The 72,089-nt window shown below is 43.1% G+C and overlaps 1 protein-coding gene across 4 annotated transcripts; it reads right to left on the bottom strand.

Moving 5' to 3' along the window:
* Positions 1-13,956: 13,956 nt before the first annotated feature.
* Positions 13,957-56,998, bottom strand: C8H8orf48 (chromosome 8 C8orf48 homolog). 4 transcript variants are annotated; one of them, XM_075834334.1, is made up of 5 exons: positions 56,800-56,910; positions 49,922-50,325; positions 17,174-17,394; positions 15,965-16,117; positions 13,957-14,481 (listed from the first exon to the last, which is right to left on the bottom strand). In XM_075834334.1, the coding sequence occupies exons 1-5, from the start codon at positions 56,835-56,837 to the stop codon at positions 14,377-14,379; spliced, it is 921 nt and encodes a 306-aa protein (XP_075690449.1). In that variant the 5' UTR covers positions 56,838-56,910; the 3' UTR covers positions 13,957-14,376. The 4 variants fall into 4 exon arrangements, with proteins under 4 accessions (XP_075690449.1, XP_075690447.1, XP_075690446.1 ...); XM_075834332.1 differs by lacking the exons at positions 13,957-14,481; positions 15,965-16,117; positions 17,174-17,394; positions 56,800-56,910 and adding exons at positions 40,616-41,278; positions 41,590-41,734; positions 42,531-42,671; positions 56,949-56,998; XM_075834331.1 differs by lacking the exons at positions 13,957-14,481; positions 15,965-16,117; positions 17,174-17,394 and adding exons at positions 40,616-41,278; positions 41,590-41,734; positions 42,531-42,671.
* Between the last annotated feature and the right edge of the window lie 15,091 nt (positions 56,999-72,089).

The raw sequence follows: 72,089 nt of genomic DNA, 5'->3' as shown, positions 1-72,089 counted from the left end.
CATTCCGTGGAATGTCTATTCACTGTCTAAATACTTCAGTATCGTTAATGTGTTAGTATAAGACAGCACATAAGGATCTAGCAGGATCCCTATGCGCTGCCTAAATGAATGGAGAGGAGTACATGACGCTGATTGGTCAGCGTCATGCACTCCTCTGTACAACGCCAACTTGGTCTAAAGTAAAAATACGCCCACTTGGGCATTAAGCAACTCATTAGCATAAATCTAAAATCGCTAATAAAGTGGTGAAAATAGATCGTTTTATTAAATAAAAAGCAATACTGTCACCTATATTATAGCGCCCATCTCCTTATGTAGTTGATATGGCACTTATAATGTGGTGACAGAGCCTCTTTAAGTCACATTTAGGACACTGCACACTTAAAATCAATGCACACTCCCAAGCTCCCACAGTTGCTCAGCTGCTTGTTTGAAATAATTTTTTTGCCACTTAGCTGCTCCTGCCCGTTAGGCCTCTGGCTGCAAACCAAAACAGTGGACATATAGAATCAGCTGCGTGGAAACCAAATACCATTTTTAATAAAGGTATATTCCAACATTTTATAAAACCACTGAACACATACATTGAAAAACAATGACAAAAGTTTTACATAACCTTTAAATAATTTGTTGCTAATTTCTTGCTGCCAGATACTGCAGGACATCTTTAGAGGTCTTGTGTAGTCCATGCCCAAAGGGGTCAGAGCTATTTTATCAGCACAAGGGGTACTTAGACAATATTAGGCAGGTGATTTTGATATTATGGCTGATCATTGTCTATATATACATACACTATACAGACAAAAGTATTGGGTATCTACACATTACACCTAAAGGGGCTTTCATGACATCCTTTCTAAATCCCTAGGCAATGATATAAAGTTAGTCCCCCCTTTGCAGCTAAACAGCTTCGAGTGGGGATAATTGTCCATTCACCCAGAAGAGCATTTGTGAGGTCAGACACTGATGTTGTCCGAAATGGGCTGGCTCGCAATCTCTGTTCTAGTTCATCCCAAAGTTGTTCGATGATGTTGAGGTTAGGGCTCTGTGCAGGCCAGTCATGTTCTTCCACACCAAACTCACCCAACAATGCCTTTATGGACCTTGCTTTGTGCACTGGGGCACAGTCAAGCTGGAACAGAAAAGGGCATTCCCCTAAGGGCTGATTCAGACGAACATTGCGTTTTTGCGCGCGCAAAAAACGTGGCGTTTTGTGCGCGCAAAAAACACTTGACAGCTCATCCGTGTATCATCCGTGTATGATGCGCGGCTGCGTGATTTTCGCGCAGCCGCCATCATAGAGATGAGTCTAGTCTACGTCAGTCACTGTCCAGGGTGCTGAAAGAGTTAACTTATCGGCAGTTAACTTTTTCAGCACCCTCGACAGTGAATGCCGATCACAATATCGAGAAACCTGTTAAAAAAAAAGAAAAAGTTCGTACTTACCGAGAACTTCCCTCCCGGCCGTTGCCTTGGTGACGCGTCCTTGGTGACGCGCCTCTCTTGACATCGGGCCCCACCTCCCTGGATGACGCCGCAGTCCATGTGACCGCTGCAGCCTGTGCTTGGCCTGTGATTGGCTGGAGCTGTCACTTGGACTGAATTGTCATCCCGGGAGGTCAGACTGGAGGAAGAAGCCAGGAGTTATCGGTAAGTCAGAACTTCTTTTTTTTTTTACACGTTCAGGTATATTGGGATCGGAAGTCACTGTCCAGGGTGCTGAAACAGTTTAACTCTTTCAGCACCCTGGACAGTGACTATCTCCTGACGTCGCGTACCGGAAATTTTTTTGCCGGGTTCGGCCAAAACGAGTTCGGCCGAACCCGGTGAAGTTCGGTTCGGTTGTCCGGGTCCGCTCATCTCAAAGACACTCCGTTTGGATGTTTGTAAACAGAAAAGCACGTGGTGCTTTTCTGTTTACATTCATCCTTTTGACAGCTGGTGCGCGAAACAGGCAGTTCGCACGGAAGTGCTTCCGTGCGACCTGGGTGGTTTTCACGCACCCATTGACTTCAATGGGTGTGTGATGCGCGAAATACGCGGAGATATTGAACATGTCGCGCTTTTTGCGCAGCGGACAAACGCTGCGCAAAAAGCACGGACTGTCTGTACTGCCCCATAGACTTGTATTGGTCTGTATGTGGCGCGTGAAAACTACGCGGCCCGCACGGACCCAATATACGTTCGTGTGAATCCCCCCTAAGACTGGATTCACACGAGCACATTTGCTCAGCCCGAGATCCCGCTCCATACTCCCCGACCTCTAGCATATATGTGCATATACACACGTTTATGCTGTTTGCACTGCTGTGTAGAAACGTGTAGTTATTTCAAACCAGTTAACAACTTATTACCAGTTATTACTAACCAGTTCCCAGTGAAGGTGTGACTACACAATCTCTTGCATTATAGATTATCTTGGAAATACTATTTGCCATGTAGTATTATTTGTATTATATATTTAATTATATCTTTAGCACTATTTTCAAATGACTCTAAGGCTTTATTCAGACGAACGGGAAAAACATCCGTGAAACGCGCGTGATTTGCACGCGCGTTGCACGGACCTATATGTGTCTATGGGGCCGTGCAGACATGTCCGTGATTTTTCATCAGCGTGAGTCCGCTGAAAAAAAGTCACGACATGTCCGTTCTTTCGGCGTTTTGCACGCATCACACACCCATTGAAGTCAATAGGTGCGTGAAAACCACGCATGCCGCACGGAAGCACTTCCGTGCGAACTGCGTGATTCGCGCAAGTGCTGTCAAAAGGATGAATGTAAACAGAAAAGCACCACGTGCTTTTCTGTTTACAAACATCCAAACGGAGTGTCTTTGAGATGAGCGAACCCGGACAACCGAACCAAACTTCACCGGGTTCGGCCGAACTCGCTTTGGCCGAACCCGGCAAAAAAATTTCCGGTACGCGACGTCAGGAGATAGTCACTGTCCAGGGTGCTGAAAGAGTTAAACTGTTTCAGCAACCTGGACAGTGACTTCCGATCCCAATATACATGAACGTGTAAAAAAAAAGAAGTTCTGACTTACCGATAATTCCCGGCTTCTTCCTCCAGTCTGACCTCCCGGGATGACAATTCAGTCCAAGTGACAGCTCCAGCCAATCACAGGCCAAGCACAGGCTGCAGCGGTCACATGGACTGCGGCGTCATCCAGGGAGGTGGGGCCCGATGTCAAGAGAGGCGCGTCACCAAGGACCCGTCACCAAGGCAACGGCCGGGAGGGAAGTTCTCGGTAAGTACGAACTTTTTCTTTTTTTTTTGCAACAGGTTTCTCGATATTGTGATCGGCATTCAGTTAACTCTTTCAGCACCCTGGACAGTGACTGACGTCGACTAGACTCATCTCTATGATGGCGGCTGCGCGAAAATCACGCAGCCGCGCATCATACATGGATGACACACGGAGCTGTCAAGTGGTTTTTGCGCGCGCAAAACGCCGCGTTTTTGCATCCGCAAAAACGCCACGTTCGTGTGAATCCAGCCTAAGTGGAATATAATGTAAGATCACAGTGTTTGAATGTATCAATGATATACAATTATATACATGAGACAGTTGGGTTGTAGCAGAATAAACGAAAAAATGTAGCCAGCTTGCAGCCACTTTTCTAGACTAAGCCCTTATTCACACGACAGAGTTTCCCGGCCGGGTGACGGCCGTTCATAAAACGGCCGTCACCCGGCTGCTGTAGGAACAATAGACCCCTAATGGGACTATTCACACGACCGATTTTTTGACGGCCCGGGAAACCTGGCCGTCAAAAAATGGGACATGTCCTATTTTCGCCCGTTTACCCGGCCGCCCGGCTCCCATATGGGGCCGGGTAATACACGGCCATCACCGGAATGTGTCCCGCGTGATGGCCATGTATTCCGTCGCTCACTCCCTCCTCACAGCGCAGAGTGCACGTGAGGAGGAGGAGTTGATGCCATTCGGACGAATGGCTGTACACTGGAGATACACTGTGTGGCAGGGCCGGGATGTACAGCAGGTGGAAGGGAGCACTGCGCTGGCTCCCTTCCCCTGCTTGTTTTAAAAGCGCCCTGGCCCGGCGACACCATCGATGGCGCCGCTAGCAGCTGCTGCTGCGGCTGCTACTATTGTAGCGATGCCACTATAGCAGAGCAGGGAGGTATCTCCCTGCTCTGCTATGTGCTAGCCCCACTTTAGCTCCCTGAAGGAGCGGAATCCCCGTGTGTTCGGGGATTTCGCTCCTGGACAGAGCGCTTGATGGCTCTGTCCATATCTGGGCAGTGACATCAGGGGAAACTCCTGAAGCGGAATCCCCGAACACATGGGGACTCCCCTTCAGGAGTTGCCCCTGATGTCACTGTCCAGATATGCCCGGCCCGGAACGGATGCAGAACCTATGCAAACCGGCCGGGAAAAACGGCCGATTTTATCGGCCGACACTCGGGCTCGGGCGGGACCCTGTCGTGTGAATAAGGCATAACAGAATTCTTCATCATAATCACAGACTGCTATGTCATAAATTATCATTACATATTACGGTTTTACTATAAATATGGCTGAAGAAAAAAAAAAAAAGAGTACACGGAGTGCTCCAGCTTGTATGGAAACTCAGCGACCAGAAGATTTAAAAAGTGAAGTACTATATTTTAGTTAAACACAACTATGGGACCCCTTAAAGAGGACATATCAGCTCTCCTGACATGTCTGATTTAGTAAACAATTGTATTTCCTATGTAATTGTGCCGATCCCGTTATTCCTCCTGCAAATATATGAGTAAATTTACAACTGGATGTTATTTTCTTTTTTAATAATATGTGTCTCTACAAAATCTGACACGGTCGGCATTGCTTGAACGGTGTTAGATTGTGTATTCTGGCAGCTCCGTTATCATAGGTTTACTGGGCCTCAAACCAGATCTCCTTTATTTATTTATTTTAACCTAGAAAAAAAAAACTTAAGATGGCTGGTTGCTATGAGGCTCTATGATAACTTTGAACTGCCAAAGTAAAGGAATACAATTTTTTATGATGACGACTGTCATTTTAACCTCGGAGACAGAACTTGGATATTTGCTTTATTTTTGGTCGATGCAAGGACTATATATTTTTTGACATTGGCAAAGTTATTCAAGATTTACAAATTTTTTGCAAGATATACTGTATACATTTTACGAAGGTGTTCATGAAGTAAAAACTATTTAATAGAACTTTTGCATTCTTTTTGTTGTAGATCTACTTTTTGTTGCTTTAATAAAGATAACCGGCATACAGGTATGATAAATATGATATAATATTGTGACGTTCTTGTCACCTACCCCCCAAAACAATTATTGCAATATAGCGCAATTACATTATTAATTATTGCTCATATTTCATGTGCCATACTCTCAAATTGATTTGTGCCACTTTTTTGCGTAGGAAGGCTGATACATAAGCCTTGTCATGTATATCGGCCTCTTTAAATGTAGCGTATATTAACAAAGCATTCTACAAGCATACCTATATTGTTATTCCATCATTCCTGTTTGAAACAATCAGTTCTTATGCACAAAGGATTACTCTGAGGGTAATATTTTAAAAGATTGTAGAATGGATTCTAAGTGTAGGTGTTTACATAGAAGAAAATAATTTTCCTGTCTATAGAATAGTGCATTTTCAGGTCTCTGAATAGCCATGTTTTACCGTGCGCTTTGCTTCTGTAAACAACACACACAAAGAGGGCTATTAACATGAATGTTTTAACAAGTCATCTAGAAAATAATAAGCCACTCATATAGTAGTGTCAGAATATTACACAGAGTTTGAATAAATACGGCTCTTAGTAATTATGTTAATGCTTTTCTTCTTCACAGTGAGGATATCTGAAAGCCATGTTGTGAGCCTAACCTTCCATTTATCTTATTATTTATTGGAAAATAAAGAGAATACAATGACTCAAAGATTACAGTTGTTTATGTTCATTTGGTTTATGGAGAAAAGCAAAATACAGGTTTTATCATGCGCTGCTAACTATAAAGTTTACTTAAACATTAAAAATCTGTTACTGCGGTTAGCATTAACCCCTTCCCTCTTTGGCCACTTTTGACCTTCCTGACAGAGCCTCATTTTTCAAATCTGACATGTTTCACTTTATGTGGTAATAACTTCGGAATGCTTTTACCTATCCAAGCGATTTTGAGATTGTTTTCTTGTGACACATTGGACTTTATGTTACTGGCAAAATTTGCCCGATACATTCAGTATTTAATTGTGAAAAACACCAAAATTATCGAAAAATTGTAAGACAGGCAGTTATACCACACAAAAATGTTGCTAATTAACATCCCCCATATGTCTACTTTAGTTTAGCATCGTTTCTTGAACATCATTTTATTTTTCTAGGACGTTACAAGGCGTAGAACTTTAGCAGCAATTTCTCACATTTTCAAGAAAATTTCAAAATGCTATGTTTACAGGGGCCAGTTCAGTTGTGAAGTGGCTTTGAGGTCCTTAGATATTAGAAACCCCCAATAAGTCACCCCATTTTAAAAACTGCACCCCTCAAAGTATTCAAAACAGCATTTAGAAAGTTTCTTAACCCTTTAGACATTGCGCAGGAATTAAGGCAAAGTAGAGGTGAAATTTACAAAGTTCATTACTTTTTTCCAGAAGTTCATTTTGAATCCATTTTTTTTGTACCACAGAAGGTTTTACCAGAGAAATGCAACTCAATATTTATTGCCCAGGTTCTGCAGTTTTAGGAAATATCCCACATGTGGCCCTTGTGTGCTACTGGACTGAAGCACCGGCCTCCGAAGCAAAAGTAGCACCTAGTGGATTTTGGGCCTTCTTTTTATTAGAATATACTTTAGGCACCATGTCAGCTTTGAAGAGGTCTTGTGGAACTAAAACAGTGGAAACCCCCCAAAAGTGACCCCATTTGGGAAACTGCACCCCTCGAGGAATTTATTTAGGGATGTAGCAAGCATTTTGACCGGCCAGTTTTCTTGCAAAAATTTTTGGAACTAGGCCATGAAAATGAAAATCTAAATTTTTTCAAATAAAATGTAGGTTTAGCTAATTATTTTTCATTTCCAAAAGAACTAAAGTAGAAAAAGCACCACAACATTTGTAGAGCAATTTCTCCTGACTAAAACAATACCCCACATGTGGTAATAAACGGTTGTTTGGACACACGGCAGGGCTGAGAAGGGAAAGAGCGCCATTTGGCTTTTGGAACTCAAGTTTAGCAGGAATGGTTTGCGGTGGCCATGTCGCATTTGCAAAGCTCCTGAGGGGACAAAACAGTGGAAACCCCCAACAAGTGACCCCATTTTGGAAACTACACCCCATGAGGAAATTATCTAGGGGTACAGTGAGTAGTTTGACCCCACAGGTGTTTTACAGAACTTATTGGAAGTAGGCCGTAAAAATGAAAATCTAAATTTTTTTCAAAGAAAATGTAGGTTTAGGTCATTTCCACAAGTACTGAAGGAGAAAAAGCACCGCAACATTTGTAAAGCAATTTCTCCCGAGTAAAACAATACCCCACATGTGGTCTTAAACATCTGTTTGGACACACGGTAGGGCTCAGAATGGAAGGAGCACCATTTGGATTTTGGAATGGTTTCTGGGCGCCATGTCACATTGCTGAGCCCCTGTAGTACTAGTAAAGTGGAAACACCCCAAAAGTGACTCCATTTTGGAAACTGCACCCCCTGAGGAATCATCTAGGGGTATAGTGAAAATTTTGATCCCAAAGGTTTTTTGCTGAATTAATTAGAATTAAGCCATGAAAATGAAAAATAATTTTTTTTTTCCAACAAGATGTAGTTTTAGATCAACATTTTTCATTTTTACAACGAATAAAAAAGAAAAAGCACCCCAACATTTGTAAAGAAATTTCTCTGGAGTACAGTAACACCTCATATGTGGTTATAATCAGCTGTTTACATATATGGGAGCATTCAGAAGAAAAGGAGCGGTATTTATCTTTTGGAGCGTAGATTTTGCTGTAATGGTTTGCGGATGCCATGTTGCATTTGCAAAACCACTGATGTACCAAACAAAAGTGACCCCGTTTTAGAAACTACACCACTAAAGACATTTATCAAGGGGTGTAGTGAGAATTTAGACTCCACAGGTGTTTTTCAGAAATGAATACGCAGTGGATGGTGCAAAGTGAAAATTGCAATTTTTCCACTGATCTGCCTATTCACCGCACAATATGTTGTGCCCCTAGAGAATCTTACCCCATAAATTGTTAAGCGGGTTCTCCCGGGTATGGTAATGCCTTACTTGTGGACATAAATTGCTGTTTGGGCACACTGTAGGGCTAAGAAGGGAAAGACCGCCATTTTGAGCATGGATTTTGCTTGGTAGTTTTTCTGTTTGGGGTTTTGCTGGTATTTCAGTTTATAATGTGGGGGCATATGTAATCTGTGCGGAGAACATCAGGGCATAATAAGAGGGTATAATAATGGGGTAAATAATACAATTATCCATAGATGTGTGGTATGATGTGAAGCGATCCATTATGCGCAGGCCGGTGTCACACTGATAAACGGTTTTCTTTCTTATCCCCTTTTATAACGCTCTGCACCTTTTGGGGACTTTTTGGGCGGGTTCACACATGGCGGAATTCCACTTAAATTCCGCTGCGGACACTCCGCAGCGTTAATCCGCAGCGGAGCCGTTTCTCCATTGACTTTCACTTTAAATTAGCAGTGTTCGTTTACACGATGCGTACAATTCCGCTGCGGAGCATAGGCTGCGGAGCGGAATTTGGTGTCCGCAGCATGCTCTGTCTGTTGCGGAGCAGTGGCGGACTCATGGCGGAATTTCTCCATTGACTTCAATGGAGATTCAAAGTTCCGCAATGAAGTCCGCAGCTGTCATGCACATGTCATGTGTGCTGCGGATGCGTCTTGCTTTTTTAACTTGACATTTCTTCATTCTGGCTGGACCTATGTATTTCTAGGTCTACAGCCAGACTGAGGAAGTCAATGGGGCTCCCGTAATGACGGGAGCGTTGCTAGGAGACGTCAGTAAATAGTCACTGTCCAGGGTGCTGAAAGAGTTACGCGATCGGCAGTAACTGTTTCTGCACCCGGGACAGTGACTACCGATCACAATATACAGCAACCTGTAAAAAAATATAAGTTCAAACTTACCGAGAACTCCCTGCTTCTGTCTCCAGTCCGGCCTCCCAGGATGACGTTTCAGTGTAAGTGACGGCTGCAGCCAATCACAGGCAAAGCACAGGCTGCAGCGGTCACATGGACTGGCGCGTCATCCAGGGAGGTCGGGCTGGATGCCGAAAGAGGGACGCGTCATAAAGACAACGGCCGGTAAGTATGAAAATCGTTTCCTTTCACTAGGGAAAGTGCTGTCCCTTCTCTCTATCCTGCACTGATAGGGAGAAGGGAAGCACTTTTCCCGCAGTCTGCAGCAGCCAGTCCGCATCAATGTACTGCACATTTTGTGCAGATCCGCAGCAGAATCTGCAACGCAGATTCTGTGCGGCATCGATGCGGACAGTTGCGGAGGAATTCCGCCATGTGTGGTCATGCCCTTTCTCCTTCGTAGTTTGGGAAATATTGCTGGGAAAGTTTTGCGCTGGTATAATACGGGCACCATCGCTTCCAGTGGATGTGCTATGTCCCTTCCCTTCCTAGTTCCTCAATACTAGGGCCCTGAAACTGAAGGAATGTGCCCCTCCGGCCTGCGCATTGAGATGTTTTTCATCACCGCATTACTAGTGCCATAACTTTTTTATTTTTCCGTTGATTGAGCGGTGTGCGGGCTTGTTTTTTGCGAGACGGGCTGTAGATTTTATTGGTACCATTTTAGAACACATACGACTTTTTGATCACTTTTTATTTCATTTTTTGATAAAGGAAATTACCAAAAACAAGCAATTCTGGAATAGTTTTTAATTGGTTTTTTTTTCGGCATCCACAGTGCGCCCTAAATTACATGTTAGCTTTATTCTGAGGGTCGATATGATTACGGCGATACCAAATTTATATAGTTTTTTTTATGTATTGCAACTTTTGCACAATAAAATCACTTTTTTTATAAAATCATTTGTTTTCTGTGTCGCCATTTTCCTTGACCCGTAACTTTTTTATTTTTGCGTGCACAAAGCGGTGTCAGGAATTATTTTTTCCGGGACGGATTGTCGTTTTTATTAGTACTATTTTGGAGTAAATGTGACTTTTTTATCACTTTTTATAGCATTTTTTGGAAGGAGATGTGACCTAAAAACAAAGATTCTGGCGTTGTTTTTCATGTTTTTTTTTTACCGCGTTCACCGTGCAGGATAAATTACATAATAGTTTTGTAGTTTGGGTCGTTACGGAGGCGGCGATACCAATTATGTATAGTTTTTTTAATTTTTACGGTTTTTCCCATAATAAAAGGCTTACCATGGGAAAAAAGTCAGTTTAGCTTTATTTTTATTTGAAATGTGTGTTTTTATTGTTTTACCACATTTTTATTAACTTTTTTGACTTGTCCCACTAGGGGACTTGAGGGCCTGATGCCCCGATCGCTACTCTAATACACTGCACTACATAGGTAGTGCAGTGTTTTAGCGCTGTCAGTTATTCACTGACAGCAAGCCTATGAGGACTCGCCGCAGGCAGGTCCTCATCTGCTCCCGTATAAGCCAGACTCGGACGCCATTTTCTGGCGTCCGATTGCCACAGCAACCCAGCGATTACGTTACTGGGTTGCCGGTCGGGTTAAAACCCATCAGATGCTGCGCAATATTGAGCGCAGCATCTTAGGGGTTAATCAGCCGGATCGGAGAATAGCTCCGGCCCTGGCAGTTACAGGATGGTGACAGCTGTATAATACAGCTGTCACCCCGCGGTGATGGTGCCGGCTCTGCTTCTGAGCCCGCACCATCACTGCGACGTAACTGTACTGCGTTTTGCGGGAACACCTTCCCGTCAGCGCCGTATATATACGGCGGATGTCGGGAAGGGGTTAATATGCGCCAGCTATGTCACACTCACTGGGGTCCAGGAAACAGAGAATAATTCGACAAGGTCATCGCCACTTCCAATATCTCAGCTTCCTGGACGCCTGTGATATGAGGGAGTAAGATACTTGGTTTAACTGTAGTCAGACCTGAAATTCCTGTTTTCAGTGGGGTTAGCAGTGTGCCCAAACAGCAGTTTAGGATTATATATGGGGGTATTAGCTTACTTGAAAGTATTTATGGGTTGTGTGTCTCTTGTGGCACAAGCTGGGCAGAAAATATTTGCCACTGAACTTGCATTTCTCTGGAAAACTTGCAACTTTTACTCTGCAACATCCATTGAGCACTAATTTGACCACAGATAAAATCAGTGCAAAGGTATATGTAGCCTTTTAGTGTCAAACTATTCTGTAATGAACATAATACATGAAAAAACAAATATATAACGAATTACAAAAAAGCACACAACAAGGAGAATCCATGTCGTCTCTACCGGTCCCGAAATATTTCCCTGGGCACAATAAATTTATAATTGCTGCGGAGGACTAGAAGGAATATGTTTATTTGTAGTTACAGCCATGTTCAACGTGCCTGTTGGTATATCACATTTATTCATGGCTATATGATTGATTACCATATTTATGACATCTTCTGCTGAGGTAAGCAAGCTATGGGCTTCCACACAACCCTTATTCATATAAAACAGAATATATGAACGTTTCTGGTCATGCAACAAAGTCCAATAAACAAAATATGTGTCATTGTAAATCTATCAAATCAGATTGGTTTTCCGAAGCATAAAACACATACATTTCCCTATAGAAATGTTTACAAAACATTCACATTTTAGTTACTAACTAGCGACTGTAGCATGTGGAAGACATGCGAATGCTTGTAATAATGGACAGCTGTATTTTAACTCAGATTATTAAAATATTCCTCCACGTTCTGCTAACCTGATTTTCACACATTATTTATCACTGTCCTGAATTCATAATGGAGAAGACATTTTTTATTCCTTCACAGCTGGGAGAGCAGATTGCTTCCCACACACGTAAGAGGTGAATTCGAACAGGGACGTGAATATTTTTATATATAACAAGCAGTTGTCTATAATTCTAGTGTGAGGTCCTCTCTTTGTCACTTAATATATCAATATATCTGGTTACATACAGCAAACGATCGAGCACATATAATTTTATATATATATATATATATATATATATATATGTATATATATATATATATATATATATATATATGTATATATATATATATGTATATATATATATATATATATATATAGATATGTATATGAAGCAGCTTAAGTAGCAATAAATGGATGGATAATAACGCCATTTGTCAGGGAATCATACAGTAGTGCTTACATAGGATAAAGCCACCAAACTATTATTTTTCAACAAAAAGGAACAGTGTTCTTGCACCTAAGTGGGCCCCCTTTACATCTGGGCCCCATGGAAGCTTCTATGGCTAGAGTTACAGCGATGATTATACTCCGTTCTCGTAAGTCATTGCTTTAATCTTGGTTGGCAGAATGTCTAAATCTTCGTGTTTTAGTATTAGACAATGGTGAGAGGAATTTTGGTGGTTTTCCCCACAAAAACAGTTATAACCTATCCACAGGATAGGTGCTTAAAGGGAATGTGTCGCAAATTAAACCTTTTTTTTTTAAAGTAAGTTACTTATTTCTATAATATTTTTTTAAGTTGTTTGCTGTATTTATTTTTTTTCTTACACATGGTGGAAAATATTAAAAATTAAATAATAATTTGACATGTTTTCCTATGTTGGCCACCAGAGGGAGCAATTCCCGGAATTACAGCAAGGTGAGTAAGGCACAGCAACCTGACTCACAGCTGCCATAAATGTGGGAGGGAATCTCACCCCCTCCCTATTTTTGGCTACAAGCCAGGAAAAAGTGTCTTCAAATTGCTAAGCATTGTCTGGCTGCCATTTTGGGAGTGATTGTACAATGCAACTGACAGAAGCTATATGACACACCAAAAGGCTGAGGGTATGTTCACACGCTTACTAAAAAATCGTCTGAAAATACGGAGCTGTTTTCAAGGGAAAACAGCTCCTGATTTTCAGCCGTTTTTAAATCAAACTTGCGTTTTTATACATTAATAGACTACATTCAGTAGTTCTCAAATAAAGAATCCCCGCTAACTGCTGGTGTACAGAAGTTTAAATAGGCTCTGTCACCACATTATAAGTGCCCTATCTCCTACATAATGTGATCGGCGCTGTAATGTAGGTAACAGCAGTGGTTTTTATTTAGAAAAACGATAAATTTTCACCAGGTTATGACCTATTTTAGCTTTATGCTAATGACTTTCTTAATGCCCATCTGGGCGTGTTTTTACTTTTGACCAAATGGGCATTGTGGAGAGGAGTGTATGACACTGACCAATCAGTGACCAATCAGCATCATACACTTCTCTCCATTCATTCCATTTGTACTCAGCACAGCGTGTGCTGTCACTTACACCCACATTAACGTTACTGAAGTGTCTTGAGAGTAAATAGACATCGCTTCCAGCCAGGACGCAATGTCTATTAAACACTCCCGACACTTCAGTAACGTTAATGTGTGTCAGTTACTTGAGATCACACTTGCTGTCTTTTACAGCGAGATCACGCGAGGGGTCGTGAGAGAGAGGGACAGACAGAGAGACACACACACCTTGCCTGCAGTGTGGCCGGTCTTAATAACGGCACCTGCTATCTCCCTACAAATCAGCTTCTCTGCTGGGTCGCTCTGAACTGCGCTTGCGCACTACAGAGGCCTATGGCAGATGCAATGAACGGGGGACGTTCATTGTGTCCTATGCACTATGCTGCCGTATTCCATCTGTGTATGTATCGTTAAGAGACACATACACAGATTAAATAAAACATGGCAGCCCCCAGTACAGTAAGAAAGAGTTAATAAAAATAAAAACATTGTGTGAAAAAATAAAGTCAATATAATATTTTATTAAATAAAATAGTTTTTAATGTTTGCTCACTGGAGGCCTCATCGCTGGAACACTCAATAAGCATTAGTACCCCTCCACCATAGAGTTTGTATGGAGTGTTGACCGAACATGCGTGCTGCTCGATGCGTTGCACTCACTTTTTTTCAGTGAATTCCGAATAAAAGTTTAAACAAACCTCAAAAATAAAAATCAGCCATTCATTGATCAAGTAAACACTATGTACTGGTCCAAACAGTGAAGGATTTGGAAATAGAGGGCACATTGTGACAGACATCACTTGTGTTTCAGTGTCAGCCTTGTATAAAATGTTTAATTACTCTTTGTACAGTCATTTCTTCAAAGTTTCTTACCACATCTCAAGTAGGTAAAAAAAAATATAACAACATTAAGCATATACTTCACAGAAAAACGAGGTTACATCTTCATGACATTGGTGTATAGTCTCTGCCAGATAGCTGTGCGCTCATCCGAAGATTTGGGCAGAGATTGGTGGATTTCTCCAATTCGAGTAACCAGATCCTTAAAGAAAATGTAAAGACAATATAAGTATAAGGTGAAAGAAAACAAAGTATAGCAAGAATAATAAAATCCACAGCAGTATTCACTCACAAATCTTACATGGGAGTTACGGAAACGAGCTACGCTGGTTTCTTCTTACATGGTCGGAAATCACAAGCGTCAGCAGGAACATAAAGTTAGAACGGGGTTTAAGGGGCCCCCGTTTAAGGGAAAGGTGCGGGTTCCAGAGGTGGGACCCGCATCTGACATTTATGGCATATCCTGTGGATATGTCATAAATGTCCCTGATGGGAAAACCACTTTAACGTACACGTAATAGGTTCTCAATAGCTTTTCATAACCTTAACGTTAAACGGATACCATTTTGGTTTTTTCCTTCCCGCATTCGAAGAGCCATAACTTTTTATTTCTTAGTCGAAATATCCGTATGAGGGCTTGTTCTTTGCAGGATGAGTTGTAGTTTTTAATGACACCATTCATTGCATAATTTAACATACTGTCAAAATGGAAAAAAATCTTTGTGGGGGTGGAATGGAAAAAAAAACAGCAATTACTCAATTTTTTTTTTCAGGCTTAGCTCTTCAGGTGTTCTCTGTGCGGTAAAAATGAAATATTAAACTTTACCTTGCGGGTCAATACGATTACTACGATACCAAATTTATATAGTTTTTTTTATGTTTTACCACTTTTACAAAATAATAACCATTTGTTAAAATCAAATCACTTTTTCAGATTTTTTTATTTAATTTTTTTTTATTTAAAGGGTAATTAAACGTTCAACAAACTTTTTACATGTCATAGTGACATGTCAGAAGTTTTGATAGGTGGGGGTCCGAGCAATGAGACCCCCACCGATCGCTAAAGCGAAGCGGCAGAAGCGTTCAAAACAGCTGATCATCGGGGGTGCAGGAAGTCGGACCCCCAGCGTTTAGATATTGATTGCCTATTCTGAGAATAGGCCATCAATGTTTTGGGACGGGACAACCCCTTTAATCATTGTTAAATACCGACTTTAGAAATGAAAAGCACTCTATAGGCTACTGAATACTAAAATGTTTGTGGTTCTTAAGTTATTTTAAATGAATGGAGCTTTGGACAAGCAAAGTATGCAGCTGTATTTTGGCGAGCACCCAACAAGTTTGTGAAGTTCATTTTCTGTGATTCAACATCCGTCATGTACAAATCCAAAAATAATCTTACAGGGTGAAAGTGCCGTCTGAGATCAGCTGGACACTGAACATGGTCCTTAAAAATAACTTCTGTAAAACACTATACTCCTCAAGATTCGTTTTCCACCTTCAAATACCACCTGTATCTGGCACAATATATAGATTACATAAATAAGTCAATAAGGATCGCTGTAGATTGTACATGCTGGGTCAATGGCCTCAGTCTTTCATCTGTTATGCTATACAATTTGTGAGGATGTCAAAGTGAAAAATTGATTTCACGCGGCCATTAATTCATAGAGATCTAACTCTACCTTGCTATACTTGTAATCCTCCATTTTCGTTTGCAGCAAATCTGCTTCCAGTTTGGTCTTCTTCATCCTAATAAACTGACATTGAGCTAGTTCAGCCTGTTTATTGCAGCATTCTGGACAGGAGGCAGGGTCATGCATCTCAGTCTTAATTACCTGAAAATAAAGATATGGCGTCAAATTTTATTGTGTTCATTATTAGAAACAACAACTCTGCAATCATGCGACTACACGGCTGAGGAGCTCTTGCTAAAAACAATATAGGGGTATTACAATCTCATAAAGTGAAGCCACATCGCTAGGATATGCCATCACTTTCTGATCGTAGGGGTTCAACCCCTGGGCCCCCTATCGATCTTGAGAATGAAGCGGCAACAGCGCTGGTTTAGCACTGCAAAGCCTTAACCGTTTTTCCCTGCACATCAGCGCTCCCGGCCATTGGCTGTGCAGGGAACAGCCCCTTTCTAATCAAGGCGTCCCAGAGATCGGATCCCCAGTGATCAGAAATGTATGCCATATCCTAATCTGTGTACCATCACTTTATGAAATGAGAAAACCTCTTTAACCCCTTCCCGCTGCAGCCATTATAAGGCCTTATGTACACGACCGTGCATTTGCATCCGCATACTATTTGGATCGTAGAGCCCAAAATGCCCACGTAAACATACTGTGATGCAGAGGCTACATGGTGACACGCTGAAACCTGCAGCCCATGCAGTAGGACAAGCATCCTTTTTTTTTGCACCGTCACAACTGCCCCATGCCTGCCGTGACGCTGAACTGAACAGCATGCATTGCGATGAGTGGAACAAAGCTATCTGAGTCAGTCCGAGTGAAATAATGAATAATAATAAAAATCCCACTTAATAATCCATAACACTTCTCCTTTTGTCTACTATGCTACTGATATTACTTATATAATCTGATAATTTTTCTATGTATTCCATCAGTACTCTAAAAAATGTAATCTCTCCCTTGGCCACAGTAAAAAAAAAAAATGGTAACGTTGCTGTTACATCGGGAAAATAACTGCTTTTTAAATCTAGTAGGAGCTACCATAAAACGTGAGAAATTTATGATTCTGAGGATACATTGTTCAGTTTAGTCTTTAAAGAAGGGGTTTCAATAAAAAGCAATAGTATTTCTAGTGATCTCGACTTCCAAATCGATGACATTACTTAAAAACTGCATACCAAATGCTCCCGTATTTACCTGGTTTATGGTTTCCTTGGTACGCTGTAGTTCAAGTCTGTTCATCAGTTCATGGGGAACAGGACATGATTGATGTTTGCTTATTACACTGCTAGGATGTGTTAGCAGATGGCTCTTTTTTTGCCTGTGATTTTTTAGCGGATGGCGCAGATGTTGGATCTTTAAATAGCAATAAGACTGCAGCGCTTTACTCGCACTCCCCGAAGACTCTCTGTGAGCAACTATGAAAAAAAAAGCAACAACAGATAAATACTTAATAGAAGGAGGACAGGTAACCATTGTCTTAACATCTTCATTTACAGCTTATTCATGGTACTTGGAATTGGACTTCTACCTCTCCGCTTGAGTTAGATGTAAGAACCAGGCTGAGGTTACCCTTACAAACTGCGGCTCTGCTGTGGCAAAACTGCATATTCTTTTACTACGGATTGCCTTGGTTTTGGGATGGTTTGTCAGGCACCGTAATCCATAATAACAAATATATAAAATATCTTTAAGAGTATCAGAGATCTCTCTTATATCGAGTCATGCACCTATATAGGCAGCACATGATCAGGACAAGTTTTCATCTACAAGGAAAGATCTTGGAAATGGCCAGCAATGTAAAGGATTATTCAGAAATACATAACTTTTCATTATACAATGACTCATTTTTGTTTTACATTAAACCATACAAGTTGCTAGGGAACAGCCCAAACATATTTTACGGTTACCCATCAAGAAGAGCAAATAAAAATAGAAAGTTTGGAGAATCCAATAATGTATATATACAACGAAAACATTGTCCCAGACTTTCCCTTTAAATGTATTAAGTTTTGAAACGACATGCCACACTTAGGTTTTCTTAGTTGAACATTTGACAGCAAAACCCTGGATAGGGTTCACAGGTAAGCAGCACTAATGTGAACAATATCACGATCCTAACAAGTCGAAAAGTAAAGCTCTCAAATAATGTTCATGGTTTGTGAATTCAACTTCAAGCCAAACATAGCAACTCATGCAGTATACAGGGAACTGTCTCATTACTTAGAAATAAAGCTTATGGAAATTTGAAACATTGTGCCTACATATGGTAAAAAAAACATTTTTTTTACTGTCCCAATGCATTTAAAATGGAGCAATTTTGCAAGAAGTCTCTATTAAAATATTCTGTTGTTGTTTGTATGGCTTCTATGCAGATCTATGTGTCACCATGGTAACAAGACTACAAACAAATCCTGTGTAGTCGGATCTTGCAGTCATACTCCCATCTATCTTTCTCCTACTTCTTGCTCACCTTCTGAATGTGCGTTAGTATAAAATAGGGGACAGATTGAAGTGATGCAGTAGGACTTGTTTGTTTGTGTTCTATTACCATTCAGATGCATTCGTCTCGAAATTGTCCAAATTCTAAACAAGTTTATAGCCTTATATACATTCTCATACATGTATATGTCATACCAGACATTATTTTAAGAAAATAATATATGCCCATGCAGGAGAACAGAACTATACAAGTCCTTCTCAATGAATTATATCATCAAAAAGTTTATTTATTTCAGTAATTCAATTCAAAAAGTCAAACTCATATATTATATAGATTCATTACACACAGAGTGATCTATTTCCAGCATTTTTTTCTTTTAATGCTAAAGATAATCTAAAGATTATGGCTAACAGTTAATAAAAACCAAAACGTAGTCTCTCCGAAAATTAGAATATTTACGCCGCATAGATGCAGTAATTCATGTAAAAGGAGCCCCGACCAAGTATTGAGGGCATATAATGTACATACATTTCAGTAGGCCAACATTTCGGTATTAAAAATAATTTTTGAAATTGGGCTTATATAATATTCTAATTTTCTGAGAGACAAAATTCGGGGTTTTCATTAACTGTTACAATAATCATCAACATTAAAATAAAAAATTGCTGGAAATAGATCACTCTGTGTGTAATAAATCTATATGAGTTTCACTTTTTAAATTAAATAACTGAAATAAATAAACTTTTTGATGATATGCTAATTCCCTGAGAAGGACCCGTATTTTAAATGATAGTCATCACATAATGGGAAACACAACTATATATCCTAAACTGAATGCTGCCCATAACTGCCCACAATCATTTTTATAGGGAATATCTCACTGGGCTATAGAATAAAGATGTCTAACATCTCAACACAGGGGGTCTATGACATGTCTCTAGGGGGTACTCGCACTGCCCTCATGCCGTGCCTTTAATAGGTATCACCCAATGTGTGGTAAAAGCCTTGCGGGTACTTTGCAGTAATTTATTTGAGATGGGGTACTTGATTTAAGGCCCTATTAGATGGAGCGATTATCATATTAATTTCCGTATAATCGTTTGAACATAAGAGATAATTGCCACGTGTAATAGTGTGCAACGATTAAACAAGGAATGATAAAATCCTTGGATCGGTCACATCTACCTGAGTAAAAGATTATTGTTCGTCACCACCACATCCCCTCATCTAATGAGAAATCTTCCAGTTTTTAGCAGATCTGAGATGTGGTTTTTGTTGTAGTTTGGTTTTGTTGCAAGCAACGCGTAACGTCCATGGCTGCGGACCGTCGTTCAGACTTAACATCCGACAGCTCCGGCCATGGACGTCTGTGATCCCGGCGACATCTCCCTCCATGGAGATGCCGGCACTCACTTCCGGGTTCTGTGACTGGTTCCCGCAGGGCACGCTCGCCCGCACGGCCTTAAAGGGCCAGTACGCGTCCCACTGTCTATTATCAGTAATTAGCCCAGAATGCTGCTGGACTATAAAAAGGGCTCTGCCCACTTGTTCCTTGCTTGAGCGTTGTTGTATACCTAAAGTTTGTCTTGCAAATGGTCTCCCAGTGTTTCCTAGTTCCCAGTGTTACCCGTTCCTGCTGCCTGTACCCTGTATCCTGTGCTATCGTATCTACTGAGAAAGTCAAGTCATGTCTTCCGCTGCATCCACGATGTCACATGCTGTGACAGTCAAGTCGTGTCTTACGCTGCATCTACTGTGCCACCTACAGTGAAAGTCAAGTTGTGTCTCCGCTATGGTCTACATTGCCTTGTCTTCTGGCTAGTGCCAGGAGAAGGAAGGTTTTGAATGTCTCCAAACCTCCTACACTGTTTGCCGCCATTTTCTGAGCGACCGCACAGTGCTAGGAGGATTAGATACAGGGCTCAGCAGGCAGTATCATACACGAACATAATACAGACGAACATAATACACACGAACATAAATTACCTGCTCCTGCTGCCGCCTCCGCTGGTCTACGCTCCTCTTCCTTGCGCCTTTGCTTCATTGAACATATGGCCGGAAGTCGTCATCTTACTGTCTGGCAGCAGCTTCCGGTCCACATGAAAATGGCGCCGGATTTCGCTCTACGAACGAGCTTCGTTTTGGTCTATGTGGGAGCGGCGCATGCGCCGTTCCCACACAGACGGCGCACGCAACTGAGAATTGAACGGCTCCCGTTCCCATTCTCTATGGGGTTGTATGTGCCGTATTCCATCTCTGTATGTGTCGTTAATCGACACATACAGAGATGAAAAAAAAAACTGTCAGCCCCCATAGAGAAGTGAAACTCAGAAACCATTAAAAAGTAAAACATGAGAACACAATTAAATAACATTTTTGAAAATATTATATTAAAAGCAATAGGATAAAAAAAATAAATTCATGACACCTTCCTTTCAAAGCGACCCTCCGGTCCCGGGACAACATTTTAAATATGATGGGGTATATGGAGTAATATTACCTGGTGACCTCCAGTTATGCCCCTCTACCGTGGATCCACCATTTTAGGGTCTCTCTGTGTTGTCTTAAAATGGCCATAGTGCTTCTTAGATTTTGAGTCTGAAAATCTCCCACTATTCTCAGATTGGCCAGAGCTGCTTACGTGAGCAGTTCTGTCCAATCAGTGAATAGAGGGAGTGTCTTAGACTCAATCTGAGTAGCGCTGTGGCCATTTTGAGACAACACGGAGGGGACCATAAAACGACAGCTCTACGGCAGTAGGGCACAACTGAAGGGCACCAGGTAATACTATACCATATACCCCATCATATTTATATTTTGTCCTGAGACTGGAGGGTCGCTTTAACAACTTTATTGTGACCAAAAATTGTTGTGAGAAACAGTGATTGAGGGTTTTCTTATGGATGTGACTGCAGCTCAACTTCAAAATTGTCATCATGCTACTTTCTTCTCTCATTCCTCTTTGCTTCTCCTTTATTACGTTACTATTTTTACTTCCCACTGTCACCCCTGTCCTTTGCAGCCACCAAATGACAGCATTAGTCCAAGCACAGCTTCTCTAGTGCAGAAAGAAGAAAGCCAATTAACCTCGTTATTACAACATCCGGTTTGTGTGAATCGCTGCAAATTGACTAAATCCAGTCCCATGAGATACATTAAATACTACACTACACATAGACCATAACATTCCCCAGACAAGTAGAGGATATCAGAGGCTTCTGAACCAGTTCTGTATTTGTAAAAGTGGCTCTGAAGCTTTCACGCACTATAGGCTAATTAAAAGGAGAATGTACAGTATTAAAGGCTATGAACACCTTTTGAAATAGTTTGGTTTTTTTTACGAAAATGTTTATCAGTGTTTTTTGTGGAACTTTCTAAACACTTTTTAATCAAAAAAAATAAAATTATTTTGTAGTTACAGCTGCTTAGTATCCTATATACCGAGCACTGTATCTTGCGCTGAAACCTGCGGCACTGACGGGTTCAGGGTCAGCGGGTCCTGCGTGTCTCTGAACCGCAGGATCGAGCGGTTACTGATCACTTCTAAGTTCATAACTTAGATGTGATAGATTACAGGTGGATACTGCATGTCAAAGACACGCAGTACCCGCCGACGCTGAACCAGTCAGTGCCGCAGACCTGATGGATACAGGCTTCAGCACAAAATACAGTGCTCTGTATACAGGATATAAACTGTGGTGCAGTTTTTAGCCCGGAATGTCCACTGCGAAAAACCAGAAGACCGCTGCAGCCTGTGATTGGCTGCAGCGGCAGAGACATGGATTGAAGAGTCAACCAATGAGGCCGGCCCTCTGACGTCATCCAGGCCGGCCTCTTGGGATGATTTTCAGCACATGTGACCGCCGCTACAGCCTGTGATTGGCTGCAGCAGTCACATGGTATTAAGCATCATTCCAGGAGGGAACACAGATATATTATAGTATGAGATATATTGTTTTTTCTTGTATGAGATATATATATTTTTTTGTGGCGGAATCACTGCGAACCCGCCGCAAAAAATGCAACAACTGCTATTTGTTGTGGGTGTTACCTCCCCATTGAATTCAATGGGGAAAACCCGCAATAAATAAGCAGCGTATACGCAAATACAAATAGACATGCAGCGGAATAAAATTCAGCTCCGCAGGTAAATTTCTGAGCGTTTTTTCCGCTCAGTATTTACGCAGCGTGTGGATGAGATTGATTTTATCTCATCCACTTTGCTGCTACTGTATTTGCTAAAGACGTACCGCAACAAACCCCCTTGCGGAAAATCCGCAGTATTTACGCAGCGTGTACTGACCCTATTACAGTATACATTTAAATGGGAGAAAGCTGTAATACTGTCAACCGCCACTACAAGTGTGTCCGTGATTCACAGTGTGAGCGGTAATGGAAATGAAGGGGAAGCAGCGCTCGTACGAGTACTGTGGATAGGCCATCAATTTTTGTGGACTGGAAACATCACATCTGTAATGGTCAAATGATGTCAGCAAACCAGCTTTGGAAAATGGTCTCTAAAAGCCAGTTTGCTCACTATTCATTGTAAGCTCTGCCTTGCGCCCAGCGTGTAAGAAGTGCACACATATTTGGTATCATTGAAGTCGGCAGCAGTTGCCAAAAATGTATTCAGGTGTGTTTACCCAGTGGTATGCACCTCATGTAAAAAAAACATCATCTAAAATCACATATTCACATTTTGTTTTCCATTTTTCCTTCCATATTTATTTTTCTGAGAAAAACAATACCAAATACATGTAGGTTGGAGAAATAATAGAACAACAATGTGCTTTTAAATTGGCACATGGCTAAAATGTAAAAATGGACCTCGTCAGGAAGGAAGGTAAAGCTTCTGGTCAGGAAGTGGTTAAAGGAGTTGTCCGAGATTAAATGACTTTGTGTTAATGCTTGTAATTACATTTGTAATATACTTACATTTTCCAAAGTGGCCCCGTTTCCAGATCCTGCCGTGGGGAATTTGATGGGTGACGTCACACTCTGCACTGACTCTGGCCGCTGTGTTGATCTTCAATTCTTTGCCGGGTATACGACACGTCACTTGTGACATGCCGTGTATGGACTGTTCTGCTGCACAGCCCGTAACGTGCATGCGCTGTCACTGCTATTCTCGCGGTCCCTGCTGTTCTCGAGATAGCATGCACGTTACAACAGAACAGCCCAAACACGGCATGTCACAAGTGACGTGTCGTATGCCCGGAAAAGAATTGAAGATCAACACAGCGGCCAGAGTCAGTGCAGAGAGTGACGTCACCAGTGAAGTACCCCACGGCAGGATCTGAAAACGGGGCCACTTTGGAAAATGTAAGTATATTACAAATGTATTTACACTTTATAAATTACAAGAATTAACACAAAGTCATTTAATCTCGGACAACCATTTTAAGTAATAAACTTTGCTTCAAAGTGGGTCTTCAGGGAAGATCTTGGGGAATGTGATCTACAGCAAGTGTTAAGGATACTTGCCCATAAAGAAAAACTTTCAGTAGATGTCGTAAGGCCTTATTAAGATTGAGGATAGGCCATCAATTTTTAGCGACTGGAAAACCCTTTTAACTTGTGGCTGGATAAACATTCTCGCAACACTTGTAAACAATCATACAATGTAAAACAGATTATATTACAAAAAAAAAAGAAGAGCGCTACACGTGTTCTGCTTAGTGAATTAAAGTTATAGGACCCCATTAAAACCGTTTAAAGGATCATGTGAAATTGATATCCCATTATAGAGAAAACGAACGCCTTAATGCACCTTGCTTCATTCTACTTTTAGAAAACCACTTTAATTATACAGCTGAATTTATTAGGCAAGTTCATCTCCTGTTTTATGCAAAAACAATTAAGAGGTAATCAAGGCTGCTTCTAAGTGTATAAAACAATAAGACAAAGCCCCAAGGGACAATGGTGAAAGCATCAGGAGTGCCTGAAATAAACAGATGCTTATTGCACTTGGAAATTGAAGATTACTATAGTAATTGATTTAGCTCCAATTTAACTTCGCTTACAAAAAAGTGAAATAAAGCAAAGCCAAGATGTATCCTAAAAGAAATGAGTAAGTGGAGGAGCGCTATGTAATGATGGACCCTGAGGCAATGGGAAGAAAGTAGAAAGTAATGTGCGGGACAGTCTGCAAAATTTACATTAATATTCTGTTATAAGGCTGAAAATAGAGACTACTATCAACCAAAGATAGTTACTACATTTTCTACATAACATACATATGCCCATTTATTACTGGAATATCTCAGTATGTAGATCTTGAGCATAAATATGTACTTTTATTTAAAAGGTTTTCAAATATTAGCTCTGTACAGCTGTGCAGAATCCGTCAGCAGATTTGAGCCCATTAAACTGCTGACAGAGCTTCATAGGTTCTGTGGAGTCTAGTTTAAATATACCTATATCGGTGATCATATTGCACTGAAAAAAGAGAAAATAATGTTTTAATACCTCACAAGCTGCATGCAAATTAGCAGGTAAGTGTCCGCTGGGAGTTCCTGAATCCTGAAGTGTCTTGACTCTTCTGTGATAAAACCGCCCCTAACGCCTCCCCTGTGCTGATGATTTATGTGAAAGGGGCGTGCAGAATCAATACCCCCTGCATTGTGGAGCCGATGCTTGTCAAGTTACTCAACAGCAGAAAGGAGGGGTTAGGGCTGCTTTACAGCAGAAAAGTGAATAATTATGATTTTTTTTAACATGGAAGCCTATGGGCGACATATGCCACTGTATGGCATACGTCACTGGCAACCATAAGTTATGAGCTTTTTAATAGCTTTTCATGATGTATACATTAAAACGGATGCCATAATAGCCTATGGGTGACAGATGCCTGTGACAGATGCCTAACAATAGCATCTGTCACCAGGGGCGTAACTAGGAAACACTGGGCCCCATAGCAAACTTTTGACTGGGCCCCACTCCCCTGGGTTCTACACACAGCCCGGCCTTATAGATAGTGCCCCCTGTAAATAGTGGCATACAGCCCCCTCCTTTAGATAGTGCTATACAGCCCCCCTGTAGACAGTGCTATACAGCCTCCCCATACAGTGCTGTGCCATACAGCCCCCCTGTAGATATTGCTATACAGCTTCCCCATACAGTGCTATACAGCCCTCCCTGTAGACCGTGCTATACAGCCCCCCCTGTAGACAGTGCTATACAGCCTCCCCATACAGTGCTATGCCATACAGCCCCCCTGTAGACATTGCTATACAGCTTCCGCCTTACAGTGCTATACAGCCCTCCCTGTAGGCTGTGATATACACTACCGTTCAAAAGTTTAGGGCCACTTAGAAATTTCCTTATTTTTGCCAGAAAAGCACAGTTTTTTTCAATGAAGATAACATTAAATTAATCAGAAATACACTCTATGCTTTTTTAATGTGCTAAATGACTATTCTAGCTGCAAACATCTGGTTTTTAAAGCAATTTCTACATAGGTGTATAGAGGCCCATTTCCAGCAACCATCACTCCAGTGTTCTAATGGTACATTGTGTTTGCTAACTGTGTTAGAAGGCTAATGGATGATTAGAAAACACTTGAAAAACCTTGTGCAATTATGTCAGCACTGCTGTAAACAGTTTTGCTGTTTAGAGGAGCTATAAAACGGACCTTCCTTTGAGCTAGTTGAGAATCTGGAGCATTACATTTGTGGGTTCGATTAAACTCTCAAAATGGCTAGAAAAAGAGAGCTTTCATGTGAAACTCGACAGTCTATTCTTGTTCTTAGAAATGAAGGCTATTCCATGCAAGAAATTGCCAAGAAACTGAAGATTTCCTCCAACGGTGTGTACTACTCCCTTCAGAGGACAGCACAAACAGGCTCTAACCAGAGTAGAAAGAGAAGTGGGAGGCCCCGCTGCACAACTGAGCAACAAGACAAGTACATTAGAGTCTCTAGTTTGAGAAATAGACGCCTCACAGGTCCTCAACTGGCAGCTTCATTAAATAGTACCCGCAAAACGCCAGTGTCAACGTCTACAGTGAAGAGGCGACTCCGGGATGCTGGCCTTCAGGGCAGAGTGGCAAAGAAAAAGCCATATCTGAGACTGGCTAATAAAAGGAAAAGATTAATATGGGCAAAAGCACACAGACATTGGACAGAGGAAGATTGGAAAAAAGTGTTTTGGACAGACGAATCGAAGTTTGAGGTGGTTGGATCACACAGAAGAACATTTGACGCCATCTGTCAAGCATGGTGGAGGTAATGTGATGGTCTGGGGTTGCTTTGGTGCTGGTAAAGTGGGAGATTTGTACAAGGTAAAAGGGATTTTGAATAAGGAAGGCTATCACTCCATTTTGCAACGCCATGCCATACCCTTTGGACAGCGCTTGATTGGAGCCAATTTCATCCTACAACAGGACAATGACCCAAAGCACACCTCCAAATGATGCAAGAACTATTTAGGGAAGAAGCAGGCAGCTGGTATTCTATCTGTAATGGAGTGGCCAGCGCAGTCACCAGATCTCAACCCCATAGAGCTGTTGTGTGAGCAGCTTGACTGTATGGTACGCAAGAAGTGCCCATCAAGCCAATCCAACTTGTGGGAGGGGCTTCTGGAAGCATGGGGTGAAATTTCTCCCGATTACAACTGCAAATTAACAGCTAGAATGCCAAAGGTCTGCAATGCTGTAATTGCTGCAAATGGAGCATTCTTTGACCAAAGCAAAGTTTGAAGGAGAAAATTATTATTTCAAATAAAAATAATTATTTCTAACCTTGTCAATGTCTTGACTATATGTTCTAGTCATTTTGCAACTCATTTGATAAATATAAGTGTGAGTTTTCATGGAAAACACAAAATTGTCTGGGTGACCCCAAACTTTTGAACGGTAGTGTACTTTCAAGTATCACAAAGAGGCACAATTAGAGATTGGCCTCTAATCCCACCCAATCCCCGCTCATACACACCCGGTTCAGCGAACACAGTATAATGCCCCATAGCTGCCGCCATACAGTATAATGCCCCCACAGATGCCCCATAGAGTATAATGCCCACAGATGCCCCCATGCAGTAAAATGCCAGAATTCCCCCATGCAGCATAATACCCCCATAGCTGCCCCCACAGTATGCCTCCCATAGCTGCCCCCACACACAGTATAATACCTTGCATAGCTGCGCCACAGTATAATGCCCCCATAGCTGTCCCCACAGTATAATACCCCCATAGCTGCCCCCACACAGTATAATGCCCCCCATAGTTGCCCCCACAATATAATGCCCCCATAGCTGCCCCCACAGTATAATGCCCCCGTAGCTGTCTCCACAGTATAATGCCATCCATAGCTGTCCCCACAGTAGAATGCCCCCATACTTTATAATGCCCCCCATAGCTGTCCCCACGGTATAATGCCCCCCCATAGCTGTCCCCACAGTATAATACCCCTTATAGCTGCCCCCACAATATAATGCCCCCATACAGTATAATGCCGCATCATATAGTAAAATGCTACTATAGCTGCCAACATATCAGCCCCCCTTCCCTACCCAGTATAATGCCCCATAGTGCCTAATAGAAAAATAATAACATAATTACTTACCTATCCCCGTTCCCATAACAGGTGGAGGATCCTTCTCCTCCAGTCTGTGCTGTGAGTGACTCGGCGCAGACAGGCGATGACGTCACTACATCGCGCCTGCCTGCACCGAGCCGCTCACGACAGAGTGAATGCTGGAGCACGGAGCTGTTAGCTTCTTGCTCCAGCATTCAGGACCAGCACGGTGAGCGCTGTGTGGCTACGGGGGCCCTGCAGGCCCCCCAGGTTTAGGGGTCCGGTCGCAATTGCGACTCCTAGAGCCACGCCACTGTATACAGTGGCCTATGGCAGAGCAGGGAGATACCTTCCTGCTCGGTTATAGTGTTCAATAGTAGGTCATTAAAATAATTATTTTTTCTTTCTTTTACTTCTCGATGGGGGCTGCCATTTTTTTTTCCATCTCTGTATGTGTCGATTAACGACACATACAGAGATGGAACACGGCACATACATCCCCATAGAGAATGCGAACGGGAGCCGTTCCATTCACTATAGCGTATGCCGTCTGTGTGGGAACAGCTCATGCGCCGCTCCCACACAGTCCAAAAGGAAGGTCTTCGGCAAAGCGACATCCGGTGCCATTTTCATGTGGACCGGAAGCCGCGGCCGGACAGTAAGATGACTACTTCCGGTCGCGGCTTCCGTCCATATGTTCAGAAGAAAGGACTAGGAGCGGAAGCGTCGGCGGCAGGTAAGTTATGTTTGTGTATGTGATGTGTGTGTGTGTATGTTCGTATTATACTGTCTGATTACCACTGTATCTAATCCTCCTACACTGTGCATTCGCTCAAAAAATGGCGGCACACAGTGTAGGAGGTTTGAACATTCAATCCCCTGCTTTCTCCTGGCACTAGCCAGGATAAAGGAGGGGGTATTGTTTGAGGACACTAGAGCGAGTGTGTCTTCTCCAATTTTGCAGCATAAAGCAATGAGGTTGCTTTACCACATGCCAATGCTGCAATTTTGGGAATTGCTCCCTTTAGTGACCAGCACATGGAAATGTTATAAATTAGAATCTAATTTATAATATTTCCTGACTTGTGAAAAAATTTAAAAAATTTGAAAAATGTGTAATCATTTATATACTAACAGTTTAACTAAAAAAAATATAAATATTTTTCTAGCGACACATTCCCTTTAATTGAGTGCAAAAATACATAAGCAACTTCTTGAAGATGAAAACGGATAATTCCAGGTACCTATCCACTTATGACCTTCAAGAATAAAATGTGTATAGAATGCTATAAATCTGAAGACACCCATTAAGCAGCTTGTGCATGACCTTGTGTATGCCACTGACAGTATTTTTGTAAAACAGCTGGGTATAAGTCCAGTGTAAATCACGCCTGGCCTTTGTACTGGCATTTAATCTCTGACTCACATAAATATACACGCAGATGTTCAATCCTCAGGAGTCCTCCACAAGTGATCTACTCACCAGTTTTAAGCGGATGTTGAAATGAATTATTTGGCCTGAGACTCCTGAGATGGAAGCCCGTGCTATGTCGTTCATTATGTCTATGAACAAGAATCCATTTTTGTTCTCTGTATCTTAAAACAATTTGAAGTTCTGCAACTGACTTGTGTAACATTTTGTCTCAATGTTTCTTCCTCTTTCTTAAAGTAATGGCCGACTGCAGACAATGAATCTGCTCACACAGCTAAAAATATGATGAATACAATTATCAAAAACATGTGATATAATGTATACGTGTTCTTTTTATGATGACTCAAGGTCACAGACCCATGTGACTGAGGGAGGGGAGGCATGGACAGAATGGGTATATAACATATGTATTGTTCCTTAATAAATTAGAGAATCTGATTGCACTTACATAGTGTCAAGTGTGTTGAATTCTCTCCGATGCATTGTAATTCCTGCAAGATCTCCCATTTGAAACCAGATAAGAGATTACAATGAGGTCCAGTTGATGACCTGCCTAAATTGATGTCCCCAACACTCCCATCAACAAGTGTCTTTATCCACTTCTCAAGCAGGCCTTTTTCTACAACAATCTCACAAGGTCAACAAACTGACAGATCCATCTGTTCATTACAAGACCAATCCCACAGACACTCTTAGGGCATGGTCACACGTGGCGTATTTCTGCAGACACTGTCTGCATCAATACCGCAGATAATCTGCGTTGCAGATTCCGTTGCGCCTTTGCCTTAAATGTGAAGTAAATTGCTGCGGATTAGTCGTTGCGTATTCAGGTGAAGGGTACATCCTGCTCTCTTTTAAAACATTCCATCTCAGTCTGGCTATAGACCTCGAAACACATAGGTCCAGCCAGAATGAAGAAATATCCTGTTCGTAAAACCAATCTGCAACGCAACACACATAACATCTGCGGATTTCATTGCGTAATTTTGCAACTCCACTGAAGTCAATGGAGAAATTCTAAGTACGCACCACGTCCGCAACAGCCAGTGTATGCTGCGGATTTCCAGTGCGGACTGTCCGCAGCGGAATTGCACAGCAATTCCGCCACGTGTGAACATGCCCTTAGCATTAAACACCATATTTAGAAAATCAGAACTGAAAAATTTATTTTGCCTTGTTCTCTCGACTTTGGGTCAGCACTATTTTTGAACTATAAGGCCTCATGCCCACAACCGCATTTGTTTTTGCGGTCCACAAATGCACAGGTCCATTGCGGACCGTGGGACCTCAAAAAATCCTCGTTGTGCATCCGTGTGTCATCCGCATTCACGGATCCACAACAATTAACCAGTATTGGTGAATCCGCAATTGCGGACCTTAAAATGACATGCCCGCAATTGCATCCCCCACACTGCTTCGTGTTAATCACGGTCATGTGCATAGAAAAGAATGGGTCCGCAAATTATCCGCAAAAATGCGGATAAACTGTGGCTGCAAGAATATAGGACAAAAGGATTTTATGGTCTTTTTTTAATTTTTTATAAACTTTATCAATTTTTAGTTCTACTCGGGGTACATGGCTACATAGTACGGTTGAAAAAAATACATATGTCGATCAAGTCCAACCAAGGGATTGGAGAAAGGGAAGAGATATGGGTAAACTATAGAACTTTGTTTTACCCCTATTGATCCAGAAAAAGGTGTTTAAAACAAAAACCAAAATAAAACAAACCTATAAAAGGCATCTACTAATCTGCCTTAAAAATTTCCCAACTCAACATACAAAAAAAAAATAATCTATATATTTACATAGGCGCTGATATTATTTTGTATTACAAAAATAACTTAAGCCTTTTTTAAAGCCTTCTACTGTCACTGCTGTGGCAGTGAAGCTCCTTCTGCATGATCCCCGACACCGGGTTGCTCACCCCTGCTGCCGGCGTCCTGGACGTCAATGTGACTCTGCTCCCATCCACCGCACTCCTCCTCTCCCTTAGGCTGGATTTACACGAGCGTGTGCGTTTTGCGCGCGCAAAAAACTGAATTTTGCGCGTGTTGCGGGTGCGTGTGTCATGCGTATATGCAGGGTTTCTGCGTTTTTAACGCACGTGCAGCATGCGCATTTTCCGCGCGTTAAAAAAACGGAGATAGGCATTATGGAGAGGCCAGCCTAGAAAAAGGCACCCTTGCCGCACACCTGCTTGCTGTGTGCACGTTATGAGCCTTTTTTCACCTTGCTGAAAAATGGTGTTCATTCACACACTTTACTGCCTTTTTGTTTTATAATCCACATTTATGCCGTCTACGTCGGTGGCCCGTGTGCTGCTAGCGTGGATGATTTCTCGGAGATTTGGCGAGCGGCGTCTCATGCTACAGGACCAACCGCGTAGAAGAGGGAGGATTTGGGTTCATCCTCTTGTGGCCCAACGCACCTCCAAAGGGCACTTTCATACCCTCTATGATGACCTCCGGCGTCACCCACATTTCGATAGTTTTGCTTTATGTCTGTGGCCACGTTTGATATGCTGCTTGAGCAGATTCGTACAGGAATCACCTACCAGGACACAAACATGCGGAGCTGCATTTCCCCAGAGGAGCGACTCATTGTGACTTTGAGGTATGTGTGTTTTCTAATTAGTGCTTACAGGATGCTTTGTGGGTTTCATGTCCTACATAACATGTGTTATTTGTTGTATGTGTTTTTCCCGTCATGTAGATTTCTGGCCACAGGCAATAGTTACCATTCTTTACATTTTGAATTTCTTCTGGGAGTGACCACCATTTCATGCATTGTGACATCCACCTGTGTCGTGCTGTGGCAGAGATTAAATAGCACGGTGATGCCTCAGCCGACGCGACAACACTGGCTTAGTATTTCTGAAGAATTTTTGCTTGCCACCCAATTTCCTCATTGTATTGGTGCACTAGACGGGAAGCACATTCGTGTGAAGAAACCCCCCCCCCCCCCCACTCTGGCTCCAGATACTATAACTACAAGCAGAATTTTTCTATCCTCTTGTTGGCCTTGGCGGACAGTAATTATTGTTTTACAATAGTAGACATTGGGTCGTATGGAAGCTCTGCTGATGCACGCATATTTCGCTCATCCAGAATGGGACAACGGCTTATGACAAATCAACTTGCTGTGCGTGAACCTACCATCCTCCCTGGCTCCAGCGGCCCACCAATCCCATACGTAATCGTTGCAGATGAGGGTTTTGCCCTGACAAGGCAAGTAATGTGTCCATTTGCTAGAAGGGGCTTGGATGAGCGTAGGCGCATCTTCAATTACCGGCTATGCAGAGCGCGAAGATGTGTCGAATGTGCCTTTGGCATCATGTCAAACAAGTGGAGGGTCTTTATCACAACAATGCAAATGTCACCGCAGAATGTGACACGTATCATCCAAGCGTGTGTAGTTCTGCATAACTTTACCCGCATACATGATGCCAGTTTTGAAGCAGAATATATCCATACAAATGCAACCACCACCAACATTGTGCCGCCAATTCCACTAGGGAGGGCACAAACATCTGGACTCCGAGTGCGCGAAAGATTTGCCGAATATTTTGACAGCCCTGCTGGAGCAGTACCATGGCAGCACGATGCCATTTAAAGGGTGGCATAATTATTAGTATTGTCAAAAAAGGTCCTTAGTGACCCGTATATTTTCTTTTTTGTTGGGGCTTGTAGTGTTAGGGACTTGCAATACATGAGGACCCTTGATGTGGGTTGCGAGCTTATATCTTTTGGGGTTTCGACTTAGCATTTAGCAGGCAAACAGGTAATTGGATCAGAATAACATTGGCTATACCAATGTTTTCTCATACAATCACAACTGTCCTTTGTGCGTCAAATATGATAGCACTTCACGGCCACATTTAAATCACGTTTAAATCAAGCCAAACCCCAACAGATGAACTAATACCTCAATGATGTCGTGCAACAATGTTGGGCCCTGTAAACCGTGTGGAAAAGTACAACAACAACCAGATTGGCAAACATTGTGAAAAAGAGGTGTAAAAAAGAATGCACACACTCATTTGCAAATAGAAAACCTGAGTTTATGTTCTGGCCACACAAAACCCCAAGCACGAACATATGTAAAGAACAATCCCCAATTTGCACCAAGATGATGCTACAACAAGAATAAGCAAACACTGAAGTATATAAGAAAAACAAAACTTGCTTCAACAGGCACTCCTACAAGTCATGGTACTCATGAGGCGGGGATGTGTAAGTGAACATTTCAGCACCACTATGCTGTCCACGGGCCTGCACAGGATGTTCCTTAAAGGGAATGTGTTGCCAGAAAAACATGTTTTTTTAAAAAAAATTAAACATTTAGTGTGTGGGTGATTAAACATTGTTCAAATTTTTTTTATTTTTTTCGCGAGTCAGGAAATATTATAAATTATTTCTAATTTATAATACTACCCATTTTTGGTCACTAGATGGAGCTAGTTCCCAAAATTGCAGCATTGCAGCATTGGGTTAAAAGCCCTCGCTCTAGTGAGCTCTCAGCATCCCCCCCTCCTTTATCCTGGCTAGTGCCGGGATAAACGAGGGGTTTGAAAGGTTTAACCTCCTACACTGTGTGTCGCCATTTTTTGAGGTAACCCACAGTGTAGGAGGTTTACATACAGTAGTAAACACACACAAACACTAACATACATTGAAATCTCTTACCTGCTCCTGCCGCCGCGGCTCCCTCCGGCCCGTCCGCTCCGTTTGCTGCCGCTGTTCCATGTGCACAAGTCCGGAAGCCGCGACCGGAAGTAGTAATATTACTGTCCGGCCGCGACTTCCGGTCCACAGGAAAATGGCGCCGGACGGCGCCAATTTCGAATAGGACTGTGTGGGAGCGGCGCATGCGCAGTTCCCACACAGACGCCGTACACGGCAGTCAATGGGACGGGAGCCGTTCGCAGTCCCTATGGGACTGTGGCTGCCGTATTCCATGTCTGTGTGTGTCGTTAATCGACACACACAGAAATGGAACAAAAAATGGCAGCCCCCATAGGGAAGAAAAAGTGTAAAAATAAGAAACAGTAAAACACAAACACACAAATGAATATAAACGTTTTTATTAAAGCACTAACATCTTTAACATATAAAAAAATTATTTGTGATGACACTGTTCCTTTAACCGCATAGTGGTGCTGATGCTGCACCTGGTAGCCGTGACTTTGCATAGGAGGAGGATAGCTTTACGCGGCTCTGCTGTAGGCCGGAAAATGTCGGTCACGGGCCGGCATAGGACCAGGCAAAAATCGTGCAGGCAATGGCCTATAGTGATGTTGCCGTGCGCTGGGGGTGGCCGGATGGGATGGCCCAGGTACATTGTACCCCACAGAAGGCTCTGGTAATCCACGCCAATGCTCTATTGCGTAGAAGCACTGGCGTGGATTGTTGGGAGGTGTAGCACTGTCGATCTCTGAAATTATTGAGTCCTGGAGGTGCGCCAGCCTATGGTCCGGTACCTTTCTAAGGGGACCATGCTGCGGCAAAAGAAGTCGTAGCCGTCCTCATCTGCTGAGCGCCGCAGGTATTCCAGGACCCTGGCGTCCACTTGCGCACTTGCGGAAGGCATGTGGCTGCGTCTGCGTCTGGCTGCTGCAGGATGTTGTCGCACTTCGTCCGGTGTCACATGTTCTTGCGCGGACGCTAGTGGCGCTGGTTCCTGAGCTGTCGGCTCCGAGGTTAGGGCCAGCAGGGGATTGGCGTTATCTGGCGCTTGGGACTCCTCATGGGCAGGCTCCTCTTCAGAATCGACTAGATTGTCGCTGGTTCTAGAATATAAATGTATAATGATTAGAAACTTTTCAACAAGGAACAAACAGCCTCTTTTGAGTACATGACATGTGAACACAGACAATTGTTCAAGCGACAGTAGGATTACTTACACTCGCATCTCCATGATGTCTTTCAGAAACATGAGCTGCTGGGTGTAGAGGTACTTCCTTATTTTTGAAGCACCATATCCACTTCGGCCTCTGGTGCCATACTCCCTTCGGAACTGATCCCTGGTGCTCTTTTCCCCTGGGTCTTCACATCATCTACTGCACAAGGAACCAAAAATTAAATGGTCAGTCATTATGTTACAGCACACACAGCTACACTTCAAAACATTTTCATTGCGTTACACAGCAACATACATTACACAAGGTGATGATGCAGCGACACAAACGAAACGTTGGGCATTTTGGAAATGTTAGCACAGGGACACACTATTGAATCTGGATGACATTACATCTATAAAGACATGTACTCACCAATTCTCTTACGGTCGCATGTGGTGCTTTTAGCCCATTCCTGGCTGAAGAGCGACTGGGCTATGTGGTCCCATGCCACTTCTTTGGCAGTACGGTCGTGGTAGGACTCCGCACACGTGTCCCACACCTCGGGCCTCTCCTGCACAAGGTAGATCAACTTCTCCACATCTAAAGCACTAGGCATGCCTGCAGTTCTCGGTGTCCAGCTCTGTATGTACCAAACAAGTTCCAAAGCACTTCCTGGTTTGTGCTAGTTTGGACAAGTTGTCTAAGTAATTTACACACACTTTACAAGTGTTGCGTGAAAAACGCATGTCCCACGGAGGTGCCTCCGTGTGGCATGCGTGATTTTCACGCACCCATTGACTTCAATGGGTGCGTGATGCGCGAAAAACGCACAAATATTGGACATGCGCAAAAATCACGGACTGTCTGCACGGCCCCATAGACTAACATAGGTCCGTGCGAGGCGCGTGAAAATCACGCGCATTGCATGGACGTATTACACGTTCGTGTAAATAAGCCCTAATACTGCGGCTGTTTCAGTGTCCCATAGGGTGCGCAGCTTCTTAAAGGGCCAGTGAGCACACACTGAAATCATTCCCCAGCCAATCCAAGATGTCCAGTATATATTTAAAGCAGTTTCACTGGTCACCTGACGCGTGAGCAACTTTGGGTCAACGGTAATTTGTTAGTGCGAAGGCTCTATTGCTGTGCTCTGTACATCAAAGCATCTATTCCGGCCTGTCTCCATCTCATGCACCTGTCTCAACTCTCTGCCTGGTTATGTCCCTGCACGGACTCTGCTAGTACTGACCTCGGCCGAACCCCAATTGTCCTTTTGCCTGACTCTCTGCTGTACTGCTCCAGTGTCTCCAGGTCCATTGGTTCAGCTGCTACTTAAACCGGGACCGCCTCAGGAGGTCTCGACCTGGTGGTCTTTCCGCAGCAAAGTCCAGATCCCCGTACGGGGGTTAAAGGATATACCCGGGAGGCCACTTAGACAACGCCCTAAGAGGTGACACAAAGTCAAACCATCTAGTAGCACAATGGGTTCACAATCCACTGATACTATAGACCAGTTCCTAGGTAGGTAGGCTATTCCCAGTTCTTATGATAATAAAGTCTTATTTCCTCTTGAGATTGAACCTTCTTTTCTCCAGACAGTGGGAGTGCCATTTATATACTTCTACAAATTAATCATGTCGCCTCTTAGATATCGATTTTCAAGACTAGATAGATGTAATTATTTTAATCTCTCATATAGCGAAGATTCTACATTCCCCTTATTAGTTTAGTTGCTCCTCAATGTATTTTCTTCAAATCCAGGGCATTCTTTCTATAAACTGGAGATTAGAACAGAACTGCATATTCTGGAGGAGACCGCACTAAGGCTTTGTAAAGTGGTAACATTTTGTCCCTGTCCCACGTATCCATGACTTTTAAAAAACATGACCGTATTATATTGGCCTTAAAAACCCTGTCCCCTCCAGCCTATTACACCTGGGAAAGAATCCACCAAACCACCAAAGTATGGCAGGTCATATCAAGCAATATACACCACCCAGCAGTCATATGCGTAATGACGTCCATCATCATGGTGATAACCCGCAACATATTCATACCTTCTCATTATACCCCTATATGTCTCCAAAAATGTTCCTAAATATCCCCCTATCTCTTATTAGCTCCACAGACGCTAGACACGAACCATCCAGCCATAACGCCCACATCTCCTCAATTTGTTTTAAAGGGAATGTGTCGCTAGAAAAATATATTTTCATATTTTTTTTTAGTTAAACGGTTAGTCAATAAATGATTACACATTGTTCTATTTTTTTTTATTTTTTCACAAGTCAGGAAATATTATAAATTAGATTCAAATTTATAACATTTCCATGTGCTGGTCACTAGAGGGAGCAATTCCCAAAATTGCAGCATTGCAATGTGGTAAAGCAACCTCATTGCTTTATGCTGCAAATTTGGTGTAGACACACACGCTCTAGTGTGCTCACACAATGCCCCCTCCTTTATCCTGGCTAGTGCCAGGAGAAAGGAGGGGGTTGAATGTTCAAACCTCCTACACTATGTGCTGCCATTTTTTGAGCGAATGCACAGTGTAGGAGGATTAGATACAGTGTAATCACACAGTGTAACATGAACAAACACAAACATAACTTACCTGCTCCTGCCGCCGCCGCTGCCTCCGCTCCTAGTCCTTGCTTCTGAACATATGGCCGGAAGCCGCGGCCGGAAGTAGTCATCTTAATGTCCGGCCGCGGCTTCCGGTCCACATGAAAATGGCGCCGGATGTCACTCAGCCGAAGACCTTCCTTTTGGACTGTGTGGGAGCGGCGCATGCTCCGTTCCCACACAGACGGCGTACGCTATGGTGAATGGAACGGCTCCCGTTCGCATTCACTATGGGGATGTATGTGCCGTATTCCATCTCTGTATGTGTCGAATATATAGGTTTTTCCATGGATACAAGCCAATTCACTTTGGCAACATATTCTACCCTTGTAGGAAGAAGCTCCTGCCACCATTTCTGAGCAATTAATTTCCTTGCCATATATAGCAAACGAGCTACAGCAGTTTTAAATACCTCAGAACCCATTAGATCGTTCACATAACCCAACACACACACATATGGCATCATTGTAAGATTAGCAGAATACACCCCATTAACTATCTCCACCATCTTCCTCCAGAATGTTTCAATATGTGGGCATGACCACATCATATGTAAGGCCTCATGCACACGACCGTAATTTTGTCCACCCGTAAATACGGGCGTATATACGGGTCCCTGGTCACACGTATTCCACCAGTATTTCACCCGTATTTACAGACCCGTGCCCATAATTACGGTCCCATTGGCACCCGTATTCCACCCGTACTTACTGATCCGTTAAAAAAAAGGTGGGGGCTGGAAATGAGGTAAAAATCATGACCAAAGTCCTCAAGAGAGTCACATGATCGCAGAAACGCCTTTCTAGGTGCCATTTGTACATTGTGAGAGCTGTGTGCGATTCCTGTGCTGAGATAGTTTGGAATATTGGCGTTTATTTCGCAGCAAGGATGTCTCGTGTGGATGATGCTCTGCTGTATTGGCTGGTCTCGCGTCGATTTGGACAGCGACCTGTGCTGGACGAGGAACCGTTGAGGAAGAAGAGGAGGTATTGGGTTCATCCCATTGTCTCCCAAAGGCCCAGGAAGGGACATTTCCATAGCCTTTACGATGATCTGAGGAAGCACCCTGAAAAGTTTCACAACTTCTGCCGCATGTCCATCTCTAGCTTTGACCGTCTGTTGTCGGACCTCCATCCTGGAATCACCTTAGAGGACACTAACATGCGACAGTGCATCTCTCCAGAGGAAAGGCTCATCGTCACTCTCAGGTAAAACACAATGTCCCCTGTGCCCAAAATTAGTAGAAAGTTAGTAGAACCGTAAATGTCCCCTGTGGCCTTCCCCGTCATATCATGCATAACCGTAGTAGTTGTCCCCTGTGTGAAACTGATGTCCTGTTACCCTATACCAGCAGTACTAATTTTTGGATGCCTTTCTTGACAGATTCCTGGCAACCGGCAACTCCTTTGCATCCCTGCATTTTGAGTTTTTGCTGGGGTGCTCTACAATTTCGCAGATCGTCCGTCTGACCTGCCAAGTCATCTGGCAGCGCCTGAGAGCGTCGGTGATGCCACAGCCCAAGACAGAAGATTGGCTACGGATTGCGGAGGGCTTCTATCAATCTGCACAGTTTCCCAACTGTGTGGGAGCGCTGGATGGGAAGCACATTCATGTGAAGAAGCCGCCTCACTCTGGGTCCCTATATTACAATTATAAATAGTTTTTATCGGTGGTGCTGTTGGCCTTGGCTGACAGCAACTACCGGTTTGTAATTGTTGATATAGGGGCCTATGGGAGCTCCTCGGATGCTGGCATCTTCAGGGCTTCCCGAATGGGTGAACGTCTTCTCTCAAACCAGCTTGCCATTCCGGAACCAAGGCAACTACCTGGATGTTCCGGTCCACCAGCGCCATTTGTCATCGTGGCAGATGAAGGTTTTGGCCTATCACGCCATGTGTTGCAGCCATTCCCCCGCCGTGATCTTGATAACCGGAGGCGCATTTTTAATTACCGGCTCACCCGTGCGAGACAATATGTGGATTGTGCCTTCGGGATCCTGAGCAACAAATGGGGTTTATTCCAGAGCCCCCTTCAATTGGATCCCCAGAATGTGATACTGGTTACCCAAGCCAGCGTCATTCTGCACAATTTCTGCAGGATCCACGAATCAACACAAGACATTGACCTGGACGCTGTACATGCAAATTCTTGCCTCAATGTGGACAACACCCTGAGCAGCAGGACTGTTGACGCGGGAATTCTATGCGGACTATTTTGTGTCCTCTGCTGAGGCGGTCCCTTGGCAGGTAGATACAATCCATGGCACTAATTAGTTGAATTTGTAAAGTTATAATTTTTTGTTCCGGACTGTTTACTTTAGTTAATTTATCCTGGTTGGAGTTATTAGTTAGGGACACGCAAGGCAATGAGGATCCTTGACGTGGGTTGCGAGCTTATGTATTTCTGACGCAATACCATTGTACGTTATGTAAGTTAGGGCACGGCCAGACGTGGCGGAATAGATGTTGAATTCATTTGCAGCGGAAAAACACCAGCACGTCTGGCCGTGCCCTTAATGGTAAAAGGAATTGTGTGCAGAAATACATACCAAAACCTCATTACAATTATATGTTCACTTTATCAATAAATATAAATGCAAACACAATGACAATGTTTTTTTTGATTGTTGGTTAAAAATCACCCACGTTCACAATTATTAAACAAAAAAATCATTATCAATATGAAGCGTCATGTGCAAATCGACATACTACCTTCGTTACCATACATGTAAAATGTTTTGTACATAATAACTATAAAAAAAAACAAAAAACACACCATCCATTTTAGTTGAAACATTTTTTTTTTAAGTAAAATAAGCAGCAATTGCAAAACAACAACATTACAACTGTAAACCATAAAAATACTATAAACGAACAAAGTCCTCATTTGAAGGCCCCGCCAACGCATTGCTGTTCAGCCCCTTGCACTTGCTGGTAACCATAAGGTCCTCCTCAAAACTGTCTGCTTGAAGAGCATGCTGGCCGGTCCTGGCTGAACTGTGGTTGAGAGGAGGGCACCTAACCACGATAACTTGATGCACATGGAGCAGAATAATGCATGACATGCCTGTTCCGATGAAACTCTACTGCATTGCAGAGTTCCATCGGAGCAGGATTGTTCATGAAGGTTTCCATGACCGCAAGGATGGTGGTTTGGCAACGTAGGTGCCTTTCAGAGGGCATACTTTTCAATTGTTGGGCCACCATTTCACCAAACACGTCCTCTGAACTGTCCTCTGATCTCCTCTGCAGGTGTGCCAGGACCTCTGATTCGATAGACGACAGTCTCTCCCCTTCCTGTCGTTTTCTTATTCTCCGACGTCGTGCTGGGGGCGATGCACTTTCCTCCTGTACAGGAGTATTTCCCTCGGGATTAGGGGTCCCGGACGGAGACTCCACCAAAGGGATGTCTGATGCCTCCACTTCTTGTAGATTATCGCTAGTTCTATGTAAAAAAGAAAATGATTGAATCAGTACAATATAGATTGCTAAAATATAATTAAAGATGTTGTAAAGGACATATCCAAAACGACGTATAGAGCTATGCGATGTCACACAGGTATCTGTGGGACATACCATATCCCCATGCGTTACATGTAAACACAATGCCAAAAATAACGTGTCCCCTGCCGATATAGCAAGGTGTGACGGATGGGGCTATGCGATGTCACACAGGTATCTGTGGGACATACCATATCCCCATGCGTTTACATTAAACACAATAGCATGTGACATTTTGTATAATTGCATACTTACGGCGCAATGTCCTTCACAGCTTTTAAGAACTGGAGTTGCTGGGTGAAGATGTAGGGTCTTTTTTTTACTTGACCATCGCCGCTGCAGCCTTTCGAGACGATCTCGTGACGAAACTGGTCTCGACACGTCCCCTTCGCATTAGACACTGTGGGAAAAAAACAAAAACAGAATTGGAGTATGCATTAAGTGCGGATGCAGACGAACGTGAGCGTTTTCCTTGTGCACAAAATGCATGCTTTGACTGTTGTTGCGCGAATTATGCGCGTCCCACGTAAGGGCTTCCGTGGGGTGCGCGTGATTATCACGCACCCATTGACTTCAATGGTGCGTGATGCGAGAAAAACGCCTAAATATAGAACATGTAGTGAGTTTTACGCAGCGGACTCACACTGCGCAAAACTCACGGACTGTCTGCACTGCCCCAAAGACTTGTATAGATCCGTGCGACCCGCGTGAAAACCACGCGGGCTGCACGGATGCAAATCACGTTCGTGTGAGGCCTCGTTTACACGAGCGTGATGTACGTGCGTGCGACGCGCGTGCTTTTCACGCGTGTCATACGCACCTATATTAGTCTATGGGGGCATGCAGACAGTCGTGAGTTTTGCTCAGCGTGAGTCCGCTGAAAAAACTCACGACATGTCCTATCTTTGTGGGCTGTTCGCGCATCACGCACCCATTGAAGTCAATGGGTGCGTGAAAACCACGCATGCCGCACGGAAGCACTTCCGTGCGAACTGCGTGATTCACGCAACAGCTGTGAAAAGCATGAATGAAAACAGAAAAGCACCACGGAGCTGTTAAGAGCCTTTTGCGCACGCAAAACGCATCGTTTTTTGCGTGCGCAAAATGCAAACGCTCGTGTAAATCAGGCCTTAATCCGCCCTAATAAAACAGAGCGTGACTGCAACAACATTTGGGGGGAGGGGGGGGCAACTTACCTAGCTTGTGACGCTCCCTCACCGTGGCCGACTCCGATTCCTCTGGATGGAGCGACATCGCCACGTCATTCCACGCCTGCTCCTTAGCCACGCTGTCTTTGTACTCCTCCTGTCGTTTGTCCCATATCACGGGGTGGTCTTCTACAAAAGAAATGAGGCTCTCGACTTGCACTTTTTTGAGTGCCATGTTTTTCTCTTCAACGCGTACAAACAAATGAGGGCTGTGGCCTGCAGCCCGGGAAGTCCCCTGACGTCGCCTAGCAACGCTCCCGTAATCATGGGTGAACACACGCAGCCACCCGTAATTACGGAGCCCCATAGACTTCTATGGGTCTGCCCGTGCCGTTATTACGGCCTGAAATAGGACATGTTCTATCTTTTTCAACGACATGGGCACCTTCCAGTAAGCATACGGGGAGGTACCCGTGGCCAATAGAAGTCTATGGGCCCGTAATTGCGAGATGTAATTACGGGAGTTTTTGCGGTCGTGTGCATGAGGCCTTAGAGATCCGCATTATGAACCTTGCACTGATTACACAAAGGATTATCCCTCAGTCCAATGTCAAATAAGAACTGAGGCGTTTTATATACACGTGTAGAAGATACAGATGCGACAACCTATGTGCCTCGCTCAGAGACAATCTAGGGATGTACTCCACTATCTCCTGCCATTGCCCCTCCTCTATGGGACCAATATCTCTTTCCCATTTTTCTTTAACCCCAAGAGGTCTTTTAGAGTACTCTCTATCCATGAGATATTTATACACCAGTGAGATAAGTCCCTTAGATTTTGCCGTATCACCAACAAGAGGAACGATCGGATTCGTAGTGAACGTGATTGTATCTCCTATATTTGCTTATGTGCCAAATGCATGTCTCAGTTGTAAGTATTCAAAAAAGGAATCATTAGACAAAGCAAATTCAGATTTCAAATCAGAGAACAGATTTAAAGCTCCCTCCTTATAAACCTGCGCCAACCATAAAATGTCCTTATATTTCCATTTCCCAAATCCTTCCAGGCTCGCAACCTCAGGTAAACAAGGGTTATTCCATAGAGGAGTGATCTGTGTATGTCCTTGAATTCCCAAAAGATCTTTTACCTTCCACCATACTCTATGTATTTGATATAACGTGGGCAACCGCTTAGTATGTGTCTTAAATTTACCAACCTCCAAAGCTTCAAACAACCTCTCATACTGCGTGAAATGTCTTAGTATACCCTGCACAGAGTCTGACTCTTCCAACCCCCACCACCTAAGGTGTTGTACCTGTGCCGCCACATAATATATCCCTGGATTAGGGGCCGCCAAACCACCATTCAACTTTCCTCTCTGCAATGTGTCTAGTTTTATACGTACATGCCCTTTCTTCCATATAAGATCCCTAAACAGCCGATTAACCATCAAAAATAATCGTTGGGGTATCCAAACAGGGGAATTATGCAGAAAGTATAACAGCTGAGGCATCCACACCATCTTAATGAGATTGGTACACCCTATTAATGAGATAGGTAACCCACACCAGGCCACCAGTTTATGTCTAAATTTAGTAATCAGGGGGTCCAAATTGAGGCGTTAAAAATCAGTCAGCACTATTGATATCCAATTGATGGTTAACCCAGAATATGAGCCAAATCTTCTGATGACACCAATTGCATTATCCAAAGTATGACCAGTGTCTCCCAAGAAGAGAAGCACGTCGTCAGCGTACAAGGCTATCCTTTCCGCTATCCTACCACGACGAAAACCCACAATCCCCGGATGTTGTCGGATATTGGTCGCCAGGGGCTCTATGGCAATCGCAAATAGTAACAGTGATAAAGGACATCCCTGTCGAGTACCCCTACCCAGCCCAAACGGTTCCGTGCTGAACGGTCCACAGAAAAACCCCCTGTGGACCGTTCAGCACGGACGTATGTTGACACTCTCTTTTTGAATGGGTAAGACTGCATTACTATAACTGATCACAGTTTATTTACTGATTTTCCCTATGTGACTCCCTTGTGATCTGGTAATATCCACTGTATTTATATAACTGAGAGGACACTGTGGATTATCAGTATATAATCCACTTGGATGAGATACATTACATATCTAACTGTGTGGGTAGCATATATGGTTTTGCCCTATATACCATTTAGTTACGTAATATTGTCCTGTGCTGTATGATGTACCACAGTATTAGTACTAGAGTCTTCTTATGATGTGTTTTTAAATGTATGTTATTTTCCAAAAATAAAATTGATATATTCTTGTATACTCAGACTATATGCTCTATTTCTTTTCTTCGGTATGAGTCACCATACCTTGCTGGCACTGCGGGTGAAATCTGCGTGCATCAACCGGCTGTTATGTGCAGGATAAAGGTGTCCAAATGAAATCGCCAAGCAGGAGCTCCTACTCCGTGTGACTGCTCACATCAAGGTCCAGGCCACGCCCCCTTGGGCTGTTATTTCGTCTATAAACTACAAGTACACTCAGATCCATCTCAACAAGTGACTATCCCAGTTGAAATCCCCCAAGGACAATTGGTGCATGCAGATTGTTAATACCCAGATGCATAACTTTACATTTATCCACATTCAACCTCATTTGCCAAGTGGATGCCCAAACACTCAGTGTGTCCAAATCATTATACTGCGGGGGCAGCTATGGGGGCATTATACTGTGGGACTTAATCACACAGCACAGCGTGATCTCGCAGGATCACGCTGTGATTAAGTCCCACATAAACTTTACTGAAGTGTCAGGAGTGTGAATAGACATCGTGTCCTGGCTGGAGGCAATGTCTATTACCTCTCAAGACACTTCAGTAAAGTTAATGTGGGTGTATGTGACAGCACAGCTAAAAATTAATGGAGAGAAGTGTATGATGCGATTGGTCAGCGTCATACACTTCTCTTTACAACGCCCAGTTGGTAAAAACGCCCAGCTGTCTATTAAAGAGAACCTTTCACCTCCCCAAACATGTGCAGCATGTTGTAGGAAGGCTTCACAAACCCTGTCTCACGTAAAATTATTATAGAACACACGCAGACTTGATGATTGTGCTGCAGATAGCGTGCGCGCGCCCTCATGCATGCGCACACGGCCGTTTGTGCACACATTGATGTCACCACTCACGCCGCCATGGAACGAGAAGCAGCAGAGATGAGGAGATCTACTTACATCGGTCGATGTGCGCGCGAAAAGCCATGCGCCGATGCGTGATGGCGCGCGCACGCTATCTGCAGCACAACCACCAAGTCTGTGTGTGTTTTCGCGGGAGGGAACACAGCACAAGCCACCCTGACACTGTCCGCAGCTGATTGGACAGTGTCAGAGCGAAGACATCACGCGCTCTTGCCTTTTAATTAGTTAGAAAAGCCCCATTGACATTTCAGGGGCTTATTTACATATCGGGCGCCAAATATAACAGCACCAATATGTAAATAACGGAGGGTGATAGAAAAATAATTTTAAGGGAGACAGGGTTTGTGAAGCCCTGCCTATAACATGCTGCACATGTTTGAGGAGGTGAAAGGTTCTCTTTAGGAAACGAATTAGCATAAATCTAAAATTGTTCATAACTTGCTCAAAATTGATAGTTTTTCAAAATAAAAACCACTGCTGTTATCTACATTACAGCGCCAATCAGATTATGTAGGAGATAGGGCACTTATAATCTGGTGACAGAGCCTCTTTAAGTCTTGTATGAACTACATGGCTTTTTACCATCTAAATCAATGAAAGGCTATATGCAGGTGTTTCCAAAGTGTATTTATGAGTGTAGTATGATCGTTTTACGCTTCGAAATATGCCGGAAAATAAGCCGTGTGAACATGTTACATAGTTAGTACGGCTGAAAAAAGACACATGTCCATCAAGTTCAACCAAGATGTTGCTATTGACTGTAGCATCTAAAGGATTAAACGTCCGGAATCTGAGTTATCGGTTACAGCGGGATATATTTGGTTCAGATGACACCCACTGGTGATGGTTTTTGCACCTTGACCTACTATTATATCATGGGGCGGGAAAAGGGTAAACGGAGACCTCACTTCATAGAGCATAAAAGGAAACAAATATTTTATCAAAAGGATCATATAAAAAAAAAAAAAAAAAAAGTGTTATAGCAAGGAAACACCATGTAGAAAAAAAGTAATGAAAGATTTCACATTCTTTAATGAGGACCTTGATTTGAGTTAATGTTTTTTGCAGAGCAAGAAATTTCCCTTAATTTGAAAGAACAAGAGATAGTTTTTGCTTATGGCACTGCAAGCTTTAAAGAGGCTCTGTCACCAGATTCTAAAATCCCTATCTCCTATTGAATGTGATCGGCGCTGCAATGTAGATAACAGCAAAGTTTCTTTTTTTCTTTTTTTTGAAAAACAATAATTTTTGCCCAAGTTATGAGCAATTTTATATTTCTGCAAATTAGCTTTTCAATGGACAACTGGGCGTGTTTTCTCGTGTATTTCCAACTGGGCGCGTATTGTGTTTTTACCAACTGGCTGTTGTGAATAGAAGTGTATGATGCTGACAAATCAGCATCATACACTTCTCATCGTTCCCACCCAGCTTCTTTCACTAAAGACACACAGCGTGACGTCACCCACAGGTCCTTCAACCTTGTCATCGGACAAAGAAGATACATCGGCTGAAAGGCGTCCAAAAGGTTAATATGCTCGTCTCTAGGGAGTTTACTATGCTTACCTGCACATGGTGATGCTGCTGCAAATTCAATTGTACGCCTGGAGCGGATGTGTCTTCTCTCTTCCGACGCCAAGGTTGAAGGACCTGTGGGTGACGTCATCATTCCCAGCCAGCTTCTTTCACGGCAGACACAGCGTGACGTCACCCACAGGTCCTTCAACCTTGGCGTCAGAAGAGAGAAGACACCACAGCTCCAGGCGTACAGTTGAATTTGCAGCAGCATCACCATGTGCAGGTAAGCATAGTAAACTCCCTAGAGACGAGCATATTAACCTTTTGGACGCCTTTCAGCCGATGTATCTTCTTTGTCCGACGACAAGGTTGAAGGACCTGTGGGTGACGTCACGCTGTGTGTCTTTAGTGAAAGAAGCTGGGTGGGAACGATGAGAAGTGTATGATGCGGATTTGTCAGCATCATACACTTCTATTCACAACGCCCAGTTGGTAAAAACACAATAAACGCCCAGTTGTCCATTGAAAAGATCATTTACATAAATATAAAATTGTTCATAACTTGGGCAAAAATGATAGTTTCTCAAAAAAAACAAAACTTTGCCGTTATCTACATTGCAGCGCCGATCAAATTCAATAGGAGATAGGGATTTGATAACCTGGTGACAGAGCCTCTTTAAGCTGGCCATACACTTAAGATTTTGAACAACTGAAAAGGCCGAATTAGACCATTTTATAGCGACTGTCGGCGCATTTTTGTGTCCCTAATTAGCATTACAGAAGCCGACCGAAGGCAGATATCTATGGAAAAGTTGGTCTGCTGTGTTGGATTTCATCAGAGGCTGTGGGGTGCAGATCTTGGAAAGCTATTTGTGCTAAACGACAGATCTGCACCCCATTAAAGAGACTCTGTCACCACATTATAAGTGCCCTATCTCCTACATAAGGAGATCGGCGCTGTAATGCTTTTTATTTAAAAAAAACGATATTTTTTCACAAAGTTAGGAGCGATTTAAGTTTATGCTAATGAGCTTTCTTAATGCCCAAGTGGGCGTACTTTTACTTTCGACCAAGTGGGCGTAGTACAGAGGAGTGCATGACGCTGACCAATCGGCATCATGCACTCCTCTCCATTCATTTACACTGCACTAGCGATATAGATATATCACTATGTACAGCCTCATACACAAGCCCTAACATTACTATTGTCCTGATAATGAATACACATGAAATCCAACCTGGACGTCATGTGTACTCAGAATCCTGACACTTCTGAATCTTTTTTTGTGAGATTCCGGCAAGTGAAACCAAATCTCGTTTAGCTCCGAGATCTCGCGAGATTTCGTATCCGTTGCTGGAATCTCACAAAACAAAAAAAAGAGTCAGAAGTGTCAGGATTCTGAGTACACATGACGTCCAGGCTGGATTTCATGTGTATTCATTATCAGGACACTGTAGTAATGTTAGGGCTTGTGTATGAGGCTGCACATAGCGATATATCTATATCGCTAGTGCAGTGTAAATGAATGGAGAGGAGTGCATGATGCCGATTGGTCAGCGTCATGCACTCCTCTGTACAACGCCCACTTGGTCAAAAGTAAAAGTACGCCCACTTGGGCATTAAGAAAGCTCATTAGCATAAACTTAAATCGCTCCTAACTTTGTGAAAAAAGATCGTTTTTTTTAATAAAAAGCACTGCTCTCACCTACATTATAGCGCCCATCTCCTTATGTAGGAGATAGGGCACTTATAATGTGGTGACAGAGTCTCTTTAAATAGAAGCAGGGGGGCTAAAGACGAAGACAGAGATCAATAGATTTGTTGTATTAACCTAAGGCGTTGTCATCCAAAACAACAACCTTCACAGACCAACCATGAACGACAACTCATTCAGAAAGCGGCCATCTAGAATCACTAATGTATTGCTAGCTTTCGAATTAAAAAAAATTAGATAAAAATGTATGATCTCCAGGGACAGCGGAATCATTAACTTTTACAAACAGGTCAAACCAAAATGGAAAACGATGAGGTAAAACTGCATGGAAATATGGGAGGCTCACGACATGATGCCATGGGGAATCGGCACCACCAAGGGATGGTCTGTGGACCGGATAGAGATGGCCTAAATTGACAGACTATCAGGTAAATTTGTGTTCATCCTGCACAGAAATATTTGTGTCACGTGCTGGATTATCACACTATTTGTGTGTGTGTGTATATATATATATATATATATATATATATATATATATATATATATACACACACATATACACACACACACACACATTGTATAGAAATTAACGGTGGTCAACTGTCGGCCTACAGGTGACCAACCCTTTGGTGCCCGGCTCACCTCCGTGGTTCCGCAATGGCTCGACACAAGACACAGCAATAATTTTAACTCCCTCTCAAGGCTCTCATTTAGGAAAGGAACAGTCCAGATTAGAAAGCCTTTTTAATGTTACCAGACTAAAAGCATGTTTTTTTTCCCCGTTTGTTTCAATATCATTTTTATGGTTAAAATATTTTATTGCAAATAATTTTTGGGGATAATGCCAGACTAGAAACTCTCTGATGTACCAGGGTCTTACGGATAACATATGCTTAGCCTAACTCATGTCACAATGACTATTGCTACGTAAAGATGAATGTATAAAGTACTATATTGAAATTTCTAAATGTCTAACTAGAATTGAATATTCGGGATGAGTGAAATATTTTTAAATCAATACACTGAATACCTTGATCCTTCTTGCTGTGGTCATCCTCCACAGAAACAGACTCTATATACGAGTTCTCAGGAGAATGTGTCTGATGAACGTCCAAATCAGAGGAGAACGTTTCAAAAGAATCACTTTCATAGTTCCTACTGGAGCCATTGGTAATGAGACTGAAGTTATCACTTCTCTGCTGGCGGCTGGAATCATCTGCAAAGGATTCAAATGAATCACTATGATACTCTTCAGTATGTTCATCTGTAATGTAGTCCAAGGAATCATTTTCAGATTTTCCACTAGATTCCTCAGTACTGGATTCAAATGATTCTCCAGAATAGCTTGCTGCACCGCTCAACGAGCCACTCCTCTGCAGCACTTCCTCAAAATGTGGACTTTCTTCGCTTACGGGGGATAGCGCCATCACAACTCTGCAAAATAAAACATGCTGGCTTGATATAGATATTGGAAGACATTTTTAAATGTTAACTTTTTATATAGTACAGTGAAAATCAAAGACTAAAGCACTGATATAAAGGAAGATGTATTCACATACTTTTTCCCTTTAATCCCCTGGAGACCCAGCTAATTTTAGTTTTTTCATTTTCATTTTTCCATTGTCGCATTACAAGAGCTATAACTTTTTTACTTTTCCGTCTACATACTCGTAAGGCTTCGTTCACAACTGCGTCGGGGTTCTGTTTGTGGGTTCCGTCAGGGGAATCCACGAACGGAAACCATAGCTTTCGGTTAGCATTACCATTGATTTCAATGGTAACGCTTCCGTTGCTAATGCTATATAGCAGTCGACTGCACTATCGATTCCGTCAAAAACAACGGAACCCGGTCACAGCGGTGATAAACGGAAACCATTAGCAAAGTTTCCGTCTCCATTGAGCTCAACGGTGATGCAAACGGAAGCTAAGGTTTCCGTTTGCCTTTCCGTTGAGGGGTTCCCCCGACGGAAACCTCCTACGGAAAGACAGCGCTGATTTGAACAAGCCCTTAATTTGACATTACCAAAGTAACATTAGTCCCATTGAATAGGGGTAGTTGCAGAAGTCTTTTTTTTCGTGGTTTTCGTCTCAGTTTTTGCGTGACATTAAACATAAAAGTAAGGGTACACTAAAATCCTACATTAGAAATTAATATTCATAGACCATCACTGCGACCAGGAAAGCCAGTGACAAAGGGAGCCAAATAATCCAGCATTTAAAGGGTTTGCTGGGTTCTTCTGAAGCCATGTACTGGCACTAGGACTCCACACTGTGTTCACTAATAGGTTTTCAAAGGTCGTAAGAACAAGGGATTAACGTGAATCAATCAATCTGATGGCCCATGCTGTACAATTGAAATTAAAAAGAAAGAAATGTAAAAGAACATTAAACTATGAGACCTAACAGTAATTTGTGTGACCAATGGAAACTGCCCGTTATGCCTACTAAAAAAATTCCAAAATCTGTACTAGCATTCTCGGTTTTACAACATGGATGCTTTCCAGCAGGATGTCTGTCACTTTGAACATGCAGACTGATCTGCAGGCAACATGTTATAGAGCAGAAGGAGATTGATAGAAGAGGTTTGTAGGAAAACATTCAGTATATCTCTATTTTATGGATTTAAATCCCTGCTACCACTGTGCCTAAGAGTCCAGTGGCCAATACTACTCAGCGATTGACAGTTATTTCTGTATAAACTTATACCTCATACAGGGAACGCTGTCAATCACAGAGTAGGACCACCTACGTGACACTTAAGCCAAGTGTTAGCTATAGCAAAGTCAGGAACGTAGCCAGGGTTCGACAACGGATTAGTAGTCAGAAAGTAGAAAGCTGGAGGATGAGACAGAACCAGTCACAAATCAATACCAGGAGTAGAACCACAGGAACCAAGCGACAATCCAGAGGGTGAGACAGGAGTGTAATCCAGGAACAATGTCAATGTCAGAATCAGAGTCAGGAATAGAGTCAATTAGCAATAGGAATAATAGCCAAATAAAAAGGATAAAACTTGATCTGCAGAGGATAGAAGACTGAAGCCCCATCTAAATCTTTGAACAGGACCTACGTCATCTAGAAGCGCTGGCTGCCCCGACTATCCGACGCTGGCTGACATGCAAAGCAGGAGGGCTGCAGCTGCAGACAGGAGGGAGACGCGGCGATGGACCCAAGCGAGGCGAGTAACATTCATAAACTATTAGGGCATATGGATGTCAGAGAGGGAGGTCCCCCACTCGAGATTCTGATTTATGAGCCAGAAAGGAGAGCCACCGATGGGCACAATTTAATTGGTCATGTCTGGCTGGCTGCGGCTTCCCGGCATAATCATCTGTTTGCTGGGGGTGCCGAGACGGAACCCATAGTGATCATGCATTTTTTAAAGCCAGAACCAGAATTGGATCCAGGAGTATATACAGATGAAATATCAATGCCTACTGATCCCTATTTAATCCGTATTTTGGGATAGATGAAAATACTGTCGTGTGCATGGGGCCTAAGGGAAGGGTGCCTACGGAAGGGTGTCCGTAAATACGGTCCACAATGCATCCGTATATACGGATCCTTACAAAAGGAGGGAGGTTGCAAATGATGTCATCAACATGTTGCCTTGAAATCCTTCCGGAAATATGGACGGTTTAAGGATGCACATCAGTAGCCGTTCGTATTTATGGAAGCTCCCATAGGCTTCTATGGCAGAGTCCTTGCCGTAATTACTGACAAGAATAGGACAGATTTTATGGTTTTTTTCAGCACGGACACCCATCAGTAAAAATACTGAAAGGCGTCCGTGGCCAATAGAAATTAATGGAACCGTAATTAATGTCAGTATTTACTGTCCGTAATCACTGATGAAAAATACTGTCGGCCCAAGTCCTTCCCTTTTTTTTTTTTTTTAAAACCACTTCCGTCTTTGGCTCAAAAATCGGAATCTAAATATGCACCAAAATCTGGAAAAAATACACAATGTGTTAATCAGGCCTTAAAATCAAAGTCTATTGGTGGAAACGACCTAAAAAACACCTAGATATGCAAAGGAATAGAAAAGGCTGAAATCCAAGGCTACCCCGAAACATATTGAGAATGCTGTAAAATATAAATTCCGCACCGTTGTTTTCCGCAACATCTGCACTAAGTGAAAGATATAGAAATCAAAGAAAAAAAATAAAGTCTGCTGCGGATTTCCACTGTAGCCTGTTCACAGCAGAACTCTGCAGCAAATCCGTCATATCTGAACGTGCCCGAACACCCATTGCACACGAACGAGTTCAGGCCGTGAAAAACAGTCAGAGTGTCGTCTGCATTTCCCGGCCCGACCGCGGTTGCTAGGAGACTCTGCCTCCCTGTGGAACTGCTGTTCTGTACTGTATCATTTTGTTCAGTACGGAACAGCAGTTCCGTAGTGAGGCAGAGACTCCGAACATCATAAAATGTCTGTGTTGCCATGAGTCCTGTTCCCCGTCGGGCCAGGAAATGCGGCCAACACTCGGACCGTTTTTCATGGCCCGAACTTGGTCGTGTGCTCGGTGTAAGCCCTCATTCAGATCCATTTGAATAATAAATTTTCAGAAAGCATTCAGCTTAACAAATATGCTGTAATAGTGGACATTTGGAACGACTAATAAAATCATATCATCCTCATCAGAGATCCCCAACCACATTCAAATAGAACAGGTTGGTTTAAAGGGACTCTGTCACCAGTTTATTAATTCCCTATCTCCTAACTAATCTAATAGGCGCTATGATGCTGATAACTACAGTGCGATTTGTTTTTCAAAAACATTTATTATTTGCCATTTTGAGCATTTTTCTAATTATGCTAATTTGGCTATACTTGCCAAACAGGAGGTGACTTTCTTTTCACTCTGGGCGGTGTAATGTTTTCTGTATGACGTTGTCCAATCAGCATACAGCTTCTCCCCCTTCCCTGCCCAGCAACACAGCGTGATCATATAGTATACAGCTTCCATTACCGACTGTGTATTCAACTGGTGATATCTCCGGTTGTGTCACAGCTAGAACTGTGATCCTGGTGTCATATGAAAGATTAAAATCTGTTATAGGTGCATTATATTGTGTGGGGGCACTATGCGGCATTATACATGTGGGGGGCAATTATAGGGGCAATATACTATGTAGGAAGGCACTACAGAGGCATTATACGGTGTTCGGAGGCCCTATATGGGCATTATACTGTCTCGGAAGGCACTATAGGGGCATTATACGGTTTGGGGGTAGCTATGGGGGCATTATTCTGTGTGAAGGCAGCAATTGGGGCATTAGACTATGTGGAGGCTTTATACTGTGTGTGGGGCAGCTATGGGGGAATTGTGCGGTGTGGGGAGGCACTATGCACTATAGTGGAATTAAACTGTGTGGGAGGCACTATAGGGGCATTATACTGTGGCGGAAGGCACTATAGGGGCATTATACTGTGGCGGAAGGCCCTATAGGGGCATTATACGGTGTCGGAAGGCCCTATAGGGGCATTATACGGTGTCGGAAGGCCCTATAGGGGCATTATACGGTGTCGGAAGGCCCTATAGGGGCATTATACGGTGTCGGAAGGCACTATAGGGGCATTATACGGTGTCGGAAGGCACTATAGGGGCATTATACGGTGTCGGAAGGCACTATAGGGGCATTATACGGTGTCGGAAGGCACTATAGGGGCATTATACGGTGTCGGAAGGCACTATAGGGGCATTATACGGTGTCGGAAGGCACTATAGGGGCATTATACGGTGTCGGAAGGCACTATAGGGGCATTATACGGTGTCGGAAGGCACTATAGGGGCATTATACGGTGTCGGAAGGCACTATAGGGGCATTATACGGTGTCGGAAGGCACTATAGGGGCATTATACGGTGTCGGAAGGCACTATAGGGGCATTATACGGTGTCGGAAGGCACTATAGGGGCATTATACGGTGTCGGAAGGCACTATAGGGGCATTATACGGTGTCGGAAGGCACTATAGGGGCATTATACGGTGTCGGTAGGCACTATAGGGGCATTATACTGTGTCGGTAGGCACTATAGGGGCATTATACTGTGTCGGTAGGCACTATAGGGGCATTATACTGTGTCGGTAGGCACTATAGGGGCATTATACTGTGTCGGTAGGCACTATAGGGGCATTATACTGTGTCGGAAGGCACTATAGGGGCATTATACTGTGTCGGAAGGCACTATAGGGGCATTATACTGTGTCGGAAGGCACTATAGGGGCATTATACTGTGTCGGAAGGCACTATAGGGGCATTATACTGTGTCGGAAGGCACTATAGGGGCATTATACTGTGTCGGAAGGCACTATAGGGGCATTATACTGTGTCGGAAGGCACTATAGGGGCATTATACTGTGTCGGAAGGCACTATAGGGGCATTATACTGTGTCGGAAGGCACTATAGGGGCATTATACTGTGTCGGAAGGCACTATAGGGGCATTATACTGTGTCGGAAGGCACTATAGGGGCATTATACTGTGTCGGAAGGCACTATAGGGGCATTATACTGTGTCGGAAGGCACTATAGGGGCATTATACTGTGTCGGAAGGCACTATAGGGGCATTATACTGTGTCGGAAGGCACTATAGGGGCATTATACTGTGTCGGAAGGCACTATAGGGGCATTATACTGTGTCGGAAGGCACTATAGGGGCATTATACTGTGTCGGAAGGCACTATAGGGGCATTATACTGTGTCGGAAGGCACTATAGGGGCATTATACTGTGTCGGAAGGCACTATAGGGGCATTATACTGTGTCGGAAGGCACTATAGGGGCATTATACTGTGTCGGAAGGCACTATAGGGGCATTATACTGTGTGGAGGCAGCTATTGGGGCATTATACTGTGTCGGAAGGCACTATAGGGGCATTATACTGTGTCGGAAGGCACTATAGGGGCATTATACTGTGTCGGAAGGCACTATAGGGGCATTATACTGTGTGGAGGCAGCTATTGGGGCATTATACTGTGTGGAGGCAGCTATTGGGGCATTATACTGTGTGGAGGCAGCTATTGGGGCATTATACTGTGTGGAGGCAGCTATAGGGGCATTATTATGTGTGGAGGCAGCTATTGGGGCATTAGACTATGTGGAGGCCACTATGGGGGCTGTATACTGTGTGTGGGGCAGCTATGGGGGAATTGTGCGGTGTGGGGAGGCACTATACTGTGCGGGAGGCACTATAGGGGCATTATACTGTGCGGGAGGCACTATAGGGGCATTATACTGTGCGGGAGGCACTATACTGTGTGGTAGGCACTATAGGGGCATTATACTGTGTGGCAGGCACTATAGGGGCATTATACTGTGTGGCAGGCACTATAGGGGCATTATACTGTGTGGCAGGCACTATAGGGGCATTATACTGTGTGGCAGGCACTATAGGGGCATTATACTGTGTGGCAGGCACTTTACTGTGGAGGGAAGTTACGTAAAGCATAGCAGTTACGTAAACAGTGTAGCTTTTACGGAAGTTCACAGAAACAGAGTAGCACAGCAAACTACGCAAGACTGACCCCACCAAATGCACCTCCGCAGTTGTAAACATGCATCTCGGGGGCCCACTCAAATGTGTCGTCGTCCCCCTGTGCTAAACACCTAGATACGCCTCAAATCAAATTTCAAGCCCTTAACAACAAAAACAAATAATAATAAAAATATGGAGCATCCATGTCACAGGCATGAGTCTTATCCCGGTGCCTTGTTTCAGAGCTGCCATTATATCCCTGCACCATACTAACATAATAGCGACATCTGGTCACACTCAGGAGCCTGAGAGCCGCTGGTCACTGATCCACGTGCTGACAATAATGTTTTATAATCAGAAACCAAGAAAACAACAACTACATTGAAGGAGATTTATATAAACTACAGCAAATGTATCTAAAGCAACCTGCGCTTCTCCTGCCTGTTCCCCTCTATGAATAACATGACGCCATAGAGACCACGCACATCATCACACAACTACATAACAGCGCACAGCATATCATCTAAACAGGCACGTATATACTATATAGAGAAACTACAGACGGCAGTAATAACCTGCACACTGCTGGCTGTGTCCACTTCCTGGTTACACTGTGCAGCAGAAATCAAAGTCCCCTGTAAAAACTCCCCCGGTGCCTTTAGTTCCTAGTTATAATGTTACCTGCCGACAGCAGCTGGAGGAGGAGCAGGGTCCATAGTCACGGCAGTCACTGCTGATCAGTATTGAGAAATGTTTGGCTCTTCTCTGTTACAGGAAGTTAGTTTTGTTCTTTAGTTCTGTTTCCCTTCAGGCTGAAGCTGTTTCCTGCTTTGCTTGTCCTATCCTAGTTGCCAACTTTGCTTACATTTTTAGGAAGACATATTTGTGATGTAGCGAGACAGAAGAGGTGTAAAGGTTCTGGACAACTTGGGTGCAATTTTTTTATTTTATTTTATTGTATGTATTTACTATATTCCGAATGGCTAGAATAAATGTCATGTCCTGGAATGTCCGGGGGATGGGTTCTACCAGGAAAAGAACTATGATATTTTCACAGGTACGCAAATTTTCTCCACATATTCTCTGTATACAAGAAACACATTTGACAACAGATAAGATACGGGCCATAGACCATGGGTCCAATGGTCCCGTCACTCATGCTGCTTCTCTTACTCACGAGGTGTATCTATACTTATACATAAATCACCTAAAAAGGCTCTGTCACTAGAATATAAGTGCGCTATCTCCTACATAATCTGATCGGCGGCGCTGTAATGTAGATAACAACAGTGGTTTTTATTTTGAAAAGAAAAAACATTTTTGAGCAAGTTATGAACAATTTTAGATTTATGCTAATTTAATTTCGTAATAGACAACTGTGCGTTTTTTAACTTTTTTACCAACCGGGCCTTGTACGAGGAGTGTATGACACTGTCCAATCAGCGACTAATCCGTGACCAATCAGCGTCATACACTTCTCTCCATGTTTAGCTGTAGTCACAGCACAGCGTGATCTCGCGAGATCATGCTGTGCTGTCACATACTCCCACATTAACTTTATCGAAGTGTCTTGAGAGTGAATAGACATCGCCTCCAGCCAGGACGCGATGTCTATTCATACTCCCGGCACTTCGATTGGTCAGCGTCATACACGTCTGTTTACAACGCCCAGTTGGTAAAAAGTAAAAAAAACGCCCAGTTGTCTATTAAGAAACGAATTAGCATAAATCTAAAATTGCTTATAACTTGCTAAAAAAATGATCGTTTTTCAAAATAAAAACCACTGTTGTTATCTACATTACAGCTCCGATCACATTATGTAGGAGATAGGGCACTTATAATCTGGTGACAGAGCCTCTTTAAATGTAGGTAGATACCGTAAAATTGGATACTGAGGGACATTTTTATACATGCCTTTATAAATAATACCCCGTATGTGATTGTGGGACTCTATATGCTGCCTCCAGCGTCGTTAGCTGTACTTCATCCAGCTGCAACTTTTGCGGTCTCCTACCCAAATGCTAGATTATTATGGATGGGAGATCTCAATATGGTGATGGACGTATTGTTAGATAGATGTAGGCCTTCTCAGATCTCAAATCCTAGATCGATGCAAGGCACGTCCCTCAAACTATTGAGAGAGGAGCTGGGTTGGATAGATTTATACCACTTTGAATATCCTTTAACAAAAGTGTATTCTTATTCATCATTGGGACATACCTCACTATCCCACATTGATTATATATTTTGCAATGCCTTGTTGAAATCACTGTCACCCCATGTCTTGTATAAACCCAGGGGGTATCAGATCACTCCCCTGTTTTGCTTAGTCTCACCATGTCTGACTCACCTAGACCTAAGGGATGGAAGATTCAGCCATTTTGGCTGAAGGCTATAGGTACGCATGATAGGATCCCTGATCAGTTATCGGTGTTCCTACAGGATCATCATTCGTTTGGGCATTCTGGCATTAAGTGGGACATCCTTAAAGCGTACTTAAGGGGTTGCCTCAAGTCCACTATTTTATTTCTAAAGGGTGCTGCAACAAGAATGGAGGAGGATTTGGCTGTGCAGTGTACAGAATTGGAAAATATATATGTGGCAGATCATTCTGACCTTAATAGATATTTTTTTTTTTTATGAAACAAACTCACTTTGAACTGGGTAACCAATCCAGTAAATTACTGGCTCATATTGTGCGACATAATACACAGTTCCCCTCCAATCTTAAAATCAGAGATGCAAATGTGAATATTGTATTGGATAATACTGGTATTGCAGACAGATTTGCCCAGTTCTATAGGGACTTGTACTCTTCTAGGGTCGCATCTACCTCTTCCGAACTGCATTTATATTTGGACAACATCACATTCCCCACATTATCTGAATCTGATAGACTACTCCTAGAGGCTAACATAACACTGGATGAGGTATCAAAGGGCAAAGTTAGGCTAAGTGAAAATCACCTGGCCCTGATGGCCTACTGAAAGAAGTTTACTGTCAATATGCAGATCATGCTGTCCCTGATATGTATGCAATGTTTCTGCACTCACTAGCAATAGAATCCCTGCCTGACTCGCTAAGTGACGCAACTATTTTTGCATTGTTAAAACCAGATAAAGATCCATTGGATTGTAGATCCTATAGGCTTATATCACTGATAAACAGTGACTATAAGGTCCTTACTAAAATATTGGCGAACAGGCTGAGCTCAGTCATACATACAATTATTCATCCCGACCAATCAGGCTTTATGCCTGGAAAATCCATATCAGATAACATTCGGGGGCTACAATTAGTGACACAGGTTGGAATGGCCTTGAGGAAAGATTGGGTGCTGGCCTCATTAGACGTTGCAAAAGCGTTTGATTCGATTTAATGGCCATATTTAATAGAGACACTACATCGATTTGGTTCGGTCTCCAGTTTATAAGATGGATCTCCGTATTGTATAGACCTCCCAGAGCTCAAATATTGATTAATGGTATCCTATCCCCGTATATTCAGTTGGCTAGAGATACAAGGCATGGATGCCCCCTATTCCCGCTGTTGTTCAATATATCTATGGAACCATTAGCCTTGCTTTTATGTCAAAATATCATGTATCAAGGGGTACAATTCGGAGGGAGGGAGAACAAAATTGGCCTTTATGCTGATGACATTATTTTATTTATGCATAGGCCCGTGGAATCTCTGCCTATTGCGATTACTGCGATTGATGGATTTGGGAGTTTCTCCGGTTCACACATAAATTGGGATAAGTCCCATTTCATGCCACTACAAGAGCAAGGCTGGGCACCGATAGTGTGTGGGCTTAAAGTAACTTACAGTTTTAAGTATCTTGGAATAATTAGTAAAACTCATGGTTCAGATATGGGTAATAATGTGCAACGCTTTTTAGATTATATTAAAGACCAAGTTTAAAGCCTGGAGATCATTACCTTGTGCTTTTTCTGGCCGCATTAATCTCATAAAAATGATTATACTCCCCAAATATCTCTATATACTGGAACACGCTGCAGTAGCTATTCCAATGTCCTCCTTTAGAAGTGTCCATTCTCTGTTTCCCTCCTTTATATGGGGGCGATTAGATGAAAGCTTAAATTAACTACACTGTGTCATGATCTGTGGGTATGTGGACCCACTGGACCGTACCGCCGTAGCGGGATTGCAGCTGGCCAACAGAGTACCAAGTCAATATATAAATAGTCCAAGCACAATGGTACCTGTAGTGGTTCAGACAGTAGCAACGGCTAGGCACAGATGGGACCTTGACAGCAGACACCAGACATGGTGTAACACAGCAGGCGGAACTGGTCGCACAACACGACTCCAACAGGTTCAAGGCACAGGAACAAATAGCACGGGATACAAAGTACAGGTAGCAGGGCTCGGGTAACAACAGGAACAGGATAACACTAAGGGACCATTTTCAAGACTAACATGGGAATACTAACAACGCTCAGGCAATGAGAAAAGGGAGCGGGCCCTTCTTATAGTCCAAGATGATCATTGGACTAATTACTAATGTTTTGAATGTGCACATGCTGGCCCTTTAAGGCTGAGGCGCGACCGTGTGCATGCACCCTACGGGACACAGTAGAGTGGAGCGGAAGTGAGCGCTGGCATCTCCATCGCTCACCAGACCATGGCTGCGGCCATCAAGGGGTGAATAATCCAGACAGACCACTGCCATGGATGTTACACACTGCAAAGACCCAAATCCATGGGTGGTGCTTCTCTCCCGGATATCTATTTATATTACCTATCTTGGCAGTTACAGTGTCTTATTTCATGGACCAACCTGGAAATTCTTCCCAATTGAGAACATCACTTGGCATCCTATTTAGATATTCCTCATCTATGGCCGATACTGGAGGGTTCGACCTCGGTGACCAGAAACCTATGCCCACTTACATAGAATAGCGACACAGGTATGGCTAGCTACTAAGAAGTTACTCTCGTTCACAGATATAATAGCTGAGACACCTCTATGGCATAACTCGTCATTGACCAATATCTCGAACACCCTTGATCCACAGTTTTGGACATCACATGGGGTTAGATGTGTTGGGGCTGTATACGCAGAGGGGAGTATTACATATTTTACGCAATTACAATCCGATTTTGACATACCCAGAGAATTTTTTTTATTTTTTTTATTTCTTCAACTTTGACATGCTCTGCAAATTCTATATACGTTAGGAGAAAGATCTATCTCCAATTGTCCCCACACTGGGATTTTTAAATCCCAAGGACCCAGAGGCCTGATCTCAGCAATTTATTCCTTCCTTATCCAGGCCGGACTGGAGGCGGCACCCCTAGTAGTAGAAACAAGGTGGAAAGAGTTGATACCCGACATTGACTCTGAAACCTGGAGTTATATGCTGAATTCTCATACATTGGTGTCTCCGGCAGCCAATAACAGGATGACACAATTATTTATAATTCACCAGAGTTATTTGACTTCAGTTCGGCTTAAAAAAATCAATAGGTGTCTGACTACGGAATGTGCTAGATGTAGAACCCCTAGAGAAGATTTTTGTCATATGGTATGGGCATGTCCGTGAATATATTCATTACAGGAAGAATTAATAGCACAGGTCTCTGGTGTCTTAAAGGGAATGTGTCGCTAGAAAAAATATATATATTTTTTTAGTTAAACAGGATATAAATGGTTAGACATTGTTCTAATTTTTTTAATTTTTTTCACAAGTCAGGAAATATTATAAATTAGATTCTAATTTATAGTATTTCCATGTTCTGGTCACTAGAGGGAGCAATTTTGCAAAATTGCAGCATTGGCATGTGGTAAAGCAACCACATTGCTTTATGCTGCAAAATTTGAGAAGACACACTGGCTCTAGCGTCCTCAAACAATCCCCCCTCCTTTATCCTGGCTATTGCCAGGAGAAAGGAGGGGATTGAATGTTCAAACCTCCTACACTGTGTGTCGCCATTTTTTGAGCGAATACACAGTGTAGTAGGCTTACATACAGTGGTAATCACACACTAAAACACGAACATACACAGACATAACTTACCTGCTCCTGCCGCCGCCGCTCCCTCCGGTCCATCTGCTCCCTCCACTCGCTTCAGAACACATGTCCGGAAGCCGTGACCGGAAGTAGTCATCTTTCTGTCCGGCCGCGGCTTCCGGTCCACAAGAAAATGGCGCCGGATGTCGCTCAGCCGAAGACCTTCCATTTGGACTGTGTGGGAGCGTTGCATGCTCCGTTCCCACACAGACGGCGTACACCATAGCGGCTCCCGTTCACATTCTCTATGGGGATGCATGTGCCTTATTCCATCTCTGTATGTGTAGTTAATCGACACATACAGAGATGAAAAAAAAAATGACAGCCCCCATAGTGAAGTAAAAGTTAGAAAAAAAAAAAGTAAAACACAAACACACAAATAAATAAAATTAATTTTAATAAAACACTAAAAGCAAATTGATATAAAAATATTTTTTTTTTCGCGACACCCGTCCTTTAAAGCTTCCAATACCTATTACACCCTTGCTGTGCCTCTTTGATATTGATGCAGAAGATCAATGGTCACATCATAACAGGGTATTCTTGAGGGAGGTACTATTCTCGGCCCGTAGGGCCATTGCGATTAGATGGATGGGCCCGAGACCACCTACAATATCACAATGGAGAGCATTGGTAAACTCTACCTTACCTTATGTCAAAATAGTATAGAAAAATAGAGGATGTGAAGGGAAGATCTTTAAAGCGTGGGGCTCCTGGTGTGAATCATCAAACACCTTGTTTCCTACACAAAGGTTCATTGACCTTAGGAATGTGATGTTAGTGCAAGATGTTGCATAAATACAATTGAGTTCCTATGAATGTGTACTATTCTACGTATATTATATTGTATGCTATTTTATCGGTTGCATGTTGTTTTTGCTTCCCTATTTCCCATACCTATTTATGCTTCCAAAGATGTTTACTTGGGTTCCCTGTGACACTTGTAATGTATGTTATATGTGAACTTGTACATTTGTATTTCATCTGTGCATAAAATTGTTATTTTTCAATAAAATGAGTTTAAAAAAAAAAACGTATGTAGAGATGCCTTCTTGTATCAAGAAAGAGCAAAAGAAGAAGGAACAGTAGGTAACCTCTTTCTATGTACCTCCGATTCAACACCACTAACTTAAATGGAGTGCAACAGCAGCACTAACAGACCCTGCACTAAGCAGCAACAGCATGACAAAAGGATGACAAGAAATGCCCGTAGTTACCTAGGAACTGGAATCCAATTTGTCTTATGCTCCTACGTTTCTACCAGCTGTGATAATCGCACATGTGAGACAACAATTCTGATTTGTCCAAATGAGGTGGTGTACATACAAGGGAGTGTGCCTCATAGCAAAGATGAAAATGGATCCCCCATTATTAGGGACCTATAGCTTTCTTTGGGCCAATTCCCCACCCCTTGTTTGTTAACAATGCAGTCCCTCTTAAAAGAAGAGTCTTGCACAGATTCTTGCCACCCAGTAGCAAAGTACATAGGCCCCCTTTCTCCAAGAGCCCCATATGGCCACATGCTTGAATCTATGGTATGTATGCACTTGTCTAAATGTGTGTCCACAAGGCCTCTTCTCGCGCCTGTTTGTACAACCAATGAAGGCTTCCAGGAAAGATTTCCTTTCTATCCTGTGATAGAATCCTATACTGTTTTAATTATTATACACAGCATTAACAAAGACCATTTATACAGTCAAGTAATTGTAGACTTATTATTACCTACCTATTTTATGCCCCCTTTAATTAGAAAATGCCAAATCAGTAGGATGATTGCTGCCAAAGACCACCACCGATTGCATTTTCATGGCATAAATAATTGACATACCATAAAAGCTGATGACAGCTGTGACAATTCTTTTTGAGGTTCATGGTAACTAATAGGATAAAAAAAAAAAACAGCAAAAATCCGAGATTTATTTTTTTTGCTACAAATTGAAACGAACTGCAGGATCAGACAAAACTCCAGAGAAGTAAAATTTGATCATTTTACTCAGCTACAAATCGATGAACTCTGATATTATTATACAATGTTGATGGTGACAATATTCCATTTGTGACATAAACCACAGCAGAAAGTGTATGTATCCCTGCAATGAACTAAATACGTGTACCCAAGCATTTCTGTAAAAGCTATTTTTCTTAAGTGCACATAAAATTGGACTTCCACATGACCTCCAACATTGAGGTCATAGGAAACTCAATTTGGAAGCAATATTTTTCGTGTCTATCTTGCCAACTATAGTACCTAGCACACTGGTGTAGAAATATAACATCTATCCAGGATTCACACAACATGAATAATAGTAATTAATGCTTCAGGCTCCTTACTCTTCGATGAAGCGTCTGCATTAGGAGCCCTCATAGTTTTGTAAAATGAAGTAAAAAAGCAGCAGGAAAGAAATCCAATAACCAAAATGAGATTAGAAAATAGGATTTCTCTACATCTGTCAGTTTTTGAACAGGGAGAAAGAAGATGATCTGTCTGGTCATTTCCATTAATAGAGAGCAAGACAGGATATTACAGTATCAAGAATACACTCTCGGTGGCTAACAAATCATAAATTGGATTATGTGTGACAATGGTTAAGGGTTAATCTGTGCAGCAGAGTTCTCATGTATTCCCATGGGTGAAGATCTGTTCACAGTAGATTATCGTAATGTGGACAGTATAAAGAAATAAATCATGCTGCATAGGAGGTTAGACAATGCTGTAGAAGCAGTTAGTAAAGACATAGTGGGCTAATAATTCAATTTCTTTATTGTACATGTGCATAGTAGTCTGTGGCGTATTTAGGTATGTAAAAAAAAAATCACTGGAATAGGGATTATTGATCCCCATAAAAAAGTGACTAGAGTGCTATCCATTTGATTGGTTTATTCACAACATCACGAATGCTGTCGACACATGTTTCCTAAAGATTAAAGGGATTGTCTAATCTCAATCAAGTAAATACACAAAATCACCGTTCAAACGGTACTTAGATAAAGTCCCAGTTTCTTCAGATGAAGCCACTTCCCCCAGCACATAAGCGATAGACAATTAGTCCCAATGTTGCGCTTTGTTCTCCTGGGTCGTGTAGTTCCACAGTGCATCGATATCCTACAGGGCCCTGGAGAACAAAGCACAACATTGAGACTAATTGTCTATCGTGCTGGGGGAAGTGGAATCCTCTGAAGAAACTGGGACTGTAGCTAAGTACCGTTTGAGCAGTGATTTTGTGTATTTACTATATTATATTGGGTGGTGTGGATCTCACCCTGTTGCCTGCTCTGGTTTATTTTGAGAAGAGTGTGGAGGAGTAATCTTTCTTCCTAATCTCATTCCCTTTCCATATGCCGTATGTACTCGTGATTTCCCTCTATGAGCAATAGTGGAAAGCCGCTAACATGTTTCGACTGTTATAGACTCACTCCCTCCATACAAAGAATGTCATGTAATACAACATTTGACCCGTAGCGGCCGCTGCAAGGGAAATGTAACTTCAACCAACATAATGAGGGGTTTGCCAGAGGTCTCAGGAGTCAAGCCCATAGTGGTCAGCTGGATGCGATGGTGGCGGCTCTCATATTAAAGGGGTTGTCTGTGATGAAACTGTCACGATCTGTGGGTGTGTGGACCCACTGGGCCGCACCGCCGTAGCAGGATAGCAGCTGGCCAAACTACAGTGTACCAAGTCAATATATATATATATATATAGTCCAAGCACAAGGGTCCCTGTGATCGTCCAGACAGTAGTAACGGCAGGCACAGACGGGGTCTTTGGCAGCAGGTGATGCAAGATGTGGCGGAGGACACCAGACCTGGTGTAACACAGCAGGTGTAATAGACAGCACAACGCGACTCCACACTAGGGATGGCACAAGAACAAGTACAGCACCGGATACAGGATATGGATAGCAGGGCATGGGAAAACAGGGAACAGGATATGACTACAGGACGATTTGCAAGACTAACAGAGGAATATGAAACAATGCTCCGGCAAGGAGTGAAAGGTCAGAGCCCTTTTTATAGTCCAGGGTGATCATGGGCTAATTAGAACATTTTACATATGTGCGCGCTGGCCCATTAAAGCCGGGCACGAGCGTGCGCGCACCCTACGGGAGACTGCAGAGTAGAGCAGAAGTGAGTGCTGGCGTCTCCTAGGAAGGAGATGCAGGCCGGCACTCACAGATCCATCGGCGCGGCCATTGAGGTGTGAGTAGGAACAACGGTCCGTGGCCGTGGATGCTACAGTATCCCCCCCTCTTACGTCCCCTCTACTTAGGACCAGAGCGAGAGAGGAATTTTGTAATGAGGGTAGAGGCATTAGGGTTCTCTTCTGGCTCCCAGGACCTCTCCTCAGGACAAAACCCTCTCCAGTCCACCAAATAGACGGTTCTTCCTCCTACCATCTTGCAGTCCAGGATCTCCTTTACCTCAAACACATCAGATGAACCGCTGGGAGCAACTGCAGGACTAGGAGTTCTACTGTAGCAGTTCAGGAACACAGGTTTCAGGAGGAACACATGAAAGGAGTTGGGGATTCTGAGGGTAGGAGGCAGGCTAAGCTTATAGGAGACAGGTTTATCTGTTATTGGATCTCAAAGGGTCCGAAGAACCTGGGAGCAAATTTGTACGAGGGCACCTTCAAACGAATGTTCCTTGAGGACAGCCAGACTTTGGTACCCGGAAGAAACTGAGGCGGCTCTCTTCTTCCTGTATCCGCTTTTCGCTTCATGCGATCGACTGCCAGCAGAATAGAAGACCGAGACTGTTGCCAGATTTGTAGGAAGTCCCTAAATGCAGAGTCAGCTGCGGATACCTGAGAAGTACCCAGAACAGGAAGAGGGATTCGTGGATGTTGGCCGTAGACAATGAAGAACAGTGTGGAAGCAGTGGACTCACTTGTGTGGTTGTTGTATGAGAACTTGGCCTATGGAAGAAGCTGTTGCAGGCTGCATGGAGATGAAGGCAAAGATAATTCTCAATGATTTGGTTAATCCTCTCGACTTGGCCATTGGACTAGGGATGGTAGGTTGTGGAAAAAATCCAACTTCACATCTATGAGTTTACAGAGGGCTCTCCAGAATTTCGAGGTGAACTGAACCCCCCGATCAGACACGATATGAAGGGGCAAGCCATGCAAGCAGAAGATGTGCTGAATGAAAAGAGTAGCCAGTCAAGGAGGTAGGCCAGTCAGCGGAACAAAATCTGCCATTTCGGAGAACCGATCCACCACCACCCAGACGATATTGCATCCCGCTGAGGGAGGAAGGTCTGTGACAAAGTTCATTGCAATATGCTGCCAGGGGTCGTTGGGCACAGGCAGAGGTTGAAGCAGACCGGCAGGCTATGAGTGAGCAACCTTGTTTGAAGCACACGCAGTGCAGGTAGAGACACAGTCCACAACATCTTTGGGCAGCGTGGGCCACCAGAAATGATGAGTTATCAGGTCTCGAGTCTTATGAACACCCGCATGTCCAGCCAGTTTGGAGCTGTGTCCCCAGCGAAGGATACTCCTCCTGTTTGCAAACCGCACTAAAGTCCTCCCCAGAGGGATGTCTCTAACTTGCAGGGGATTAGCTGTAATAATGCAGGACGGGACTATGATACATTGTGGGGGCTACACAATGTCCTCTGTTTCAAACTACCTGGATAGGGCTACGGCCCTCACATTTTTGTCAGCAGGACGGTAGTGGAGCACAAATTGGAAACGGGTGAAGAACAGCGACCACATGGCTTGATGGGGGTTTAGCCGTTGAGCCGACTGGAGATACATGAGGTTCTTGTGGTCGGTGTATATCAGGATGGGATGAGCTGCACCCTCTAGCAGATGTCTCCACTCCTCCAGCATCAATTTGATGACCAATAACTCCAGATTAGAGTAATTGTGCTCAGCGGAGGAAAAAAGTCTTGAGTAATAGCCACACACCACTGCCTTTCCTTTGAAGGTTCTCTGCAACAGAAGTGCACTGGCACCGACAGAGGAAGCGTCCACCTCCGACTAGAACTGTCGAGAGACGTCAGGATGATAGAGGATTGAGGCTGAGGTAAAGGCACTTTTGAGGCTATTAAATGCAGATTCTGCCTTTTGAGTCCACACTCTTCTTGGTAAGGGTAGAGATGGGAGCGGTCAGTGATGAGAAGTTTGGGCTAAACTGCCGAGAGAAGTTTGGGCTAAACTGCCGGTAGAAGTTTGCGAATCCCAAAAAACGCTGTATGGACCGCAGGCCCTGAGGACGTGGCCATTCCAAGACGGACTTTACTTTCTCAGGATCCATCTTGAGACCTTGATCCGAGATGATGTAGCCCAGGAAGGGCAGAGAATGTACTTCTCCAGCTTGGCATACAGACGATTCTCCCTTAATCACCTCAGAACTTGACGAATATGCCTCCGATGAGTCGTCGGATCCGGAGAGAAAATCAAAATATCATCGAGATAGACCACAACACAGACATAGAGGAGATATTGGAAGATATAATTGTCAAATTCCTGGAAGACCGCGGGAGCGTTACACAGATCGAAGGCAGGTATTCGTAGTGCCCGTCTCGAGTGTTCAAATGCAGTCTTCCACTCGTCACCTTGATGGATTCGGTTTAAATTGTAAGCCCCACGCAAGTGTAGTTTACAAAAAATCCTTGCTCCTCGTATGCAGTCAAACAGTTTGGATATTAGTGGTAACGGGTATTTGTTCTTGACCGTGATCTAGTTGAGATCACGGTAGTCAATGCAGGGTGGAAGAGATCCATCTTTCTTCTTAACGAAGAAGAACACAGCCCCGGCCGGGAAGAAAGACTTTCGTATGAAACCCCTCTCCAGATTCTCCTTGATATAGGCCGTCATGGACTGAGTCTCTGGCAAGGAGAGAGGATATACCTGTCCACTGGGAGAAGCATTTGGAACCAGTTCAATCGGACAGTCGACTGCGGTATTGATTCCAGCAAAATGACGGAACCCTTGCACAACGGTAACAAACGGAAACCCTTTTAACCGGATCCGTCACCATTGAAATTAATGGTGAATCAAACGGATAACTATGGTTGCCGTTTGTTTCATTCAGGGTTCCGTTCATAGGTTCCCCTGATGGGAAGCTCAGAAGGAAACCATGAATGGAGCCCTGACGCAGGTGTGAACGAAGCCTTTGGCTTATCAAAGCCAATATATTTCCTATGACAAGATTTCTCTATGAGACTGGCAGCCATAAGAGAGAAACAAGTCATTAGGTACTGCCATTAAATAAACTATATGTTTACTGTTAATACTTTGCCATACATTAACTATACATGGCAAGGTGTGCAGTTAATCTTTATAACAAGTCTTTTATATAGGTCATCGCATATATTGCTATTTGTGTTATATAACTGGTCCTAATGCTAGTGTGCTGAGTCCATCCATAGCAAATATCGGAGCTTTACTGTGCTTTAGTACATCACTGCACCTGTATTCTGGAGACACTTGTGTCTGTACCTGTATATGTTCTTAATATAACATATTTTATTGTATATCGCTCTCTGGAAGAGATCTATACTCTTACTTCTCAGAAACAGTCCTATCCTTAGTACTATGCTATTCTTGCTGTTAAAAATACTGAAACCCCTGCTGGAAAACACATGGGGGGGGGGGGATTTATTGAGACTGGCGTTTCTTAATATGAAGAGCGCTGGAGTAAAATGTGCCTAATTTATTAAGAGGCGCATCTCTGGCTGTCTGTGTGCCACAGAGTAAAATCTACACCAGCTACGAGCTGGCATAAATATCCGCTATAATTTACACCGGTTTCTAGTGGATATGATAGTAAATATGGCAAGCCATGTGGAGCTTCGCCCCATCTGCTAAACTCTGCTCACTTTGTGTAAAAGTACCGTAAGAATACGGCACAAAATTTACAATTGATACCACAAATGTGCCTTTTGAAAATTTTCTACGCCAGAAAACTGGTGTAGAAAAGTTAGTAAACTCCTCCTATAATGTATTATTAATTACTGTATTTTTATTAGTTTCCCTAGGGGACTTGAACCAGATTAAATCTCGCTAAAAAGTCCCTGCGTCTTATAGTCGGCAATCTAGGCATCCAGCAGCGCCGGGCCCCCTGATCGCTTCTTACTTAACCACTTCCTGACCCATGATGTGCCGGCACATCATGGAGTGGGGAGGGGATGATGTTTGGAGCAGAGGGGCTCACGCGCTGAGCCCGCTCCATACACTGCATGTGTCAGCTGTGTTTTACAGCTGACACGCTGCTCTAACGGCTAGGAATAGCGACTGCACTGTTCCTGGGCATTTAACTAGTTAAATGCCGCGGTCAATAGCGACCGCGGCATTTATAGTGGTCTTCTCATGAAGGACCTTTATGACATATTCATAGGAGTTACGGAAATAGCGTAGAACTGCGAGCTACGCTGTTTCCAGAACTTGGTAGCTACGTAAACAGTGTACATGGTCGAGTTACGGAAACAGCGTAACTCGCTGAGCTACGCTGTTTCCGTAACTCCCATAGAACTGAATAGTAGTTACGGAAACAGCGTAGCATGCTACGCTGCTTCTGTAACTGCCATTTACTACTATGGGAGTTACGGAAACAGCGTAATTGACCATGTATTGCAGTGTATCGTACCAGCAATCTAATAATCGCTGGTTCAAGTCCCCTAGGGGAAGTAATAAAATGTGTAAAAAAAATGTTAGATACATTTTCAGGATTGTAATATTAAAAGTAAAAAAAAAAAAACCTTTTACCATTTTTCGCCAAGCACAATGTAAAAAAATAAAAATAAAATCGTATATACCAAAAAATGGTGCTAATAAAGACTACAGCTCGTCCAGCAAAAAATAAGCCCTCAAACGATGAAAAAATATAAAAGTTATGGCTCTCAGAATGTGGTGAAACCGAACAAATATTTTTTTTTAACCAATAGTTTTTTTCTTTGTAAAAGTAGTAAAATATGAATTTTTTTCCTATTTTCTGTTGTCTAAAACCTGGGTGCGTCTTATAGTCCAAGAAATACGGTATATGTATTAGAAAAACAATAAGCATCTCGCACGACTTCTGACAAGTCTGTGAAGAGGGATGACTTGCTGACTGAGATAATAAAATGGATTTATTAAAGTCTCACTAGGATTCCGGTTTCGCCAACCTGATCTGACATTAAAGGGATCCTGTCATCAACATCTTACCTGTTAAACTCGCCTGACCCCTCAATGGCCGCAGCTGTCCAGAGTTCATTCCTGTTCTCTTCTTTCCTGAAGTCCTCCTCTGTCGGTAAATGTAGTCGTTTAAACTCTTCGCGCCTTTTATGGTAATTATTTTTCCCTCTGGGACTCAGCTACTTAACCCCGCCCACCACCGCCACCTGTCCGGCCCTGACTGGCTAAGGAGCTGTCAATCAAAAAGGAGGTGGAGTCCACTCTGAGACGCTGGAGGAATGAAAATCTGACTCTTTTCAGATGAAGATTTGACTCTCTTCTGCTCATTTGCATACGGCGTGGGACCACTGAAAAACGGAATACTAAAGGTACAGAGCTTACTTAGAACATATTTATAGCTTAGATGACAATTATTTTTCACCCACTTTCACCAGGTATTGCTGGCTTTATAGCTAAAATGCTGGTGACAGGTTCCCTTTTAAAGCTGGGTTCACACGAGCATGTTACGTCCGTAATGGACAGAACGTATTTCGGCCACAAGTCCCGGACCGAA

The sequence above is a fragment of the Rhinoderma darwinii genome, chromosome 8 (genome assembly GCF_050947455.1).
Source record: "Rhinoderma darwinii isolate aRhiDar2 chromosome 8, aRhiDar2.hap1, whole genome shotgun sequence".
Taxonomy (NCBI): Eukaryota; Metazoa; Chordata; class Amphibia; order Anura; family Rhinodermatidae; genus Rhinoderma; species Rhinoderma darwinii.
Note: the sequence above shows the minus strand (reverse complement) of the source record. Positions and strands in the feature narration are given on the sequence as shown.

Excerpts from the sequence above, each read along its gene's own strand:
- C8H8orf48 (XM_075834331.1), bottom strand. The coding sequence starts at position 56,837 with ATGTTATTCATAGAGGGGAACAGGCAGGAGAAGCGCAG. Across the intron at positions 50,326-56,799 it reads AACAGGCAGGAGAAGCGCAG|AGTTGTGATGGCGCTATCCC; the intron begins GTTGCTTTAGAT and ends TTTATTTTGCAG. Across the intron at positions 42,672-49,921 it reads CCACAGCAAGAAGGATCAAG|AAGACCACCCCGTGATATGG; the intron begins GTATTCAGTGTA and ends TTTCTTTTGTAG.